This window comes from Oryza glaberrima, chromosome 3 (genome assembly GCF_000147395.1).
Source record: "Oryza glaberrima chromosome 3, OglaRS2, whole genome shotgun sequence".
Taxonomy (NCBI): domain Eukaryota; kingdom Viridiplantae; phylum Streptophyta; class Magnoliopsida; order Poales; family Poaceae; genus Oryza; species Oryza glaberrima.
Genome location: NC_068328.1, coordinates 25,763,525 through 25,832,895, shown reverse-complemented (window position 1 = coordinate 25,832,895; position 69,371 = coordinate 25,763,525). Strand labels below are relative to the sequence as shown.

Below are 69,371 nucleotides of genomic sequence, written 5' to 3'. Positions count from 1 at the left end.
GATGTTGTCAATTGGATTAGGCAAAATAAAACAGGTTCAGCAGCGGTGTTGTCCCCAGGTCCACCCAATGATGAGAAGACTATTTCGCCGGCAGCTGTAGACAGCAAGTTTACGGTTCAATCAAGCCCAGATAATGGGCAGAAAGGTCCAGTTACAGCAGCTAGCTCCCCAGCATTTCAGAATTCAAGTTCACCGAACTTGTTTTCGTTCGCTTCTCATCAAAAAACGCCAGCCTTTACTGGTATGGTTACTCACCAGTTCATATCCATACTATGTTTACATTTGCTCCATTTTTTATGTATTTATGCTAGTTGTGTCATAATGATATCTAGGCATTTTTGGTGACAAGAAAAACATGCCTGGTGATAGCAACAAACCGAGTTTCCAGTTTGGTGCAAATAATGGCTTTTCAACACCAAGCATGCCATCCATTTTTTCTGCTTCGGGTGCCCAGAGTTTTAGCATGCCATCCCAGACACTGTTTTCAGTTAACCAACAGCCAGCTATCTCAGGTACTTTTCTTATTTTGCTGGCTTCATTGTGTTGGTTCTTCCACAGATGGAAGGAGTAATAAAACACGTGTTTTTTTTATAATGTCTGTACATAGTAAAGTTGGCCATTCTTTCTTTCTATGGTCCCTGATTTAAATACCCCCCCCCCCCCCAAACAATGTTTTTAAATATATGAAACTGTTGACTTTTGGACATGACGTCTAACCATTCAAATTCAACAATGTAGGGAAATATGCAAAAAAAAAAGAGTCATACTTAAAGTAACTTTAATGATAAAACAAGTAAAACAAAATAAGTGATACTTACATTTGTTTCTCTCTTTTTTTTTTTGAATAAGAGGAATTATCTAATGTGAGTATTGGCTTATTTCCATTTAGTAACTGTAATGAAAATTAATACATGCAAGTGCTGATATTACCTTGATATCCTATGGCCTAAAAGTTATTTATATGCTCTCATAGTTGATCCGATGTCAAGTTAAAACCTTTTTTTGTAGTGCAGTAAATATTTCAAGTCCCATTCATGCAATTCAGAATAAAGCAAATTGTTTTTGGCTTGAGAATTTTCATATGAATTTACCAACACAATTTCTCTTATCCTGCAACTAACACCTGTAATTCTGATGATAAAGGCACTAATTTCTCCTATGGAGAGCGCCTTGTTACTCTAATGTAGAAAATAGACATATATGCCTCTATGGTTCTACCTGTTTGGAACATTAAGCTGTTATTGTTAATTTTTCAGGAAATAAAAGTGCAGCTGAAGCTTCAGGTGATGCAGATGAAGGTGAGTATCTGACTTAGTTTAGCAATAATAAATTAGATAACGCCAGTTAATAAAAATTCCAATTTACCTGACCCTTCCATGTTTGGGATGTTACTTTTGGGTATGAGATAATATTTCCTCGGTTTCTCTATGCAACCCAGTTTATTCATAGTTCTTATGTTTGATCAGATGCTGAACCTGAACAACCTAGCAGCCCTTCTGTAAAGAAGGCAGAAGAGAAAGGAATCGTTGTTGTTTATGAAGCCAAATGCAAGGTGTATGTTAAGGTATTAGAGCTTTCCTATGTATTATTATTTTTTCTTTTCTTTCTATAATTATAACTTGTGTTTTGGGAGCCAGTTCTACTATTTAATTACTCGCAAAAAATGCTTGTACCTGAGTTCACGCTTCTTTTTCCATTTGTAGCATGATGATCCTGCCAATGGTTGGAAAGATATTGGTGTTGGCCAGCTCAACATTAGGTGTAAAGAGGGTGCCGAGAAAGCTTCCAAAGAGTCCACTCCAACTATTGTTATTAGAAACGATGTATGTACACCTCCTTTCTTATATACATGTAACCAAGTCCATTTGTCTTCAGTTTTGTGATGGCAATATTAATTATTTATATGTTCATTGTGCATCAAACTTGACATCCATTTGCTATCTTTGTTATATATAACCAATAGTTGTTTCTAGCTTTTCTGCTCCTATGAAACCAGCCAAGTTCATTTTCTTAAATTCTCACATAGTACGACCTGTCATTTTATTTTATTTGTTTTCTGATTTTTTTCTTTTGGCTGTCAAAAGTAGTGAGATCAACCCACCCTGCTCCCTCTGTTCTTGGCATATATAGGCTGCTGTAAGGTTGTAAAATAGTTTTCTGAATGCAGGTGGGCAAAATTCTTCTGAATGCTCTGATCTATAAGGGGATAAAGATGAATGTTAAAAAGAGCACGGTTGCTTCGATATTCCATACCTCAGTAAGTAACCACTGCCTTCTACCCTCACTACACACTTACACACATCAAAAGAAAATAACCCACACCCCAAAAAAAAAAAAAGAATGGAAGATCTGGGCAGCGGTATGTTCTTTTATAACAACATGCTAGAGTGGTGCACATTGAAACATAACGTGTGGTGCTCTAATTCAAATATTTGTATCAAGAGTTTGTTATATTTGACTTGCTGGTCTTTTGGTGCTTAGAAGAAACTCCATACATCTGTACTAGAGTAGGTTAATACATGCTGATTTATTTTGTGACTTGTGAGTTAGCATTGTTAGAAGCAGAGATACAACTGGATCAAATTTACCCAGGTTTCTTGTTCCCTAGTGTATGAACTCGGAAACAGTTAAATCGAAGTTAGCATAAACTTGGATCTATATTTTACATTCTGTGCATATTACACTGCTTCAAATTATACTTAACCTGTCACGTGTGTTATGCATATAGCTCAGGGAGTGTGACACTTATTCATTCTATAATTTCTCAGGATGGACAGCCAAGTGAATCAGGCAGTGCTACAGTTGTAGCTCGAACATACTTGATCAGGGTGAAAAATGATGAGGCGGCTGCAAAGTTGTCAGCAGCAATTATGGAGAATGCGCCATCGGAATGATTCTTCTATGGGTTAAAGCACTTTAAACCGTGAGTAATGCAGTGCTTGGGGACACTTGTAGCCAACTTAAACTGCGGCGAGCCAAAAGATGCCTTGCACAGTTTTTTTGCCCTCCCAATTGCAGAGCAAAGTGCACGGAGAAAAAAAAAATCCGTGTTGCTCTTGCTCGTGAGCTGGCCAGCCATGTACTATTATTTATCGGCCATGTAGTAAGGTCACCTTTAGTTATGGCACAAATCAGATGGTTGAACACCTGCGGGCTGCTAGCCTTGCTAGTCTTCAGACTTTGTGCAATCGATGTACTACTATGTGCAAACACATTCTCCTGTGTAAAACATCGCCGTATGCCGTTAAATTTTTGTAACATTTGTTAAATTCATTTCTATCTTTTGACTCTTCCTACAGGAGATGTAGGATGTTTCACGAATATGAAATTTGAAATTGCGTTCCACGTGTGCTCCGAAGAGGCAAAGATAGTACCGTAACACAAGTGTAGCACTCCCACGGTTCCCGAATTCCGAATATAAGCATTTCTTCCCAGATATCATTTCTTGAATTCAAATTTAATATATACAATATATGTATCTCTAGGATACTTATTCCATGCATGGAATCTAAGATTTTTCACCCAATTCCTAAGCAAATCAAAATTTAACCAATAAGTGACTTTTTTTAGAACAACCAATAAGTGACTGTGGATGTGGATATTTCCTCATAACCTTCATATTTAGGAACGAAAAAAAGTTAAATATTAAAAGGTTGAAAGAAAATAGATTTTGCAAAGTGTTATAAGAAACTTATGGATAGAAAGCTTTCTTCAATGAATCACATCGTTTAGTAGCTTAAAAAATGTACCCACAAATCCAAGTATCTAAGTAGCTGAAAATAAAAGGTCTTAAATGTTTTTAGCATAAATATAAGGTTGAGTGATTCCTTAAGATGAATAAATAAGATATAAGAAATGCTTTTAGTGTGGTACAATTACAAATTTCAGTCTAAAACACATATAGTGGAGTTATATATATTTTCAAACAGACGGAGGGAGCTACTAGTAGTACTACTATACAGCCAGTCAACCAGACACGATAACACCTCCACCGCTGCCGCCACAATACAATAATCGTACGACCGAGTACGGTGCCGTGCACATCTCTCTACCTTAACTTATCCCGTATCTTTATTTATACTACTGTACTTCACTCCGCTCCAGTATTGTAGCTGCCGTTGCCGGAAGGATGCTCATCTCAGCCGGCCCGTTCGTACATCCGTACTTAGCTTACTCCTCCTGCGTCATTAATCCGTCCCAAAATATATGGCGATTTCTACTTTTTCAACTCTCTGCTCAGCTCAGCAACACAGTACCTTACGTCCCAATTAATAGCACAATGTGTTTAATTAACGATCTACTAGCAGATGAAATATCAAAGCAAGATTAATTGAAGTCAACTTCTCTCCGCATACATCTCTCTATACCGGAGGGGTCGTGGTAATTTAGGATTGAAATGACACACTTTAACAAATTCGATGACTTAAAAATATATTTTGAGAGTTTGAGAATCAAAATGACGCATGCGAACCAGGGTTTGCATTTTCGATTTTGGCCAAAATTTTGGTGATTTCAGTAGGACCAAAATTTACGAAATTTCATGATTTTCGGTACTTACAAGATTTGAATAAACTTTGACCAAATTCAACAAATATTTAATAAAATCTAAAAATTTCGGTCGATATATTAATTTGCCAGTGGGGTCTGAAATTGCTGAAATTTCGAACCAAAATTGCAATGGCTGATGCGAACATGTTTAGGACCGGCGAGGCACTCTTCTCAAGAAGTATCAAAGCAAGATTAATTGAAGTCAACTTCTCAGCATGCATCTCTCTCATTGTCAGTAAGTAGCACTTAGCACTTAATTAGCAGCAGCAGCAGCAGCGGCATGAATTCGCTTGCCTGCCTCATGGCGTCACCGAAAGATCACCAGTTGCCCCAGCTCCCAAGCCCTATGCCCCTATATAATGGGAAGCACACCAACACCACCAAAGCTCAAGCAAGCAGCGCGCCTGAGTACGTAGCAAAATCCAGTGTGGTGTACGAACGAAAATGGCGACGCCGCGGACACTGGTGCCCATTCTGCCGCCCGTCGCGGCGCTCCTCCTCCTCCTCGTCGCCGCCTCCTCCATCCCCCTCCTCGCCGCCGCGCAGCCGGCGGACGCGTGCGGCGGCGCACCGGATCAGGCGGCGGCGGACGGCGCGTGCCACGACGTGCCGAGGGCGCTGCGGCTGAAGCTGATCGCCATCCCGACCATCCTCGTGTCGAGCGTCGTCGGCGTGTGCCTGCCGCTCCTCTCCCGCTCCGTGCCGGCGCTCCGCCCCGACGGCGGCCTCTTCGCCGTCGTAAAGGCGTTCGCGTCGGGCGTCATCCTCGCCACGGGCTACATGCACGTGCTCCCGGACGCCTTCAGCAGCCTCACCTCGCCGTGCCTCCCCAGGAAGCCGTGGTCGGAGTTCCCGTTCGCGGCGTTCGTCGCCATGCTCGCCGCCGTGTCCACGCTCATGGCCGACTCGCTCATGCTCACCTACTACAACCGCAGCAAGCCCCGGCCGTCTAGCGGCGGCGACGTCGCCGCCGTCGCCGACCACGGCGAGAGCCCCGACCAGGGCCACCGGCACGGACACGGGCACGGCCATGGGCATGGCATGGCGGTGGCCAAGCCCGACGACGTCGAGGCCACTCAGGTGCAGCTGCGCCGGAACCGCGTCGTCGTTCAGGTAACGTGTCTCATGCGTTGCAGCTCACTAGCAAAGCTGTAACCTCACATCACACACCCAACTGCGTAATTAATTAAGGCTGCTTTCTAACCTCAAGGTTACCAAACTTTCTCTCTCGTTTTCCACGCGCACGCTTTTCAAACTGTCAAACTGTACGTTTTTTACGAAAAGTTTCTTTATGAAAGTTGCTTAAAAAAATCAAATTAATTTATTTTTTTAAAAAATATAGCTAATACTTAATTAATCACACGCTAACAGACTGCTCCGTTTTCCGTGCGGAATGGTTGGGTCCCAACCCATTCTATCACACGCAGCCTTAAGAACGCAGTTGAATATGGCAATTCCAACTTTTTAACCACTAGTTATTCTTAAATAATTATTGAACTACCATAAACGAAATCATGTTTAAATTTACGGTGCAATATGCTGTGATAGCATGGTCCATATTCTTTTTAGTATTTACAAAAAAGAAATTAAAAAAACAGACGACAAAATGAATAGTGCCCACTTATTAAAAAACAGGAGTAATCGAGTGATAATTAATTGAGTTTGTTTGATCTCTACTACTTCCAGTCTATAATTCTTACATTTTGGACATTGGCACATTCTTTAAAATATATCTTTGATTACATTTTTTCTATTATAATATATGTAATAAATAAACATATTTTTATCTTTTTCTTATAATACCTTGTAAGACAAATCTATACATGTTGTTTTAATGTCTTTAAACTAAATATTTTTAAAGTTAGTGATAATCAAAGTGATAAAAGTTTAATCTTAACGTACACTAAAAATCACCCTCAATGTGTAATATCCTCTTAGGTCAGAAGGTGGGTCCAGGCATTAGATAAAATTATTGCTACAATGTATATGGAAGAGGAGGCATTAGCTAGTTCCCACTCAATCAAAATCCATGTTGGGGGGAGAGGGAAGAGGAGAGAGAAATTATACTCCCTCCGTCCCTAAATATTTGACGTCGTTGATTTTTTTAAATATGTTTGACCGTTCGTCTTATTTCAAAAATTTAAGTAATTATTAATTCTTTTCCAACCATTTGATTCATTCTTAAATATACTACTACTACTCAAGTTTTTGAATAATATTCACAAAAGTTTTTTTAATAAGACGAACGGTCAAACATGTTTAAAAAAGTCAACGGCGTTAAATACTCCCTCCGTACTCGTAAACTAAGTCGTTTAGGACAGCGATACGGTCTCCAAAACACAAATTTGATTTCTTATTTCTATAAAAATATTTATTAAAAAGTGATATATGTATACTTTTATGAAAGTTTTTTTTCAAGACCAATCTATTCATATAATTTTTACATTTTCAAACGGGACAATAGCTAATATAGTCCCTCAAGTTTCATCGAAGGCTCAATTTAGTCCTTCACGTTTCATTTTGTCCACATAGTATTTGTTTTGACTTGAAATCATCCTTGGGCCCACTTAATATGCCATGTGGCTATTTCTAGTCAATATTTCTATTAGAAAATGTCCCTTTTGCCCTTAATTTGTATACAACTATAACTAGAAAAGAGAAAACCAAGATGAATAAAATAAATTGCAGATGTACTTTCGGCCCATTATTTCAACATGTGCACATGAAACTTAAGCAATTGCTATTGTATACACTTTGCTAGTATATAATTTATTTTTATTTTATACAATTTACTATGCATTATCTATAAAAAAAATCAAGCATGCAATTTTTCTCTTATATATGTGAATGATGGTGGGTATAAGTGACATTTATGAAGAGAGTTGTTGGTTCAAGGATAAGTTTGAACTAGATAGATTGAAACATTAAGGACTAAACTGAGCCTCAGATGAAACTTGGAGGACCACTTTGACTATTCACCCTTTTCAAACTCAATAACTTAAGAGTTATTTATGATCTATATTACGAAGGTTTGACTTAAACATTGTCCTAAACGACTTTCTTTACGAGTACGGAGGAAGTATTTAGAGACGGAGGGAGTATATTGTTTTTTTTATATGGGTAGCTCAACATCTCGACATAAAGACCACTTGTCTTGTAGTATATCGTACCTCCTCAGTCAAGTTAGGTAAATCAAGAATTCCAAAGCAAGAGGGATCTATAGTCGTTAGCCTAATCTCAAGGACGCTTCCGTACGGTTCGTAAAGAAAATCTTCGAGATAGTAGGTTAGTAGTCATGTTCAGTGAACTCATAGAGTCGAGTTAATTGACAAACTAGAAGGTGCCGGTAGCTTTAAATTATGTGGAACCTGCAGGAGATAACCACTCCATATTGACTCGATGTTTTTTATTCATGAAAATGACACGAGCGGACTAGCTTGTCATGAAAAGTTTCAACAACAGTCACTTTTGTAGTTTCACTGTACTGTAACATGTTACGGCCGGGCATCAAGATGAATTAGTCATCGGAACTTCTTAATTAATTAGTTCGAGAAAATATTGTAATGTTGAAAGGGAACAAATTACGTTAGGTTTTCTCTTAGGCTGAGTTTGAAAAGAGAGGTCGGGAGATTAAGCTTTTTCTTGAATAAAACATGAAAGTCATTAGCATACTACTAATTAAGTATTAGCTATTGTGAACTTGAAAAATATTTTTATTTGATTTTAAAACAAGTTTCTATATAAAAGTTTTTTTAAAAAAATATAGTACAATTTAATAATTTAGGAAACATGCTATCGTTAAAGATGGAGTAGCTCACTTCAATTGTTCAGTTGTTCAGAACTCAGCCTTAGATATTAGTCCCTCCATCCCAAAATGATCATCATATATGTTTATACACCAACACGAAAGATAATTTGAATCACATTAATCAAGACACCATGTACACATTATCCCACAATACATACATCAATTAAAACACCATGCCAATTATATCCTTAGCATACACACATTCTCTTTGCTACATTAATTGTATTCCGATAAAATCCGTATCCGTACAGTTATAGGATGATCAATTTGAGAAATTTTAGGTTTTGTTGTATGATGATCAATTTGGAACGGATAGAGTACTACTTATCTATGATACGCCATTGTAATTCATGCCCATTTAAAAAATAAATTTAATAAATAGGTTAAACAAGTGGTATAAATCATATGTCTCAGAATTTATTTTAAGAAAGCATATTTTAAAGTGTGGAACAAATAATCTATTTTAATAATACGATGAATAATCTGAAAAGAATATGGCCTCAATCACAAAATATTAAATTGAGGTCCTGTAATTTTCCATGTACTTCAGTAGAAAGTATTCAAACTAACTGGGAGATGTTTTTAATACAAATCATCTTTCATATCCTACACAAAATATTTCTGTGCTAAGCAATTTCTCTCTCATATAACACATAAAAATAACTTTTAAAATATAAAAATAACAAAACAAAACTTGAAGCTTATATAAAAACGTTCATGTTGTGTAAGAACAAAACATACAAAAATCCATATTAAACTTCTAATGAAATAAATCAATTATTAACCTTGTAATTTTGGGTATTTTTAAAACAAGACCTAAACTAATAATATACTGTGGAGCAATCGATGAACTCGTCGGTATATTATAAAAAGAAGCAATGTCAATGATAAATCGTTAAACTAGGACATATATAGTAGATTATCTCTTGGAATAAAAGATTGAGAATCATACGAAATTTGTTTGGAGCAATATATTCAATGAGATTTTGGAGAAAAGTTAATATGAGGTTGAATCTCTCCAAAGATTTTCTTGGACTCACTCACTCACTCTCATTCAATTCTTGTATTTTTCTGTAGCCTATGCAAATTATTATTACTGTATTTTTTTTGTGTTTTGCATAAGTATCCTACCAAAATCTTGTACGTTTCCTTTTATATGCTTTAAAACTCCTATATTTCAAAGGAAGACATATTGTTGGCAAATAGTAAGCGGACATAAACCAGATAACTAACTAGCCAAATGCTTCAAAACTCTTCTTTTCTCCTTTGAATTATATGTAGTTTCACAAGCAAAATAAGTGATGTTTTAATAACTTAATTTACAGCCAGCTTCTTGTCTCTATAATGTGTGTGTGTGTTCTAGAAACTGCCTGAATTATATACCTTCCATGCACAAGTACTTATCGATAAATTCTGATCATAAACTTATAACCAATATCAAAGCGATAGATTTGAATGTAAAATACTAGTAGTAAAGTACCTTCGATTAATACAGCTTTGATGCTAATTAGTCATTAGACTATTTAAAACAATATATTGTCGGTCAAACTACAACTACAACTTAAAAGTGAAAAACCGAAAATTATACTGACCAGATTTGCACGGTTTCATATGCTGCTGCAGGTCCTCGAGATGGGCATCGTGGTGCACTCGGTGGTGATCGGCCTCGGCATGGGGGCGTCGCAGAACGTGTGCACCATCCGGCCGCTGGTGGCGGCGATGTGCTTCCACCAGATGTTCGAGGGGATGGGCCTCGGCGGCTGCATCCTGCAGGCGGAGTACGGCCGCCGGATGAGGTCGGTGCTCGTCTTCTTCTTCTCCACCACGACGCCGTTCGGCATCGCCCTGGGCCTCGCGCTCACTAGGGTGTACAGGGACAACAGCCCGACGGCGCTCGTCGTCGTCGGCCTCCTCAACGCCGCCTCCGCGGGGCTGCTGCACTACATGGCGCTGGTGGAGCTCCTCGCCGCCGACTTCATGGGGCCCAAGCTGCAGGGCAATGTCCGCCTCCAGCTCGCCGCGTTCCTCGCCGTCCTCCTCGGCGCCGGCGGCATGTCCGTCATGGCCAAGTGGGCGTGAGGGCATCATGTAATTCGGCTGCATGCAGACATGTTAGATTGAGCTTGTGTCAGGAACCAAACGATTTTGGTTCAGACAAATTTGGGGAAAAATTCAGATATGGCAAATAGCTAACTAATGAGAATCCTAACACAGCAAGAAATGAAATTGTAATGCTGAAATCAACTAGAATCGAAGGAAATATATGTGTGCGCCGCAAAAATAGGAGGGGAAATTATATTAGGGTTCAAGTTTGATAAAAGTTACAGCCATATCGCATGGGCTTATATGGAGTGCGCCCTCAGCTAAACGACAACAGCGATGACGTCCATAGGATGACAATCTCCCTCTCTGTAGCGTGTCGCGGCGAAGCACAACCCTCCGATCTTCATAACAGCTCAAAACAAACCGGTATCAGCGAATCTCGACCGTGGATTCATTCCTACTCATAACTAGAGCCAATACTAAACTCTGAACTCTGAATACTCTAAATATTAAGCACTCTGAACTGAACAGTCCTCACAATGCTCCCCCCTTAAGATCCATGTCCTCATGGATGAAAAGAGGGAAAAACTTTAGTGATGAAAGCTGCATACTCCCAGGTGGCAGCAGACTCTGGAAGATTAGCCCAATGCACCTTCCACCGAACGACGGGCTCATTGTTTCGCGGGATTAGGCGACGCTCCAGAACTGCTACTGGTTCAGACAAAATTTTGCCTTCATCGTTAATCAGAGGAAGACCTTGTTCAGGAACAGCATGAGAGCCCAGGTGTTTTTTGAGTTGGCTAATGTGGAAGACTGGATGGATTTGACTATTTGTAGGCAGCAATAACTTGTAAGCGACCTGACCAACACGATCCAGAACTCGAAATGGCCCATAATACTTAGAATGGAGTTTAAGAGAAGAATGAAGACCCAAAGAATTATGCCGATAAGGTTGCATTTTAAGGTAAACCATATCACCAACCTCCAATGTGCGTTCTTGGTGATGTTGATCAGCAAAATATTTCATGCGAGCTTGAGCCTTAGCTAGATTGGACTTGACTGTTTCCAGGATAGCATGTTTTGCTTCTTGTGTGTTTCTGGCACCCTCTAGCAAAGAACCCGGTAACAAAGCTTCAGCTAACATAGGTGGTTTGGTGCCATAGAGAGCCTGGTAGGGAGACATGCCCAAGGACGTGTGGAAGGTGGTGTTATACCACCATTCAGCATGGGCCAAAAGAGCCTTCCATTTCTTTGGTTTGGTAAAAGTCATGCAACGAAGATAATTCTCGAGGCATTGATTAACCCTCTCTGACTGACCATCGGTTTGTGGGTGATGGGCAGTGCTAAAATGAAGTTTAACCCCAGCCTTTTCAAAGACTTCCTTCCACATGTTGCTGGTGAAGATGCAATCTCTATCACTGACAATGACAGTGGGCAAGCCGTGGAGTTTGTAAAAATTCTCCAAGAATTGAGTGAGTACTTGGTCAGCAGAAAAAGGGTGGCTGAGAGCAATAAAATGAGCATACTTGCTGAATCTATCAACAATGACCCAAATAACATCCTTGCCTTCAGATTTAGGTAAACCCTCCACGAAATCCATAGTAATGTGGGACCAAGCCAAATCTGGGAGAGGAAGAGGTTGGAGTAGGCCTGCTGGCATTTGGTGTTCAGTCTTGTTCTTTTGACAAACTGGGCAAGCTTTGACAAACTGAGCTACTACGGCTTTCATTCCAGGCCAATAGAAGAGTTGTTTCAGTCGTTGATATGTTGCCCTTTCCCCAGAATGGCCTCCCAAGGAAGAATCATGAAAGGAAACCAGTAATTGAGTTCTTAAATTGGTACATGCCCCAATTACAAGGCGATCTTTGTACCTGAGAATGCCAGCCTTCAGAGTATATGGGGATTGAGGTTGAGGTGCTATGCGCAGGTGGCTCTCCAATTCTTGGCATTTAGGATCATGACTGTAACTAGCAATCACCTCGGTGATCCATTGAGGCACAATAACTGTAGTAGTAAGAGCATTACTCTGCTGAATTCTGGATAGTGCATCAGCAGCTTTGTTTTCCTTGCCTTTCTTATATTCAATCTTATAATCATAGCTCAACAGTTTGATTAACAATTTGTGCTGAACACCTTCTGTTATCCTTTGTTCATTAATATATTTCAAGCTTGCTTGGTCAATTTTGATAATGAGAGAAGTACCCAAAAAGTAGTGTTTCCATTTCTTAAGAGCCTCCAATATAGCCAAAGCCTCTTTGTCATAAGTGGATAAAGCAGCAGCTTTTGGTCCTATGGCTTTACTGAGATAAGCAAGGGGTCATCCATTTTGCATCAAAATAGCTCCGATCCCATGGCCACTTGCATCAGCTTCCAACACAAAGGGAAGAGAGAAATCTGGCATGGCCAGAACAGGGGCTTGAGCAAGGTGCAGCTTGATGGTATCAAAGGCTTGTTGCTGTGCTGTTTGCCAATGGAAATTGTTCTTTTTCAAAGCATCAAACATGGGTTTGCAAATAATACCAAAGTTTTTTATAAATCTTCGGTAATAGCCTGCCAAACCCAAGAAACCTCGCAGTTGAGCGATAGAAGTAGGAACAGGCCATTGTTGGACTGCTTGAATTTTAGCTGGATCAGTAGCAACTCCTGATTGACTGATGATGTATCCCAAATATTCCACTTGAGATTGCCCAAAGACACACTTGCTTAATTTGGCAAATAAATGATGTTGTCGCAATAGTTGGAGCACTAGGCTCAAATGCTGGACATGATCTGTGACTGATTTGCTATAAATAAGGATGTCATCAAAGAAAACAAGCACAAATTTGCGCAGATATGGTGCTAAAATCTGGTTCATAAGGGCCTGAAAGGTAGCAGGAGCATTGGTTAACCTGAAGGGCATCACTAAGTATTCAAAATGACCCACATGAGTGTTGAAAGCTGTTTTATGTATGTCGGGTTCATGCATGCGAATTTGGTGATACCCAGACCGAAGATCAATTTTGGAAAATACTTGAGCTCCCTGTAATTCATCCAACAAATCTTCAATAACAGGAATAGGATACTTGTTTTTTATTGTATTGGCATTGAGTTGGCGATAATCAACACATAAACGCCAAGTGCCATCTTTTTTCTTCACTAAGATAGCTGGGGAAGAGTAGGGACTCATGCTTGGCTGAATTGTGTGAGAAGTTAAGAGTTGTTGAACTATGTCTTCAAGGGCATTCTTTTTGTGATGAGGTAATCTGTAAGGCCTGACAGTAACTGGTTTAGCTCCAGGTAAGAGTGGTATTGTGTGGTCACAATCTCTTTTGGGGGGTAGGGTATCAGGTTCAGCAAAGACATCAGTGAACTGCTGAAGTACTGCAGTGAGGGCTGGTAATGGAGTTGTTGCTGTCATTAGGGCAGAACTTAAGGAGTGACAATAGAGAATAGCTCCCACCACTTCTTGGTTGAGCAATTTTTCCATAGCATGGGCTGGTACCACATAGTTGGATGAAGGGATACTGATATCTGGCAATGTGATTTCCAACAAGCCATCTTTAAGAATTGTCAATTCTCTTGTTTTGAGATTGAGAGTCAAAGGGCTGTGGAGAAGAATCCAATCACACCCCAAAATTATATCATAACCAGTAATGGGAAGTAGCCTGAATGAATTGGTGAATTCATACTGCTGAATAGTATAAGAAACATTGACACATTTAGCTCCAGTATAAATAGTGCCCCCATTGGCCACCTTAACATGAATAGGACTATTGTTAACTATCTCCAAGCCAGCTTTGCTAACAAGTTTAGGGGAAATAAAGGTAGTAGTACTACCACTATCAATCAATGTTGTGGCAAAAATTGTGCCAATGCACACATGAACAGTAAAAGTGGTAGCAGCAGTATTTGTACCCTCCAGAGCATGCAGGGACAAGTCCTGATGTGTAGTGGCCACATGTTCAGGACTGCCTGGTGGTGCGGTAAACTTGGTGTCAGCATTATCAGGTGATTCTTCCCCATCATCTTCCAATGTAACCAGATAGATCTGTTTAGGTGCTTTGCATACTCAACCATGTCCAGGAACCCAGGGTTCTTGACATTTGAAGCATCTGCCAAATGGCTTAGGTGCAGTGGTAGGATGAGGTTTATCGTCCTTCAAGACAGGTTTTGCCGGTATCCTGAGAGTGTCTTTGTTCTGTGACAATGCCACTGTGGTAGTACTGCGAGGAGGAACATCATAATTCCTTGCATGTTCATAAGCATCAACCAAGGAATGAATGTGTAAGGATTTCAATGGCCATTTGATATGATCCTTGAGGCCAGAAATGAAATAATCCAAAAGGTACTGCTCAATTAGATTGGATCTATTTCTTTTCACCAGAGCCATGACTTCCTCAAACTTGTCTATATAGACATCAACAGAGCTGTATTGTTTCAAGTTCCTGAAGGTATCAGTGATTTCAATGTTGGATTTGGCTGCAAATCTTTGACAAATCATAGTCTTGAAATCTGGCCAGGTCAACCTCTCAGTAGGAACATCAGAGCTGGAAATCCATTGATTAGCACGACCTGTAATGTAAATTTCAGCCACTAAAACTTTCTCTTCCTCTGGTGCTTGGTTTAGAGCGAAATACTTTTCAGCTTTCCTTATCCATGATTCAAGACTTTCACCATCGAAAATAGGAAAATCAACATGCTTGGATCTTCTATGTGCATTCTCGGCATATTGATTTCATTCCCGGCTAGGGGGTTCATGGTAATTAACAAATCGTCTGTCCCAATTCTGGTGAGGAAAAAGTTGGTTAGGTGGTGTATGGGGTGGTGGTGGGTGTTGGTAAGGAGGGATGTTCCAAGGTGTGTTATAGGGAGGGTAGGGAGGGTAATAAAAAAGGTAGTATATACTGGTGGTTCACATTACAGGGATTGTAATTTGGGATGTTGGGCAAGTTGTTTTGGTTAGGTGGTGGAGGTGGAGCTGGTGGAAATGGTGGTGGAACTGTAGGTGTGTTAAAGTAAACAGAGGTATTCCATTCAGGTGGTGGGGGTGAGACATGTTTGGGAGTGAAAACAGTTGGTGGTAGGTCTACTGTTTCTATGGTATGGGTCTGAATTGGGCAGCTAATATTTCTAGAATCAAAAAGGGGTTGTCTGCTGGTACTAGCTGTATTAGTGTCCACTACTTTTCCCCCACCTACAACAGACTGTGCAAAACCAGGTGTTTTCGGTGTTCCCTTGATTTTCTGCCCCATGCAACTAGTTGTTCCCCCTAACATCTCTTAAATTGACAACAAATTTTGCATAACCTCATCCTTGTGTACCTGAGCCTAGACTGCTTGGTTTTGAAGCTGCTCCTGGACCAGCTTATGGTCTTCTTCCACCTTCCTTTGCAAGTCCACCATGTGCAGCCTGAGTTCTTCCACCGCTGTCTCCCATGGTTGAACCTCCTCCAGAACTGGCTCTTCCACTCGAGGTCCCCTTGGCATGGTTGCAAACACAGATCTGGGAATTTCACAGGGGAACGACTAGTTAGTCCCCAAACCCTCACTGCTCTGCTAAAGTTCTTGCTCCCCCGGTCTGATTCCTTGGCCTCGCTTAGGAATTTTACCAGGAAAACGAGTTTCCCAACCCTCACTAGCCCTACGTTACCTGGATACGTCAAAACACTCACGTATCCGTATCAGATACGGTATCGAATACGGATACGTATCGGATACGCTCCGATACGTATCCAGTACATATCCATGATTTTCACGATTTACAAAAAAACAAAATTAATCTGGATACTTCGTGGATACGCCTCCCGGGCGAAACCTCATTCGCTTGAAATCTCTAAGCAGTACAGATCCATGGCGACCACCGTGTGAGGCTGTGAGCCGGCTCGATCTTGTTCACCATTTGATGCCCCCTACAAGCTGCGCAGGCTCCTGCGCCGCTGCTGCCGGACGCCGCAGCTCCACCTCCGCCGTTGGGTGTGGCGCCACTGCCGGTGTCCCGTCGCAGCCGGATGTGACGCTTCCCCCTCCACTAGTCGGTTGGCCGCCGCTGGATGTAGCACCTCCACCGCCAAGCGTGGTGCCGCCACCGCTCGGCCGCTGCTGCTGGACACAGTGGGGCCTCCGTCTCAGTGGTTAGGTGCAGCACCATAGTTTGAAGACAACTCATAGACTGCTGGGCATTTGCTTGTTGGTTTGTTGCTTCTTTAATTTGTTTCCATATAGTACATGCACATTCGTTTTTTATGCAGTGTTTGGGAGTAGTAAAGTAGGGCTGGTAAAACAGTCAAGCTTCATCACATTTCTTTTTTTTTTTCATGGACATGCGTAGATCCATTGTATATGAGCGTATCCTGAAATTTATAGTTTAGAAAATATTTATTTTATATTTTCGTTACATATATAAAAATTTATATGGGCGTATCCCCGTATTCATGTTTTCTTGAAAATGTCATATCCCCATATCGACGTATCGCGTATCCGTATCCCCGTATCTGGGTAACACAGCACTAGCCTGGACTATCAGATCCGGAGTGCTCCCATCAGATCTGAAGCTCTGATACCTTTTTGTCAGGAACCAAACGATTTTGGTTCAGACAAATTTGGGGAAAAATTCAGATATAGCAAATAGCTAACTAATGGGAATCCTAACACAGCAAGAAATGAAATTGTAATGCTGAAATCAACTAGAATCGAAGGAAATATATGTGTGCGCCGCAAGAACAGGAGGGGAAATTATATTAGGATTCAAGTTCGATAAAAGTTACAGCCAGATCGCATGGGCTTATATGGAGTGCGCCCTCAGCTAAACGACAACAGCGATGACGTCCATAGGATGACAATCTCCCTCTCTGTAGCGCGTCGCGGCGAAGCACAACCCTCCGATCTTCATAACAGCTCAAAACAAACCGGTATCAACGAATCTAGACCGTGGATTCATTCCCACTCATAACTAGAGCCAATACTGAACTCTGAACTCTGAATATTAAGCACTCTGAACTGAACAGTCGTCACAGCTTGGTCAGACTCGATCATCAGCTGCAGACAAACATGTACAGTGACTGTGACTTCTCCATGTTGTACTGTAATGCAGGTTTTCAGTGTTGTAGCGTGATTGTTCAGGTTTTGTTCTCGTGATTGATGACTGTGACTTCAATACGAGCATCTACATATTTTCAAGATTACATTATCAAGCCAAAGAACTATGGTAAGATGGCAAATTTCACACAATATGACAATGTCAACAGGAATGGATGAAAAATATGGAATCATGATTATCATATGGTCATCTTGCATGCTCAGTAAAAAAATGTATAAACAGTCTTCCCTAGAAGAAAGATGGTATGCTGCAATTTAAAATCGCAAAACAAGGAGCCAGGATTACCTCAAGTATTTGAGCAGAATCAGCACCAGACACAATATATGTCCACTAGCAACGAAGAAATACAACTTCCCATCAATGCTTAGATCATAGTACAGTACTCGCCTTCCATCAACCATAGAAGCCACCCTTCTCGAGAAAAAAAATTCACCATTTTCACTACATTCATTCACATTTCCATCATTCCATGACCATTTCCAGTTCCCTTCTAAAATTTCTATGTCCATGCCCAGAAAACAAATCCCATGTGAAATATCAGATTCATCGCCACTGCCACTATCATTCCCACCATCGTTTACACTTTCAGAATCCTCAGTATCTGATCTAGAATCTTCCTATCCATTAACCAGAGGATTAAATCAGAGATGATATGCTAAGCACAGTCTTCTCAAATAATGTAATGTCACTAGAAAGAGTTAGTACATCAGTCACTGTGCTTCTGATGTGCCAGAGATATTAAGATCAAGGCAAAATTAATATGAAAAAAAATGTGTATTGCTTTGAGCCGATATACAAGTTTTTTTTTCTATTAACAATTATGAACCCGGAATTGTTTACAATGTGAACGCATTGTTGAACAACTTTCACCAAGTCTGGGTGCGGAAAAGGGTGGGGATATCAACAATCTGAATAAAGAACGATCAAGGAAATGCTATGAAGATAACCCAAGTTAAGAAGAACGCTACCCATTATCAATAGCAGTATTTATATCAGTACCTCTGGTGATGTCGCAAGTTTTGGTGATGAAACAAAATATATATCATTTCTAACATACCTGACTTACTTAAAGACCAGGAGTATCTAGAGCTACAGCGTACATACAAATATCAGTACCTGGTAGTCTGGCACCTGTATGTATGCAAATACCGACCTACAGATGTTATAAATACCTTGTTAAAGAAACCCCAATTCAGCATATGATGTCTTGAACCAAATTCAGAAGCAACCAGAACTTGTTGTATTGTTCCAAGTAAGAGAATTCAGGGATTTGATCCAAAAATTCACATTAAATTCCTGTTCCATAATCTGAAAGAGAAACATCTTCAACAAGAAATGCAGGGTCACAAGGTTAGTAGTGGCTCTTAAGATTATAGATCGATTATCCAGGTTATTTCAGACACCATCTATCAAAGGATTGCCTGCTAAAGTTTTCACTGCTCTATATCAATGAACTGTTTTTAGGAGGATATATCCAATGAAAGAATCAGCTATAGAAAAACACTATTATGTATTCCTGGACAATCAATGGTTTATTTACCTCATATCACATCCATAATATAGAAAAATCAAACCAAATTACAGAACATGTGGGAAGAACAGCACAATTCAGGCGTGCTCTGTTAATACCAAGATGTACCTGTTGCACAATGTATTCTATTGGCTATCGATATTATGAATTAAGATGCATACTACAAGCTAATAGCTTAGAACTACTGGAAAATAATCAGATTCTTCCTAAGAAAAAATTATTAGCCCATACCGATCTTCATAGTGCATCAAGAAAATCATCAACTATATACTCAAGAGAAGACCGGAATGGGACAATAACAATTAACATTAACCACTGATGACATCATTCAACGAATAATTCAGCACTTCGATAATTGATATTAAGTTTTTGGTCCAGAATTGTATCAGAAACTATCAATTTACATATCCAGCCAAGCAATAATGTGAAGTTTCCATTAATGTGCCATACAGAATAACAATCAAACCTCAAAGGACACAATCTGCCTGAATAATTGAACTTGCATCATCCATTTCATGCAAATGACTCATGATCGAGCTAACCTGAGTATCGACCAAAATGTGCATAAGTCAGCAACATTGCCATTTGTCTTTCTCGCATTTAAATTACTCTGATTATGCTTTCAATAAATCATTTGAATCGGAGCATGTTCGGCCGATTAGAGATGCAAATCGATCATGAAATTTCAATAGAGGGCACTTCTCAACAAGGTTGCTGTCATCATAGGCCTCCTTGAGAAATACAGTGCTTCTTGCTCCCTTATTAGTGATGTAGAATATCCCATGATTTTTTATTAAACACAGAAGAAGTTTGCATGGCAGCCTGTACTCATTATGGAAGATTTCTAGCTTATCAGATGTCAACCGTCTGTTCATTGTCAGGCTCAAGATCTCATGCAGAACAGCAACAGCCCGCTTCCGAGCCTGTGGGGTTGCAGGCTCCACACGTCTAGCATTCAGATATGGTGAAGGAAATGCCAACTTCTGCCATCTGACAACCTCCTCAAGATAATTCCTGTTTGGCCTAAATCCTGCTGGATACTTCAACCTGAAAGCAAAGGGGCCAACAATATTTCCATCTTTAGGGATCCCTCTATAGTCCATTTGGAAGCCCTCAAAATTCAACTTTTCTTCACGTGCTGTGACTGCCAATGAAGAATCCCAACTCTCCAAACACAAATGGTCCAATCCCTTCACATCCCTAACTGAAAATAATTCAGGGTACTTAGGAATCAAATTATTCTTGAAGTTGTTAGGTAAACCCAATTCAGATTGGATGAGCTCAATCTTCTCTAGAGGAATCTGGCAGTCCAAAGACATCATTAGCAGTTTCCTTAGATTTTTCACCAAGATAGGCTCCATTAGCTCTCGTGCTTGGATCTCCTCACTGGATATCTTTCTTGCCTTCTCAGTGAGTGTAACTGAAATGGGCTCACGGGAGGCACTACCACCAGAGACATGGAAGATGTTTGGGTGCCGTTCGATGAGTGAAAGGAAGTTCCATTTTTGGACAAAGCCAACCTCCTTTTCAAGATCACGTACAAGGATGGAACTTGTCTTTTGGGACAAGATGATCTCACGAAGGCGAAGAAGGAGGGCAGGCTTCTTCTGGAGGTCCATGGCCTTGTCAAGGCCAGGTTCACGGTGATAAAGCTTCTTCTTGGGCCTGCGGCCATGACCAGCAGAATATGAGGACATGGCCTTGAGCTGAATCAAAGGAAGAGCTCTGTCTATCAAAGATACACGCTCTACCAATCTTCTTTCCATCATTTAGAATCAAGGCCAGTCTATGTGTGCATCATAGGTCCAAGTATCCAGGAGTGGAAATACTGGAGCAGAAAGACTAATCCATCAAAGTCTGAAAAAAAATGTCAGAATTATATCCTTGCCATTTACAAAAGATTGCTACTTTCAGGCAACTGAAAAAAGGAGAAAAATTCAGTCACATTTTAATGGTTAAGGTCGATGCGAAGTATCCAAACAGACCACCCCATCTCATATTTGTCATACTCAGATAAGAAGGTCAATTGCTCAAATGCTGAAAACCTTGTAAGCAGAAACCGAGAGCAACAGATCAGGATAGCCTAATCATCAGCTTATGGTTGGTGTTTCTAGAACAAAGAGCGCTGCAAAAGTCAAATTTCATTTCAACCATGATCAAATCGTAAGTTATACCCCTACCCCCAAATCGATGTCCCATGCTTCAAACCCGTTTGGTTATCTCGGTTATACTACTTCACTTGCACGGTTGCACATATCCTGAGTTCCTGACAAAAAATTGCGAAATCTAGATTGGCTACCAATGAGCTGCACTAGAAATAATAGAAATGCGGACCTCTATATCACGAGAAATAAATCAAACACCGATGAAAGCGAATCACATTTTGCTATACGTTTCTCTGTTTGTTACAACAAAACAAAGCAATTAGTAAATTGATTCTCCCCTTCAAACCATATTGGTAGCCGAACTAGCCGGATCAGAGGAGACAGGAGGGGGCGTACCTGTGCAGGAGCCACGGCGCGGGCACGGGACGGGCCGCTGCGGCTTGACGGATGCTCGGTTAACCAGCGGCCGCAGGGGGAGAGGAGAAGCGGAAGACGGCGAGGCCAGAACCCCTAGTACGAGCGAGGGGGAGCTCGTCGTCCACCGGCGGCGGTTGCGGACGACGGACGGCGGACGCGACGGCGTGGGTGCCGGCCAAGGGTTGCCTCCCACACGGCCGAGAGATGTGAAGAGGAGAGTTAGATGGGCTTTCGATTTTGGGCCCTTAGCAGGTAGTAAAAAGTCCACTATGTATCCCTGAAACAGCAAAATTGCCTACCACGACCCCCACCAACCACTAAAATCAGTATAAAATAACTCCTAAAACAGTATCGAGGGAGGTATTAGCTGATGCGTCACATTGACCATGGTCAAACTGTTGAAGTCAGTTAACAAGTTGTAAAGGTGAAGCCTACATGTTATCCTTACTACCCCTCTCTTCGTCTTTTCGCCCTCCCCCCCCTGTCGTCAGCTTGAGCTTGAGCTCCCTAAGGCAGTCACTGCGGCTAGTAAATCTTGATAGAAGCCTCTGCAGAACACGGGGAGCTGGTACACGATGGGATCGTTGTCCAACCTTGCCGCCGCCTCCTCCATGTCTGCCATCCGGGAGTCCCTCATCTCCGCTTTCCTCTGCAGTTATTGGCTTTTAGCTCGTTGTCCAAAGTCGACACGATGGTAGGGGTGATCTTTGGACAAATGGCTAAGGACATTGGTCAAAAAGGAGTGAGAACTTTTTGCTCGTCTCGATGCAATTGGAGAGCTCAAGCTCGCCCGGCAATTAGGTTCGCAATATACACCACCTTTGTCGTTGTCCTCTCCATCTCAAACTATTCCAGCAAGGATGCAAGTGATGTGCTCCAGGCAACGATGGAGTCAAGGAAAGTGACAACAGCGATGAAGTTCTCGGCTAACGGCGCATCCAGAGCTCAGGCATGCCAGGTGACACCCGATCAACTACGGACCATACTAGGAGGCGTTGGCGATAGGGACAGAGGTTGATCAACCACCCTCCACCCATGTTTCCTCTGCCGCCACCAGCTTGTAGCCTGATGACTTACTCCTCCTTAGCCCCTCACATCTCTTTCTTCCTCCTCTTCCCACCTCTCCTACGATGTACGACAAGGCTGGTGAGCTAGATGTTTGAATTGAGCTAGAGGCAACGGCTTAAGGCCTAGCGGAGTGTGACGGGGTTGATGTTGTCGGAGACGAGGCAAAGAGGCAAGGCAATGCAGAGAGGAGGATGCCTTCCGTGAGCTCGATTGACGAATCCATTGGGGAGGGAGTGAGTGGTCCCCGCGGCCGCAGCCGGTGGGTGACAAGGAGAAAGCATGGGAGGCAGGAAGGAAAAAATATGGGTAGCAGGGCGACATCGTGGTTGGGAAAAGGTTAAAAGAAATAGCGCTAACACGTTGGTCCTACATCTATTTTTTTTAGTTTTTTAGTGACTAGGCTGCCACATGGACCTATATTGGGAGTGTTTTTCACCGGTGTTAACAATTGAGGAAGTCATTTTACCCGGTTTACGATTAAGGGATATGAATTAGATCTTATCAATCTTAGAAAGTTAAAGTGGACTTTTTCCATATTTGAATTAGATGGGCTGCTTGTTGGCCCGTCCCATCCTTAATTCTCCTTGATTTTTTGATGGCATTTTTTGTCTTCCAAGTTCCAACTCTTCCTCTCACGAGAGAGAGAGGGGTCCACCAACTCTATTAACCCAAGCACGCCATATTCGTGCTTCACCTCCTGTAACCGGAAGTAAGGGTCTGTTTAGTTCGTGAAAAGAAAAATTTTGCGTATCACACCGGATGTTTGATCGGATATCGAAAGAGGTTTTCGAACACGAATGAAAAAACTAATTTTATAACTCGCCTGAAAACCGCGAGACGGATGTGGATTACTGTAGCACTTATGGCTAATCATAGACTAATTAGGCTCAAAAGATTCGTCTCGCGATTCCCCCCTAACTGTGTAATTAGTTTTTAATCTATATTTGTTGCTCCATGCATATATCCAAAGATTTGATGTGATGTTTTTTTAAAAAAAATTGGTAACTAAACCAGGCCTAATTAGAAAGTTGTGTGTAGAATCTCCCACAGAATGACAGAACTTATATTCTCCGCCTGAATCATACAAAAGATAGGCTCCTGTGTTTTTTCAAGGACCAAAACACACAACTAATATACCGTGTGCTAGCAATCATCATCTAATTTATTTGAGGAATACAGCTTGAGTAATACGTACGGACAGATTACGAACACTTGACTTGTACCACATATGAGTATATAAATAGAACGAGTACATTAAAATGATATAAGCAAGCTATACATGTTGTCGCATCATATATTTATACTTACGTGGAGAAGAGAGAAGCGAAGAGAAAGAAAAAGCGGGCTATAGATTTATAGCTAACTACAACACGAACTCCAAAACTGCAAAACATATGTGAGAGAGAAATGTGAGGAAAATATTAATGATGTACTCCCTCCATTTCACAATGTAAGACTTTCTAGCATTGCCCACATTCATATAGAAGTCAATGAATCTAGACATATGAATGTAGGCAATACTGAAAAGTTTTACATTGTAAATGCCTAGATTCATTAACTTCTATATAAATATGGGTAATACTGTAAAGTCTTACATTGTAAAACGGAAGGGGTAGTATATATCTATTATTAACTATTGTATTAGTAGGTTATTAAGTTAGTTATAGATGATATATTAATTTTTAAAGCTACTATATTATTAAACTTGCTCTTAGAGTGACTTGAAAAAAAAAAAGGCACGCATGCACCGATGCACAACAATGGGGGTGCAAAATATATAAGTCGCCACTCTTATCCGAGCAATATGACATGAGCAACAAAAAAAAAAAAGGCAAAAGATAATCGCAAGTAGCCCTCTTCTTGTTAACCCGTCGGCCAGCATGCATGCATCCCGGCCTCCGGCGCCGGCGCCGCCCGCAGCATCGTCCAAAAACCGGCGGCTCGTCGGGCGCCCACCGGAACTCTGCTCCACGTAGTCGCGGTCACTGGCACCTGGGCCCGCCTTGCGCGGGCCGCCGCTGTCGGTGACAGATCCGGCCAGCCGGGCGCGTGCCCCGCGCGTGCTCCAGGGATCGCGGAGGTGTACGGCACGCGAGGCGGACGGTGGCGCGCGTGTCTTCCCCGTTGCCGGCTCGTGCCCCCCGGCGATTTTACCATTGTGCCCTTCTCACTAAATTAATCATGCATGCATGGCCATTTTAGTCCGTCCATTACGTAATCTGTTGTAATTAAGTCGTTAAACTGTTGTGAGATCCACTTCTATAAAAGAAACTGGTAAGCATATGTGCATCTTCACACAAGTTAACTATAAGCGGTAATTAAGCAAGCTAGTACTCAACATCGGAGCTGTGTAGATGATGATGTCTTCTTCGCAAACACCACTACGGATCGCCTTCGTTTTCCTCGTCATCCTCGCCGCGACTGATGCGCACAGCGACCACCGAACTCCGCCGCCGGCGTGCGGAGGCGCGGCCGTGGGAGGGGAATGCCACAGCGTGGCCAGGGCGCTCCGCCTGAAGCTGATCGCCATCCCGGCGATCCTCGCCGCCAGCGTGGCCGGTGTGTGCCTGCCGCTCTTCGCCCGGTCCGTGCCGGCGCTCCGCCCCGACGGCGGCCTCTTCGCCGTCGTGAAGGCGTTCGCGTCGGGCGTCATCCTCGGCACCGGCTACATGCACGTGCTCCCGGACTCGTTCAACGACCTCACCTCGCCGTGCCTGCCCAGGAAGCCATGGTCGGAGTTCCCATTCGCGGCGTTCGTCGCCATGCTCGCCGCCGTGTTCACGCTCATGGTGGACTCGCTCATGCTCACGTTCCACACGCGGGGCAGCAAGGGACGGGCCAGCAGCGCCGCCGCCGCCGCCGTCGCGCACCACGGCGACCACGGGCACTGTCACGCTCACGCGCTGGGGCAAGCAGACGTCGCTGCGCTGTCGACGACGGAGGCGGCGGATCAGGGCAGCGGCGACGTCGAGGCCGGTAACACCACCAAGGCGCAGCTTCTCAGGAATCGCGTCATTGTGCAGGTGACCACACGGCACACTTGCTGGCCATGAACGACACACACACACATACAGTGACACTCATGGCGAACTTTGCGTGTCAGGTTCTCGAGATGGGCATCGTGGTGCACTCGGTGGTGATCGGGCTGGGCATGGGGGCGTCGCAGAACGTGTGCACGATCCGGCCGCTGGTGGCGGCGCTGTGCTTCCACCAGATGTTCGAGGGGATGGGGCTCGGCGGCTGCATCCTGCAGGCGGGGTACGGCGGGAGGACGAGGTCGGCGCTGGTCTTCTTCTTCTCCACCACGACGCCGTTCGGGATCGCGCTCGGGCTCGCGCTGACCAGGGTGTACAGCGACAGCAGCCCGACGGCGCTGGTCGTCGTCGGCCTGCTCAACGCGGCGTCGGCGGGGCTGCTGCACTACATGGCGCTGGTGGAGCTCCTCGCCGCCGATTTCATGGGGCCCAAGCTGCAGGGCAACGTCCGCCTCCAGCTCGCCGCGTCCCTCGCCGTCCTCCTCGGCGCCGGCGGCATGTCCGTCATGGCCAAGTGGGCGTGAGCGTGACCGTGACCGGCGTCAGGGTCGAAGGTATGCATGAAGCCATGAAGTATAGGTGAAGGTGACACCGTATGTATACTGGCGTGGCGGCATATATATTGTACTAGCCTGATGACCTTCATGGGAGTGGGTTCATTACTTCATTACATTGTCGTATAAATGATTATGAAAAAAATTCAGTTAGATTAATACTGTAATAAAACACTCAACTGCAAGTTAAAAGTCAACTTTAACTAGTTATAACGAAAAAATAAATTAAACTACGACTAGTTAACATATATTCGCAATTAAATTTGTTTTTTTAGGGAGCATCTAAAAAACTGTCGCAAGTTTTTTGAGTCAAAAATTTTTTAGATGTAACTACAGTATAATTGAAGTGTAATTACAATACAACTACATTGCGACTGTATTATAATTGCACCATAATTATATTGTAACTACATCGTAACTACGATATAGCTTATATAAAACTTGTAGTCAACTATGATTTGGTTAGCTAGCATTGAGATCTTACTCATAACATGTGTGAAAATTTATTTCTCACATTTTTTTTTCCTTTATGCACAAACCTCGAGACAATCGATGGTCACAAATCTAAAAGTTTTGGAGGCAAAAAAAAAACTTATAAAAATTTTCTAGCAAATCCTTTTTCCATTGCAACTTATAGAAGTTAAATTTAACTTTGCATGTGTTTCTGAGTGATTTATCACATATTAATCTATCTTGTTTTTTTTTTTCAAATTTCTTTACAACCATTTGGATGACATATAAATAATGAGGGGATGTCCCCTCAAAAGTTTAAAATAATTTCTAGTATAGCTAGTACTGTAAAACCACTTGAGGCAGTATACGTTGATCTCCAAATGAAAATTCGCTCGTTGTAGAGTTGTACAGTTGTAAGTTGTACGTAGTTGGCACTTGTACGGTTACACGTGCCATTTTTTCTCTCCCTATCATTACTTACATACTCTATGCATATTCGTATCAATAGGATGTGCTCGTTTCAATCTTGAAATGTAATCCCTTGCTTGGCGGCTAGAAGGTTCTGCTGTACAGAGAAACATGTACTCCTCTTGTTCCGAAAAAAATAAATCTAATACTGGATGTGACATATTCTAGTACTAGGTTAGTTTTTATGGGACGGAGGAAGTATAGTGCTATCTGTGCCATGTCCAGCTCAACAGATTATTTTGGGCTGCGCTACCCCCACACTACGTTGCACGCATGGTGTAACACAAAGTTTGGCTAAGGCTATTGGGCTTCTTTAGTGCGGCCCATCACATCCCAGGAGGCCAGGGAGACCCATCAAAGTATCAAAACAGACAAAGGCAGTGTTTGTTCCCTTCAAACTTTCAAAAATTCTGTAACATCAAATGTTCGGACACATCTATGGAGCATTAAATATGGACGAAAAAAACAATTGCACAGTTTGCATGTAAACTATGAGACGAATCTTTTGAGCCTAATTACACCATGATTTGACAATGTGATGCTTCAGTAAATATTTATTAATGACGGATTAATCAGGTTTAATAAATTCGTCTCGCAGTTTATAGGCGGAATCTGTAATTTATTTTATTATTAGTCTATATTTAATACTTTAAATACGTATTTATATACTTAAAAAAAAATTGGCACACGAACTAAACTAAACGCGGCCCAGCCAAAGACGGCGCCGCAAGACGTTGGAATCGGCGAAGGTCATCCATTTCCGGCCATCCTCCTACCCTCCAGCAAGGAGGGAAGGACAAACTCGACAAGGATATCGCGCACGCGAACCGCGAAGCTGGGACAAATCTGGGCCGTTGATGCGTCGTCGTCGGAGAGAAGCAGATGCATGCTCCCCCAAGCTGCCACGCATTTCGTCGTCCCATTCCCAAAGCCAAAGTGCACCGAGAAATTCTCATTTCATTCAGATATTCGCTCGCTGTACTCCACTCATCCCTGCGCTCGCTCACCGCTCACCCTCCCCGCGCGCTGTGGCGAGTGTTGTTGTGTTCTGTCCTGTCGTGTCGTTTTCGCTCGAAACGATTGTTTCTTTTTGTTGTTTTTTTGGGCTCGCACGTGAGGTGAGGTGAGGTGAGAGCGAGGCCACCGGACGGACCACGTGCAACGTGCGCACCACGGCGCCGAGGCGGCGATTGAGGAGGATCGGATGATGTCGGCACTCGGCAATCTTGGCTCGAATCGGGATGGTGGTCCGCACTCCACCAGCGACTCTCTCTCTTCAGTTAATCGTGATGGATGGGTGGCTACGTGAGACCCTGTTTAGACGGGCCTAAAACTTTTAAGTCACTATCACATCGGATATTTGGACACTAATTATAAATATTGAACATAGACTATTAATAAAACACATCCATAATCTTAGACTAATTCGCGAGACGAATCTATTGAGCCTAATTAATCCATGATTAGCCTATGTGATGCTACAGTAAACATTCTTTAATTATGGATTAATTAGGTTTTAAAAATTTGTCTCGCAAATTAGCTTTCATTTATGTAATTAAATTTGTAAGTAATCTATATTTAATACTCTAAATAAGTGTCTAAATACAGGGACTAAAGTTAAGTCTATGGATCCAAACACCACCGATTCGATTACTTTGTGCTTATTGATACGGCTCTGTCTGAGCCTAAGCCTTAAGCCTTACACGGGTTGTCGCTCTATTAGTGTTAGGCTTGAGATATGGATAGGATGGGAAAGTGTGTGAACCCCCCCCTCCCCCACACGCAGAGAGGTAGGAGTATTGGTGTTAAGTTAAAGGCTTAAAGCCGGCGTATAAATGCTCATCAAAAGTATGTTCGTTTTAACCCGTGTTTCGTCCGATAATATCCCCTTTTTCATGTAGTAGTACGTACAACATTTTTTAGGATTAGATTCTACTCCATCTAGGAACTTCTTTATGAGAGGGCATGAAATTGGGTACTGTAGTACAGTAATTCAGTTGCTCCGCGTGCCTAACTGTTCACATCCTGTGGCACACGTTTGAGCCTTGTCACTATAGGATTAGGAGATGATACATGCAACAAGCCAAACCATGGAGTATGCTCCATCCGTTCATGTGGGGAAAAATGTTTTGATTTTAGCAAGTCTAACTCGAAAGATGTCCATCACTACTTGTACATTATACTAACATAGTATAACATATAAGTACATTTAGTGAATAAAACCATACTCCATCCATCTCAAAATATAACAACTTTTAGCTCTTAAGATTTGTCCTAAAATATAACCACTTATCCACCAACATTCTCTTCCCAACCAATCATAACCCTCCACCATTTACTTTTTCCACCTACCTTCACTGCACATCCAATCACAACCCTCCACCACTCATTTCTATCTACTTTCTTAATAACCGTGTCCAACTTCTTATATTTTAGGACGGGGGAGTACTATATTTGTTATTTGTTATGTTCATGCTTCAAAGTACTTACAGGCAATATTAATTTTTTAACCATAGAAAAAAAATATATATATTTTTATAAATTGCATCCTTCGTTCTACGAAAAACTGACCTTTTGAGATAAATCTACACAAGTATTTCTTTAGATTTATCTTTAAAAGTTATCTTTTATTTCAGGGACGAGTGAGTAAAGATCAAGTAGCAGTCCTACAAATTCTATAAAATTAAAACCACGTGTTGCAAAAAAAATAGAATAACGTAACTATAATGTACTTTAAGCCATACTCAAGTGCCTAATCATGTTGTACTGGGTACTATTCCTAATTCATTCGGTTTTCACTTCCTTTCGTACTGGAGGGGAGTATAGTCTTTCACCCAGTAAATTCTCCCCCACGACAGCTCACCCCTCCCAAAGTCAAGTCAAGGTCGTCGCCTCCCACCTCCTCCTCCGATCCGGCCGCCGCGGAGGCATGCGACCACACCACTGTACCACTACACCACCTCACTGACACGTGGGCCCCACACGCCACACACCACACCAGCAGCCAGTCATCGATCGAGTCGGCAGCAATCCCCAGCGCGCAGAAGAGGAGAGGAGAGAGTATTCCTCGCAGAAGAGACGACGACTCTTCCGCCGACGACGTCACCCCCGTGACGTGGGTTGCCCCGTCACGGCCTCGCATCACCACACCTCACCACCCCCCACGTTCTTGTTTCTTTCCCATCCGCGTATAGTAGACCACGGAGGCAGCAGAGCTGCAGAGGAGTAGCGAGAGAAAAATACACGCGCGAAATTTCCGGATAAGAGCAGCGCCGGCGGCGGATGTAGGCAGCGTTTGCTGTTGCTGTTTTTTTCCCTTTTTTTCCGTCTCGTTTTGCTCCCACTTCGCTGCTCCCGGATCCGCGTAGGGTTCTTGTGTCGTGTGGTGGGGTTATGACCCGCGGCGCTGCTCTGCTTTGCTCGATTTGCTGTGCTTGCCTTGGAGGTCGCCTGCTTGGCTGCTTTTGAGAGTGAGTGTGTGTGTGTGTGTTTTTTTTTATACCTCTTTTCTTTTTCTGGGAGAATTTCCCGTTCTTGGGTTTGGTCTTTTTTGCGAACCTTTGAACCCTTTCTTGTTGGATTCTGGGGGGAAGTTTATTTATGCTTAATTTGGCGGTTCTTGTTTTGTTTCGGGGAGTTTAGAAAATTTTTGAGGCTTTGATTCGTTTTGATTTTGGGTGGGGGGAATCTCGTCGTGCGAAAGGATTCGATCGGGAGAGCCTACCGGAGTTTGGATTCTCGCGTGCACCACCGCGAGAATTATGAGGGGAGAAGTGAGCTTCTAGCTAGCATCTAGAACCTTCTAGACTCTCCTCGCCATGGAGACGTCCACCATAAGCTTCTCCTCCTCGTCGCCGCCGTCCCCTCCGCCGCCGCAGCCGGCTCCGGGCGACATCGACGCCGTCAGCCTCGGCCGCCTCAGCAGGAACCTCGAGAACCTCCTCGACCCCGCCTTTCTCAACTGCGCCGACGCCGAGATCGTCCTCGCCTCCGGAGGCGGCGGCGCCGTCGTGGGCGTCCACCGCTGCATCCTCGCCGCCAGGAGCCGCTTCTTCTACGACCACTTCTCCTCCGCCCCCGCCCCCGCCCCCGCCACCGCCGGCGACAAGCCGCAGCTGGACCTCGACGGGCTGGTCCCCGGCGGGCGCCACATCGGCCGAGACGCCCTCGTCGCCGTTCTCGGCTACCTGTACACCGGCCGCCTCAGGTCGGCGCCCCCCGAGGCCGCCGCCTGCCTGGACGACGGCTGCAGCCACGACGCGTGCCGCCCGGCGATCGACTTCGTCGTCGAGTCCACGTACGCCGCCTCCGGCTTCCAGATCTCGGAGCTCGTCTCCCTCTTCCAGGTAATCAACTGTTACCCAAACGTGTTCTCTGCACTCATGATTCACTAGCAACTTCAGTTTCAGAAAATTTTTATTGCTGGATGGTGTTGTAAATTTCCTACAAATTAGCATGTGTTTGCAAACAATTCATCATTTTGTGTTGAATAAGTAGCTGAATAATTACAGACAAAAATAGGACTCCTCTAAGTCCTAACTATGGGGTTCTTATGTCGCAGCGCCGATTATCTGATTTTGTGAACAAAGCTTTGGCTGAGGACATACTGCCAATTCTTGTGGTTGCCTCCACCTGCCATCTTCCAGAGCTGCTAAATCAATGTATCCAGAGGGTTGCCAACTCGAACCTGGACAATCGTTACCTCGAGAAGCGGCTTCCGGATGATCTGTACGCCAAGCTGAAGGAGTTTCGCGTGCCTGATGAACCACACAGTGGCATTCTTGACCCTGAGCATGAGAAGAGGGTCAGAAACATCCACAAGGCCTTGGATTCCGATGATGTCGATCTTGTTGGCATGCTTCTGAAGGAGTCCCCGGTCACCTTGGATGATGCATTCGCCATACACTACGCTGCGGCATACTGTGAGCCAAAAGTGTTAGCAGAATTGCTGAAACTGGAATCTGCAAATGTGAACCTGAAGAACTCAAGTGGATACACGCCGCTCCACATGGCTTGCATGAGGCGAGAACCGGATATCATTGTTTCGCTTATAGAAAAGGGGGCCTCTGTTCTGGAAAGGACACAGGATGGACGTGATGCTCTTACCATCTGCAAGAGATTAACAAGGGAGAAAGACCGCAACGAGAAATCAGAAAAATGCAAGGAGAGAAGCAAGGCTTACTTGTGCATTGGCGTCTTACAGCAAGAAATAAAGAGGAGACCACAAATTTTGGAGGACCAGATGTCTGCAGAGGAGTCAATTGCTACACCTCTGCTGGTTGATAATTTTCACATGAGGCTACTAAACTTGGAGAATAGAGGTCAGCATATGTTTATCTTGGTTTGTCATTTTGAAGCTACGCTTGTTTGCAACAACTAATAGTTTTTCTTTCCATCTTTTACCATTCATTGATTATATCCTGGAATGTGTTTTGAGAAATTAGTGCTTTTTCCTTGTCTTCAATTTGCAAGCATATGTTCTGATGAGCTTAATTTGTTGCTGTATTCTCATTAACCTCAGTGGGCATAAGTTCTATCGGTACTAATATGCATATATTATCTACATCAAAGACTACTGAATGATTTGTTTCCTTTCTTTCTTTTTTTGTGATAGCAATATGATTCACTAACTTAATATGAAATGCAGCAGAAAAGAAGGAACCTAATTCAGTATCAGTTGGGATTACAATGTTGTAGTTTTTTCGCCTTTCCAGCTAGAGACTAGAATACACAATTCTGAAAATCATTCCTGAAGTATATTTCTGTGTCTATGCAGTTGCCTTTGCAAGAATATTTTTCCCTTCGGAAGCCAAACTTGTGATGCGCATAGCACAAGCTGACTCAACTCAAGAGTTTGCTGGTCTCACATCTGCTAATTTCAGTAAACTTAAGGAGGTTGACCTAAATGAGACCCCCACAATGCAAAACAGGAGGTTGCGAGAACGCCTTGATGCTTTGACAAAAACAGGTCATTTTTAACTCGTAATCGTGCATCTATATGGTTAATATTCTCCGGCATTTTGACAGATTAAGCTTCCAGAGTAACTCCTGTCCTCTGCTGTTACTAAATAAACTCCTGTATGTTCCAGTTGAACTCGGACGACGATACTTCCCACATTGTTCAGAAGTTCTCGACAAGTTCCTGAATGAAGAATCCACCGATTTGATCTTGCTTGAAAGTGGCACAGCAGAGGACCAGCAAACCAAGAGGATGCGCTTTTCTGAACTCAGAGAGGATGTACGGAAGGCCTTTACCAAAGATAAGGCAGCCGGCGCTGCAATATCTTCCTCAACATCTGCATCTTCATCACCAAGGTATGAGACAAAGTTAAGACCTGGCAACAAGAAAGGGAAGCTATCACGGTAATATCAGCAGTTAAGTCTAATCTGCAGTGTAGCTTCTGAAACATCATCATCTTCACCACCAATGCTTGATATACTTGATATAAAGGGGTAAACAGGGCCTTAGAAAGTGGAAGTTAATTATCATTGGTAATATCAGTAGTTAAGTCCAATCTGTTCGGCATGCTCAACTTCAGGAAAGGTGGAGAAGGAAAGTAGGGAGGTTGCTTTGACAAGTAGGGGTGCAATGGAATTCCAACTATTTATCCAAGAAAAGCAGCGAACATATCTACTACCAGTACGACTGTAGTGTGATTACTTGTAGTGGCTGTGATCTGACATGACGTACGGCATTGGCTTTTATTATGCTAAGAAGTTGGCAATGGTCAGTTTCACTTTCACAATGATTGTAGCCCTCTTGTATGTTTTAACCATTCAGGCCGTGTTTAGTTCACCCTCAACTACCCTAAACTTTCAACTTTCTATCACATCATATCACATAAAAAATTTTCCTACACGCATAAACTTTCAATTTTTTTTCCAAACTCCCAACTTTCCCCAAACTTCCAAATTTTTTCAGGAACTAAACACACCCTAGTTCAGTGCTGGTAGAGTATAATTTTTGGTACGAATTGACTTCCACTATGTCTGAAAATGTTTATGCGGTAACTTTAGCATTACTATATATATAACCGTATATTTAGTTCCTTTCTTTTCTACTTCCTCTGTTCTTAAAATATATACTAGCTACTTCTAGGCTCTAGCTATACAAATGACAATTGTAATATGGAGAACTTTTGGGACGGAGGTAGTACTATGGAGGGATCAGGGATGTGGCCCTAGTCTATTGCAAGGAAAACTGGAGTAGTAAGAATGTGAGTGTTAAACTGTTGATTTGGGCACTGATATTCTTCCCTTTAAACTGAACCAAATTCAGAATCAGATTAATACGATAATCAATGAATCGATTTTATGCATTTATATAATAAAATGTTTGCTAGTGGGACAAAGCAAAACACTAGACATTTGCATTGCAAAGAAGTCTGTCAGGTTAATAATTAAGGTGGTTTTACTAGTTTGCTCTTCTTACTGGACTAGCAAAATGCGTATGTTTTGCTGTGAGTAAAAGAAAATGTATAATAATATGTCATAGATAGAATATTTTTTAATCAAATATGTTAGTATTACTTTTTTAATATATATATATGGGTAAATTAATATATATATATATATGGTATCCACTTCATTCAAACAAATATTAGACTATTGCATAATATAGGAAAATTTTAGAGACTAATTTTGTAAAATTGTAAAAGTAGTAGTGATGGTGGCAGAATCACCACCATCACTATTGTATAGATTGTGAAAATGTGTCCTTGCTAATTTGAAGATACAATAGAGTACATTTGCACTAGAGAAACTACAAAATGTTTTCGGAACAAAAAAACTGTCCATTGTAAGCTGTGTTATCAAAACTAAACTAGTTAAACGGTTTCCTTTCGGGTCTCATCTCCTCAAATGATTGGTGTCACATGCTTGATCTGTGATACTAGAAACTACAGTGCATCTCTTTTCATCCATGCATGTGAGCTGTTCTTCCCTGTCCCCACAGCACTCGTGCAGCTCTGCAGGGCAAAGTACTCGGGTTGGCCTGAATCCAATGGATTAGTAGATTCGCCTAAACACTGCGCAGATAGCATCATCATCCGTCCTAGATTACTGTAGCTGCATGCTGACATGGTTCAATCATCAAGGAGAAGATACAGATGGATGGCACAGGATTGATGAGATGGCGACATGGCATAATAGCTACCCCTCCATAAAAAAAAAAAGACAAACTCTAGGTTTCCGTGTCCAATATTTCACTGTTTGTTTTATATGAAATTTTTTATAATTAGTATTTTTATTGTTGTTACATGAAAAACATGATTAATACTTTATGTGTGACTTATCTTTTTAATTTTTTTATAATTTCTTTTAAATAAGATGGACAATCAAACGTTGGACACGAAAACTCAAAGTTTGTCTTTTTTTTTCTTTTTTTGGACGGAGGGAATAGTTTCATTCTGTAATGCTGTGCGTGATACGTTGTACTCTCCAATCAGGAGTATATGTACAGCCAAGTACCAGCCAGGGCATTAGATACTCCCCAATCTCCATCTGGCTGGCTGTTTGATTGTGGTTGGTTCCATGTCCGTTTCACACGAGCACTTTGCACGGACTAGCATCATCGTCCTCGCCGCTGCAGTCGTTGGGCCTCACATGCTAATTACTAGTACTAGTTGCATCATTACTGAGGTTTCTCTGGCACAGCTATAGCTCTCTAATAAAATAGTTTCAGCTCCACTTAAAATAAAAACGAAGCTGGATGGAGTACTATCATAAAATAAACTAGATAGGTGGAGCTCGGTTTAGACTATTCCACAACTTCACTCCAGATCCAACACCTAGAGCTAAATTTAAGAGTTAGAGCTCTACCAAACAGGTCCTGAGAGGGGGCAGTACTCCGTACTACTCTACTCCATCCGTTTTTTATAAAATAAATTCATTTATCATCCATCCTATAGTACCAATAGAAACCAAAAAACTAAAATACTTTCATTTTTTTAAATCTCAATGAATTACTCTATATTTTATATATTCCTAATATATCTGTTTTTATATCTGTTGTAGTGATTAATGATTATTTAATAATAAATTTATTTTAAGATAAATGAGTGGGGTAGAAAATTGATATTATCGTTCTTGGAAAAACGGAAGGAGTAGTTGATAATGGGCTCTACTTGTGTGGGATGGGACTTCAAATGTGGTTCGTTGAAAGTGTTTGGGACGCATGCAAGTCAACCAATCTTTCTACTACTAGTTTTTTCATATGTCGACGGGACAAGCAATTGTATAATCTGTTTGGTTGGAGGGAGTTTCTAGAAGGGATTGAGAGTTTAAAGAGATGAGGCTATTAACTGTTTTGTTTGGTTGGAGGACATGGGAATTTTGGTGGGATGGGGATGAGGAATTGAGGAATGAACTCCCTCCTTTTCAATACCTGGGTAAGGGCACGTAATTGGGAGGGAATTCCTCCTTTACTTCGCCTAAACAAATCTCAGTCATCCGTTTTTATTAATGATCTAATCTCCAACTAAACTCCCTATTAATTTCCACCACCTCTACCAAACAAGAGACTGGGATGAAAAATCAAATTCCCATCTTAATCTCACCATCAATTCCCTCGTGTAAACTTTCAATCCCCTTAGTTCTTTTTTTTTTTCAGTTCCTTTTTTTCTGCCTTGCTCGCTCACGCCACGTACCAGTACGGGCCGGCCCTGCGGCCCACTTGCACGATCGTGTCCACGACACATGGCCCGCGGAAAATGGAATCGAGGGCTTGACTTCTTCCAATATGACCGCTGACTATCCATTAACGGTTCTATTTTTTTTCGGAATCGCTAGAATTGTGTCGACACATTTTCTCCTCCATCACAGTCGGCGTTTTGAAGCGTCCGATTTCCTTTGTCCCGTGCCAATGCGATCCTGTCCGTGCATATTGCTATGGCAGGCTAACGTTGCGGCTGCCAACATGATTAATTAAAGCTTAACGTCTTTATTAGGTCAAGGTTTTACACGTATGCATACTATACTTTATACAAATTTACACCCCACTTACACATGTAATTACTATGTAATTTTGAAACTTACAAATGTAAATACATGCTGACTATTTTTTGGTGAAAAATATGGCGCCATAAATATAGCTACTCCCTTTTTTTTATCGCACAAAGAACATGGGTGTGTTTACTTCACGTTAAAATTAAAAGTTTGATTGAAATTGGAACGATGTGATGGAAAAGTTGAAAGTTCGAAGAAAAAGTTTGGAACTAAACAAGGCCCATATAGTAGAATCGAAAACTTAAATTCTCTCTCCACTAAGATGATATAACAATTGTTTAGAGAATTTTTCTCTTGCTCTCAACTAAGGGAGCACTTGCATACACCATCGAAAACAGTGGGGATTGTCTACAGTACTGCTGATGCAGTAGCAGACAATGACGTGTGGGCGCTACTGTATCAGCAATACTGTAAAGGATGTGCATCCCATCGAAAATTTTAAAACTATTATATATCATCATTTTTTTTTAAAAAAGTCATATGACCGCATCCTATGCTACACTTTCTCAACTTCTCCTCCTCCATTTTTACGCGTGCACGCTTCCCGAACTATTAAATGATGTATTTTTTTAAAAAAGTAAATCTATAGGAAATTGCTTTAAAACTCATATTAATCAGTTTTTTTTTAGTTTTTTAAGCTAATACTTAACTAATCATAAGCTAATCCACCGCTCGGTTTTGCGTGTCGGAAGAAAGGGTTCCAATCTCCCCAAAAGAACACAGTCTACTTTAAATATTATTATATTTATATTTAAAGTCTTAATCTCAAATAAATCATATTTTAGCCACATCAAATATAAATTTTGACAGTTCTAATAGTAGAAACTTTGACAAATTAATTAGTTGGTATGCACGTACGGTGTAATACATGAAGGTTTGTATGTATGTGTTTTTTTTTTCCTCAATTAAGACATATCTTGTCTTGGCATAGTGTTTTCCTAATGCCCCTTCTACTGCCATCCTATTTTGTCAACTTCTTCCTAATAGTCATGTATTCCTTCTATTCTAACTTAGTACAATGATATGTTAATCATGTACTAGGTTGCCATATACTACCTCGTCTAGGTACTTAACTAAAAGTTGTCCGGATACATGTGGCGTGTATGGACAACTAGGTCATACAACTCACGTCCAACTGTGTCACATCCACCAATTATTGAACTTGTGTTCTTACCACGTTGGTCCAGGCAAGAGACAACCTATGCCTGTACTTGCTTTAATCGGATATAAGTTGTACATATGGTTCAGATGCACCATAAAGAGGGAGTAATATGTAAGTCATGTATAGACTTAAAAGAAAAAAATTATTATTATTATTATTATTATTTAAGAAGGCAAAAACTTGCCGCCTTTGTATTGATAGAGAAGGACAAACAAAAATTATTAACCGAAGTTTTGTAACCATGACTAGTCATGAAGGGAAAATTATTGCAAATTATCCGAGAGAGAGAAATCTACACGGTCATTATAACATGACGGCAGGAGGGAGAGAGAACCCAAGGAAAACCCACCAATACATCGATTCTGTCCATCTGATCCTAAATTAAAGCACACAAGGGGAACGATAATACTTCCTTTATTTTTTTCAACTAATCAACATGATATAAAAATGGAGGGCAGTAAATTTGGAGTGACTTAAATTTTCACGTTTGCACCTTTGGCCTAATACCATTTCTTCAGCATCCTATATATATTCTGTTTCAGAATAATTGTACATATGCTTAGGTGTAATTTCTTCGATGCCACTAAAAATTTCACCTAATCCCTTTTATACCACTAATGTCTTGTTGACATCTGGATCCACATGTCGTTGGGACTTAGGAGAATAGGCGACAAATAAGAGATTAAGTAAATTTTAGTAGCATAGTAGGAAATTATTCTGTTTGTTTCTATATATATATATCTTTTTCAGTCTTCAGGTAGAGCCACACAATCTGCACATTTTCTACTGTTGCTGGTAAGGAAGAGTGAGCAACAGTAGAAAAAGTGCAGACGACGTAGCGAGCATAAGTAGAATTTATTCTGTTTTACCGATAAGGGGTGAAGCTAGCCAACAATTCTTCAAGCCAAAGTCTCTCCACTAAAGATTTTTTTTCTAACTATGTTAAATATTTGAATTTTACATACACATTTAATAGGATTTACATAGAATTAGGAAGTCAGGCAAGAACTTTGCCTAGCTAGTCTTGGTTCCATCCATGCTAACATAGATGAATAAGGGCATTCCCAACCTAATGACTAGGATGGTGTCCATAGCATTAAATAAGTTGCCACCTAGGACAAAAAAAAATGATGTGTCAAGTGAATAAATGAGGAAAGAGAAGGAAACCATGTCTTGCATGAGACATGGTTTCTACATAACATCCAAGACATTATGTGAGATAAGTAGTATTAAATTGAAGTATGGAATAGTGGTGTTTGCATTAGAAGAGTAGTGTCTAGTACTAGTTTCTTGATAATGTGGAGTTTATGGAAACCATGTCTAGTGTTATGGGTTGGGACTGCTCTAATGAACGGAAAGAAAGTACGTAGTATATGGAGTATGTTTATTTGAGGAGAGATGGCTTAGCCATAATACACGAGACAGACAAGACTGGTATTAAATGTTGTAATGTCTCTATACATTGAATTTCGGCTGTTTTCAGGTTTCAATGTAGAGATGTACACTGTACAATGAGAACAATTAATTGTTTCGGCTATTGAACATGCATAACAGTTTTATGGCTATCATCAATTTTATTTTGTCCGGATATCCGTTGGAGTTGAGGTTATCTCAAACAGTTCAGGTCGAGCCATTTAACTAATCTTAAATCTTTATCTTTACTACTTAAAAAATTCTCGTAGTGGTGGTGGTGAGTCCTAAAAAACCAAAGGGTTAACAATCAAAGAAGAATGCTCTCACGGACATCAACGGATGAGATATCTCCCACGATCCACCCCTTCTCCTCTCCCCGATCGGCATTGCCCTCCCCGGCCCCCCATCCCCTCCTCCTCGCTGCGCCGCATCCCCATCCCCATCCCTATCCCGCCCAACTCGCGCCTCCTTCTCCGGTCGTCCTCCCTCCACATCGTGCCCCCCTCGCTCATCTTCGAGTTGCCCCCTCCCTCTCCATCGCGCCGCCTACCACCGATTCCCTGCCGCATCTGCCCGTTGCCCTCGCGCCCGGCCGCATCTGCTGCCCATCTCCTCCTGCCCTAGCCGCCCGCGCCTCCTCCATCCATGTCGGCGCTGCGGCTCTTCCCAACATCCTCAGCCGCCTCCCCAACTCAAAATCCCGTCTCAATCCACACCCCCAAATCCCGGCTTCCAATCACCCCATCCCGTGGCGGACATCGTTGGAGCGAGTGTTGTCGTCGTCGGATCATCGGGTTGACCTCTTCAATCATCTCCCCCTCTACCATCGCCAGCGGTGCCTCCCTCCACTACTGCCGCTTCGGCGTCGTGCTCGTGCCGCTTGGGAGCGGGTGTAGCGGCGGGGTCGGTGTCGGGTGGTCGCATGGTACAATCTTTGAGTGATTTTTTTTCAACATTTGTCTTATGTATATGCTGTATAGGATCTATGGACGCCTACCTTTTCCTGCAAATGTTACTTCTCCTTCATCCTTTGCAGAAGCACAACAAGGAGGAATTTTGTCATCAGCCACTAGATTGCTTATGTTAAGGGCATGGCGACCTGGAGGTGTACTGTGCCCATGTACTTTGCGTACGCAACTTACTCTAATGGAAATTTTGCTGTCATGTTCTTTTATGAGCTATTGCAAATTCTTAGCAACTGGATCCTGACTGTCAAATTCTTAGCAGCCCAGTTGGCGGCGACCCAAATCCCAGTGGTGGTGATCCTCACAGCGATGAATCCTTTTGGTGCTCATATGGGTTGTTTACCATCGATGGTATGCGAACTACCATCAAATTCACAAAATATGTGGCCACAAGTTCAGTTCTATCAGATACTAACTTACACCATGGCAACTGAAAGTCTAAAACACTCTAGGATTTTTAAGTTCATTAGCATTTAGTGGTCAACTTAGATGAACATTGTTCAGCTCCTAAGATTTGCTCTATGGACCATCTATGTGATCCTAATCCATGCGAGAATTGGGACTAATTAATTGATTGCTCCTGAACTGATCTTCAGAAAATACTCTACTGTTAGGTGTTAGATTCAGAAATGCTTTGCTTTTCTTTTTGTTGAAATTAGTTCCGATTTGAAGAAATCATGTTTGACTTTTAGTAATTGAATTTAGTGGCAGAGAAATTAGAATAATAACCTTGTTAACTACTTTTTCTCAGAAAGTATTTAGGCCCTTCATTAGTGTATTTGCAGACCTTGCTGAAACTATCAGTCCATACCTGCTGCAAGGAGAAAATGTTTCTGCCTTGCTGCCGATAGATGTTCTGTAATTATGCTCGACATTGGCTGTTAGGACTTGGTTTTTGATATGGTAAAAAATTTCTTCTTGTCACTAAAGTACTACTGAATTTAACTGCATGTTAGCTGTACACTATCAAATATTATATCACAACAAATGGTTTTTATAGCTACATGCATTCCACAGACATACTTACTTCAGTAGAAATGTGCCATGGCCATTTCCTTTTTTTCAAAATCTCATGTTTGTCATTTGGATTGCATCTCGAACCTTTTCATGGTCATGAATTGGTAACAACCGTTGATTAAGTTTTTGTCTGATGCTCTTAGCTAGAACATTTTGGACTAATACGAGGAAAACATATTTGAAAAAGTTGGCATTTTAGACAAGGGGATAATGATGAACCTTTTTTTTTTCTTTGTTGCATCTTCATTTAAAGTGTACGAAGGAAGCTAAAAACACATTTATGAAAACTGAGGCTTGCCTACTGAATGAAAAAAAAGGTCCATTCACATTATTCACCAATCAGTTTAGCAATTGGTTGTCACCCAGGATCGTCCCCTACAGTTCATACAGGACCCAATAGAAATTGAGCTTTCTGGTGACAAATTGAGGTATAAAAAGCATGTAGTTATCCTTCTTGTTAAGATAGTAGGTATAAGAAGCATATAGTTATTTATCTAATTAAGATAGTTCTGTTTCACTACCTGTATGATGGATGTTGAGGTTCCACACCAACATCCTTGATGTTATCAAAGAATAAAATAGTAAGAGGAACATTTATGGACTAAAGACGGAGGGCTGAATCTTAAACTTGCAGAGAATAGTAGCTAGGTCAATATACAGTAAAAAGAATCCAAATACTACTGGTTGTAACTTTTTTTGGAAGAAATTATGGCTCACGATATTGTTTTCAAGTTTAGGATTCAGAGAGATCAACACTTTATCTTTTTATCTTTTTATTCAGACGGAAAGTATGGCTTAAAATATTGGCTATACAACTTTGCAAGAGAGTTAAACTGGGTAGATTCAGAAAGAGAATGTAGCTACATTATTTTACCATTTATGCTCATGAAATTCATCTTGTTGCTGTTCAATGTACAATCCAGCAGATCAACAGCAGCGACAGTGATGACTTGCGTCGTCCCTGAAGACTGATGAAGAGCACAGCCTCCCCTATGAGAAGTAGGATGGCATCCCTGCTGTATTGACTATCACCGTCCTACCTATAGCCGCCTCACATCTTTGCCGTTACATTGAAGCCCTTCCACACGTCCTACTGCCCCCATCTATGAGCAGATCTGATTTTTTTTCCCTCAAATTTACTCATTGTGGTCGAGCTGTATTGTTCTTCTAGAGAAAAATTTCATTCTATCTGTGTTGATATTCTTTTCTGAAGTTCTCTTTCTATCTACTTGGTCACACCGAACGCCCAGGGAAAGATAAGCTCCAATCACTTGCTGTAGCAGCCCTGCTCCACCTGGTTACTTGTTTATGCCCACATGTTAATGGAATAGCCCTTTATCAATTTTTTATGTGGGCATATGTTATCTTCAAATATGTATTAAAGTGATTATATATAATTGTGGATGTTCTTAATTATTATTTTTCCAGACAATATGATAATTTTGCATTGTCTTAAATCTATTTTTATATGACTTGCACTGAATTTCCGCTCTGATTCTAAGAAAATTAATTTTACTTTCATGAAATTTAATGATTTATTAACCAAATATTATGCCACTGTTGCGTAGCACGGGCACGTTACTAGTTAATAAAAAATTAACAACCAAATGTATCAATTATCATTAATTAATTACTAATGATTAAGATTATTAGTAATGATGGATATTCTTAATTTCTTATCCGGCCAATTTGACCAATTTAACCGGATGAGCTCATCCAATATAATTAGTAGTTTTTTTATCTTATATACTCCAGTAGCGATTGTTTTGGCCACGGTACATGCCCAACAGTCCGACGACTATTACCAATGTTCTTGTTGGACGACAAACTGATTAAGGGCAAAGCCAATGCTTATGGTTCCATCAGTTATATATGTGGGACCCGCTATAAGTAAGCATTAGCTATGTCCATATCCACAATGGCTGTGCCTATGGGAGAAAATAAGCTAGGTCCCAATGGGTCCCACCGAAGGACAAAAAACCGAAGGATAAAAAAATCACTTCTTATCCTCCTGTGAAACTCTTTGCACAATAAAAATTCCCCGAAAGTACTAGCGTGAACAGCATATCACAAAAGTATTGTATTCTATAGTCTTTGTTGCCACACCATAAGGCTAATGCTCATTTTTGATGTCAGATTCTTATGGTCCACTTTTACAAAATGTTTAAGGTGATATACTGTAGAGTTATTTATTGCTTAAGGTCACTTTTAGCACACATTGTGGTTGCCCTAATGCGTGATCCAAGATAACCAATTCGGTGCACATTAATTAGTTTGGTGCGTACGTACCCTCTCACGACGAGGGAAACGAACTGGGATCTAATTATATTTCATCATGTCACATCGAACGTTTGAACACCTATATAGAGTGTTAAATATAGGCAAAAAATAACTAATTGCACATATTGCGACTAATTTGCGAGACGAATCTTTAGCCTAATTACTCCATGATTTGACAATGTGGTGCTACAGTAAACATTTGCTAATGGCAGATTAATTAGGCTTAACAAATTCATCTTGCGGTTTTACCGACGGATTCTGTAATTAGTTTTTTTTATTAGTGTCCGAACACCCCATGCGACGCTCTATATAATACCCGATGTGACACGCCAAAACTTTACACCCTGAATCTAAACATCCCCTAACTTCAATCGTGAAACTTATCCTTTAGAACACGTGATCAAATTTGAAAAAAAAATAAATAGAAAAAACACAATATTAGAATGTCATGGTTGATTAGAACTGGCATCTAAATTTGATCTTGAAACTTTTTACGGTGAACGTAAAAGGAAATCCATATATGCATAAATTAAAGAAAAACATACGAATTACTCCTGAACTATTAGATCAATCAAGTTACCCCATAAACTATGAAACCAGATATTCTACAGCCCGAACATTTCAAACCGGATTCATAACCCCCTAAACACTATTTTGGACGGTTTTGACTTAAGACGGTACATGTGGCAATCTAGTAAAACATAACATAGATCCACATGTCATGCCTCTTTCTTCCTTCTAAGCGGCGGAGGAGGACCTGGACCTATCGGTGGTGGTCAAATTCTAAGCGTTGCTCGCCGCTGCCGGTGAGGAGCTGCCCGTTGAATGGCCGTTGAACAGGAGGCACGACCTCGCCGGGTTTGACCACCCCACCCCATGATACCACAGCAACTCGACGGGGATGGTGCCGGCGAGCTCGTCCTACCCGAGCGACGCAGGCATGCGCGTCACCGTTGCCCAAGCGTTGTGGCCTCGCCGCTGAAGCATCTAGGTCCCCGGTATTAATTTTGGTAATTAATGACAAGCACTAATTGTGGACTAACCGTTGTCTTTGAGCTATACATTTTAAGTTAGGTCCACGTCATATGTGCGTATGGATGATTATTGATGGATTAAAATTGACGGCGCAAAGCAAAGGGAAAGAAGACGGTAAAACTAGCGCTTTAATTTAGAATTGATCGAGGTGTAGGGCGATCAAATTTGCTAGTTTAATTTTAGTTTCGCCGTACTATTAAGAGGGGTAATGACCTAGCAAAGAGATGATTTTAATTGCCACATTAGGTCATTGCATTTTCATTTGTGCTCTCTTTTTCATTACACACACATTCACTTGCAAATTCACTGGGTTCGGCCTGACCAGGGGCGGTCAGACCGGCCACATAGTGGCGGTCAGACCGGCCCCCTGGAGGCCGAGATGATGCTGCTCGGGATGGCCGATACAGAGCCGACGGAGCCGTAGTCGGTCAGACCGAGCTGATGGCGGTCTGACCGAGCCGAGGCCGGTCTGACCGGCCACCCCATGTCGGTCTGACCGGTCAGGCCGATGGGGTCCTCTGACAGCACTTCAACGGCTAGTTTTCTAGCCGTTGCAGAGTAGCACGGTCTGACTGGCCACATACCTTCGGTCAGACCGGCAGAGCACAAAGTTGGGGGATTTCGCCATCAACGGTTAGTTTTGGTGGGTGGGAGTATAAATACTCCCCCACCAGCAGCAAGGGGGCTCTCTTGGCACCCAATTCAATTGCATACACCCCTTGCACCTCTCTCACACTCACTTGAGCTTTGTGTTCATCCATCTAGTGTGTTAGAGGGTTGTTTAGCCAAGAGTCAAGTGCATTTGCTTCCATTGTAGAGCTAGTGTGGCACTTGATCATCTCCACACCAGGTCATTGCTTGTTACTCTTGGAGGTTGCCGCCTCCTAGACGGCTTGTGGAGGAGTTGCCCGGTGACCTCTCCGAGAAGATTGTGGAGGAGGCCCAGCACCGGTTTGTGAGTGGTTTGGAGTTCACCACCTTCGGAGTGAAGAAAGAACTACCCTGAGTGATCGAGGCTTGGGTAGTCCTCTCCGTGGGCCGGCTCCCGCCTTGCCCACCCCTTGACGAAGGGGGCGTGCGGTGGCTTCGTGGTTGAGCGGTGGAGTTGGGCTCGCCTCAACGGGGAGTAGGAAACCGGCGAGTTTCCGAACCTCGGTGAAAAATCTCTTGTCTCATTGTCTCATTTGATTGTCGCATTTACATTTGTGCAATTTACTTTCCTAGAGATATAATTGAGCCACTATCACCCTAGGTTTGCAAAACATAACTTAGTTGTTTAGTTAGAGTTCACCCTCACCAAGCCTAGCAACTTAGGTTAGATTTGATTAGGTGTTATTTAATTTTTAAATCGCCTATTCACCCCCCTCTAGTCGACATCTCGATCCTACAGCCGCTACACCGCCCACCATCTTCCTCCATCATCCACCGCACTCCTTAAGGCTACCAACGGTTTCGCCACCGCGTTCTCAGCCTAGACCACCGCCATCGACCGTCGCTTTAGAAGGAAATGGAGAATGAAGAAATAAGAAGAGGGGAAAAGAATAGGTTAGCCGGCTGGGATGATCCAGTGACTTCTTGCTCTCTTCCTCGATCTTTGCTAGTACTGCCCATCCTCCCTGACCTCACCGTTGCCCCTCCCAACCGTCGCACATATCCTCGTCGACCTCCAACACCGTTGCCCCTTCCATCGAGGCTGGCGACCGTTGCGTGTCTCGTGGCAACCTCCGTTGCTTCTCCCCGTCCTCCTGACCTTGGTGGCCTCCGATGCAGGGAAGCTGCAGAGCTCGTGCTTGAGGAGGCGGCCGTTGGCGCGCATATCCTCCTCGGCCTTCGACGCGAGGAAGCTGCAGCGCTCGAGCTTGAGGAGGCAGTCATCGACCTCCAACGCAAGGTGGCGGCAGGTAAGATGCCACCGACTCCAAGGCAAGCGCATGTGGAGGGAGAGCGGTGGCGCGACGGCCTACTTGCTGAGTCGAGGAGGAGGAAGAAGCCCTGCTGAGCTCGACGGATGGACGCTGCCACGTGCTTCAGCGAGGGAGGAATCCGAGAGGATGGAGAGAGGAGGGTGTGGATTGAGTAACATAGGAGAGAGAGAGAGAGTGATATGGAAGAGATCTGACTGGTGGGTCCAACTGATTTTTTTTAAAAAAAGATAAATGACTAGACTGTGATACGTACGGATGCCACGTAGGATCAAAACCACTTTAGATTAAGTTAGAGAGTTATTTATTCGGTTTAAATAGTTGAGGATGTAAAAGATCTTATTTTTAAGTTGAAGAGGATAATTCGATCGACCGTAGGAGTTAAGGGTGGTAATTCGTTTTTTTCCCTAAAATTAAAACCACTCCTAACTCCTGAGGAGAATATCTTAAAAGCAGCGGCAGAAGCAGCAGCACATGCTAGCTAGCACAATAAATATACTCCACTGGGGTAGCAGCTCCGCCGACACCGACAGCTTGCCCGCAGCGAGCATTCCCGTCCACGTCGCGGCCGCGGCCGTCGATCGATCGGTCGGTCGGTCCACGAATTTATGGGCGCGCCGCGAGAAAGCAACCAGGTTTCCATCTCCAACGTCGCACGGGTGGTTGGGCTCGCTCCCGACCTCCCGTCGACTCCACGTAATCTAATCTGCTCGTCTAATCTGATCCAGATCCATTAGATCTCGTTCCTTTTTGTTAAGGTACATATTTTACCTTCTATTCTCGTTTTTTTAATTACACAGTACAACTCACAACGCACGCGCACTCATTCCTATAAACACATGCACGTAAACCCTACCCCTATGAGCATCTTTGAAGACTGGACCAGCAAATCCGGGAAAGATTGATGAAGTCAGCATAGACGTCTCGCTGAACCTTTTTTTTAAACTACTGAACAGCACATTTCATACGAAAAATTTCTACATAAAAATTATTTTAAAATATCGGATAAATTTACTTTTAAAATTTAAAATAATTAAAACTCAATTAATTATGTGATAATGATTTTCTTATTTTACTACTTATAATCTTTATATTCAGTGAACTCTAATGTGATATGTTCTCACGGAAAACTAGAAAAATGAAAAGCTGGTGGATGCCTAGCAAAAGGAGCTAGTAGTGGAGTACTAATTTTCGTATTATGGAACTATGGGTTTCACAACTTCACATCAACGGGTGTGGAGGGCCGTGCCATTTTGATTAGGTTACTTGGCTTTCAATTACAAGATCAGACGGATTTTGTAGGTTCTTTTATTTAGGTGGTGGTATTTCTTTTTTTAAAAGACCAGGTATATTTCATGTTTTAGAAGAGTTGCTTTATTTTAGATTTTCCTTGCTAAGGATGGCCGAATGTTTTCAAATACCTCATGTCTCATGAGGGTGTTGCCGTTATACTTTAAATATGATTTAGTGTTAACTTGTAATAGTTTTATTATGCTCATGGAATGAATGTATGTAGTGGTCATCCCATAAGTGAAATAATTTAATATTATTTTCTGAAGGGTGTCATCAACATTATGATTTGTCACTCCATGATAAAATCTTAAGCTCATTTTAAAACATTAAGATTTTAAAATGAAAGAAAGATTTTAAGGGGGCATTGCATTTTAAGTTAAGATGCACCATCATTATTTTTCATGTGTAATTTTTTGTTGTATGTAGACATACCATAGACTTTTTTTTTTGCATATTGAAGCCTTATTTCTTCACATGGATATAAATAGACACCATAAAATAATTAGCATTTCTCATTAATCGCTGGCAATTTGATTTGGTTATCAGTTCTCACCAAACCCCACATAGAGCCTATAAATCCATATTAAGATCAACTGTGTCAACTAGAGTTGAAAGAAAGGATAATAGAAAAAAACGGCTATAAGGTTAAGTGCCTAAGATCAAATAAGTGCCGTGTGAGTGGCAAAAATACACTTTCTTTTATCACTTTTTGGTCACTAGGTGCCACGAGATCGCCGTTGGCTAACGTGCAGAGCATGCAGCTGGTTAACAAATTCAGCTTATATTATTGTACCTTAGCCCATAACATATGCTCCTAATTTCATTTTTTGTCTTGAGGAAATGACCCTTCTACCCCCACATTGACACCGTTGCTTTGCCCACAGATGTACAATGATTAGCAGCAAGTTCAGTTCAGGCTGTCCTCAACCTCAAGGCCTCACCAACACTACAAGCAATTAATTAACCAATAAATAAATGGTTAATTAATTACAATCAACCATTTATTAAGTCACTTAACAATTAATTAGGAGTGATTTAATTTTGGTCATAGACATGGTTGTTGCAAATGATGTGGCAACTACCCAAAAAAAAAACCCCTCATTTCTCTCTCTCTTCCACCTCCAGCCTTCCCTCCTCCTGCTGCTCCTCCACTGCAGCAAAAAGCAAGCAACCTCACCGAGGAGGGGAATGGAATGGAGCTGAGCCTTCTCCCCGCCCCACGCGTGTAGCCGCCGCCGCCGGCGAGCAGGTTTGGAGTGGGGGCGACGCGGCCGTGGAGAGCAGGTCTCGTGTCCGGATCGAATCGAAGGTATCAGTTCTTGCGTGGATTGGTGATCCAGCCAGACTTGGGGGTTGGGGGTTTCTTGTTTTATTTTTTTTCGTTTTGGGATTTCTTTTGATGCGTGGTGCTGTAGTATAGTAAATAATAGCCGTTTGTTCCAAAAGAAAATAAAATGTTTGGTAGATGTTTCTGAAGGCAGAAAATGGTTTGATCTTTCCAATCTGTTTCGAAATGTGGCTGGTTTGATCTCGACATCTTGTGATGCAGGGCGTTTCTAGTGTCAAAAAGAGAGGAGGGATGGCGATGACGGGGTACAAGTACCAAGCTCAGGAGTTGATGAGAGACTACTTGCTGGCTGATCCACTGGTTCCGTACACCTCGGTGCTCGTAGGCATTGCCCTGTGCAAGATGGTAATTTCGCCTGTTCTTGTAGTTTCTACCTTGTGCTTGATGACTTGCATTGCGGAATCAGCGCAATGCTTGTCACCGATTGCATGTTTGTGCTGTGTTGATTGATGAGAAGAATAGTTACATTTGAGAGTTTTGGTAGTACGAAATGACCATGGACTTCTACCAAGGAATGGCGCCAGAAGATCCAGCATGCTGTACAAGGATAATGATACTACATAGGACTACATTCTATCATATTGATTGATTCGAAAATATCAAATGTAGACTGCAGCTTCGGAAAAAATATAATGTTATCTAGTACTACTGTTTTTTAGCAAGCTCTGACCTCTGGTCATTGCATTGTACATATTGATTTTCCCCTTCATTCATAACTTTTAGGGATAGTTTCAATTTAATCGTTGGACCAAATTTTTAACAAGGTTTCTGTTAAATTTAGCATGCTTGGGATGGTTTCTATTAAGTAACATTGATCCATTATACTGTTTTCATTTTTAGTTGAATGAGCTTGTTTTAACTGAAGAAGGTAAAACAAGACATAAAAGGTATCTGGTATTTGAGTTATGACATACAACTAACAACCGCCAACTAGATTTTTGCCATCTTTCGTCAACGACAAAATAATCTTCTGAAGAAACTTTTTGAATGCGACATAATATTATGTCATATTATTGCTGCAACTGACCGTAGCATTTTTGGACTTGTTTCAATTGCTTACCAGCTTTTAATTATTCAACAACATGTTTCTAATTTCACAGTAGCATCTTTGGACTTGTTTCAATTGCTTACCAGCTTGTAATTATTCAACAGCATGTTTCTAATTTCGCAATTCACGATCCCTCTAGGCATATGATCTCACAAGGGTACTGAGCTCATTTTACTTCAAGGGATATTCTTCACTGACAAAGATACAACGTGTTGAATGGAACAACAGGTCAGCATTGCTAGAGCTAGTACATATATTGCTCCCTCCCTGATATTTTTCTTTTCGTAAATTTCATAGTAACAACAAGTTACCTTTTTCAGGGGTATGTCCAGTGCACATGCGATCTTTATCACAGCTATATCATTATATCTTGTCATGTCTACAGATCTTTTCTCTGATCGCCTTAAGGGGCCTATCACATTCCGCAATTCAATCATCTCCACTTTTGCATTAGGGGTACTGAATAACATTCATTATCTACAGTGAACTTTTTCTTTTTTATGCTGGAATTGTTTTAAATTGTTTAACTGACATATTTGTGTCCTGGCTGTATGCTGACAGGTTTCTGTGGGCTACTTCATCGCTGACCTTGCAATGATCTTCTGGTTGTATCCTTCCCTTGGTGGAATGGAATACGTATGTGTTCAGCATTTGTCTATATATACTATTATAAATTAAGTTAATTGCTAATGAATTAGGTTTAGTTAAATTTAGTTTGGTTTCAATAAGCTCATGCGATAATTTTGGCAGCATGTTAGACAGTTAGGTAGTGCCTGGTTAGCAATATCTTATTGTTGTATATTGTTTTGCAGATCGTCCATCATACTCTTTCTCTAGTTGCAATAGCTTACACAATGTTGTCAGGGGAGGGTCAGTTCTACACATACATGGTTCTTATTTCAGAAACAACCACCCCTGAAATTAACTTGAGATGGTAAGCAAGTTGAGCATGTTTCATTTCTTGTATGAAGTCATTTCATCTCAGTTATTTGGTTATAACATTCTGATGCTCGGATTTATTTTAAGGTTTCTTGACACAGCTGGACTGAAAAAGTCAAGTGCTTACTTGGTTAATGGTATTCTGATGTTCGTTGCATGGCTGGTAAGTGAAATTTCTTACATGTTGTATTGAATTAAGTAGCAGCCTTCTATACCAAGTGCTCTGTTCCGTAGAAATATAAATGTGAAGTTTCAAGCATAATCTTCACTGAGGACCCATAATAAAAGAATCATATCTATAGAACAAATAAGAACAAGAGAATGCACCATGTTCATGAGTTTGTGATTGTGAATAACTGTCCCCATAAAATTGTGTTGGCAATGTAACTTCACCAAGTTGGCAGCCGTAGTAGGATGCTTTCCTCATGTACCTGACTAAGCTATTTTAGTTGTGAGACAATTTCTTTTCCTTGGTGTCATACTTCTGGCTCTTTATCTTAGCGATCTTACTTCTTTCAATCAGGTTGCAAGGATACTTCTGTTCATTTACGTATTCTATCACATCTATTTGCACTACAGTCAGGTAATAACATATCCATTGCTGATGCATTTATGGACTCTTTATTCTATTTTATTGTGTTTATATGTACAAATACACATCATCTCTATGCTATCTAACACATTCTTACTGTTCTATCTTCTTATGCAGGTAATGCAGATGCATGCTTTTGGGTACTACTTGACATTTATTGTGCCATCGGTGCTCTTTGTCATGAACACAATGTGGTTTATGAAGATCTTGAAAGGCGTGAAGAAAACATTGGGGAAGTGGTCATGATCGATCCAGGAATGCAGATCCTAGAACCGCCAACAAAAGTTGGTATTCCAGCGATCATCCGTATGATCTTGATGTGTAAAGTTATGGACATATATCAGGTTAACTAGGTAAAGCGAATATGTAAAGTGCTAGTAGCAAAAACAAGTTTAGATTAGGCCAAATTGCCGCTATTTTCAGCAAGCTGGAATTTCCTAGCCTGTTTGGCACGGTACTGAAGTTCCCAGCACGCTGTTTCTCCCCTCCCGCATCGTGTGTATATCTGAAGAAATTTCTGTGGATCAGTTGCCCAACAGTACAACCTCAAATGCAATAGTATTTGTGACAATTACAGTATTTACCTGTTCTCGCTCAACTCCTGTAGGAAAAGACATGTAAAAACGGTAGCATATCTCGTTGCTGATGTTTGAATTCGCCAAAACACGTCCTATGAAAATTAATCATAACAAACGTGTGCATTTAATTTATTCACATTTGAAAGGAATCGAAATTATTTTCCTCTGTGCTGCACTAGAGCGGCGCAGCAACCGAATATAACTGAGGCAACAGCAACCAAAGGTTTCTTGATCTCAGGACAACGTGCACCAGCTATAGCTCTTCAGTAACCAGTAACCATGGGTCACACATTTCATGGGAATGCGAATGTAAAAGAACAGTAACAATGATAGAGCACAATTAACATTTCGGTACCAATTTCAAGCCTCTGATGTGGCATTCTTGTATTGACATTTACATGACACAAGGAATGAAAAGAAATAAGCGTGAAGGCTGGAGTATATAGCCATGAAGGTGGCCACACAAGAACTTCTGGGATATTTGTTGAATTTTCCTCTCCTAGATTTTATAATGACAATACTCGGCCGAAACTATGCTTCAAGAGCAGCATGAAGCAGAGCTGACCAGTCTCTCATTTGGTCTCTGGGAGAGGACCATGCCGGCCTGCGGGTTCTGAGCTGGCTGTCCTTGAAGCAATCTTTTTGCTGCAATCGGAATGCATAATGCATGTTAATTTTGTGCGTACTATCATAGCTTCAGTGCAAACAACTAATAAACGGTTAGTATTAACAAGGGTGATTGTAGATCAACATAAAGGTTGATTATCTAACAGCTTACAAATTTAATCCACAGACCATCTACCCATCTAAAATGTATAAAGGTAAACTCACCAATTTCATAAAATATGTCATTCACATTTGTTGCAGTTTTCGCAGATGTTTCCATGAAGAAAAGCCCATTCTCCTGTGCATATGTCTTTGCTTCCTGCAGAAAAAGGAAATGTAAGACATACAGGAGAACACCATAGCAAGTAAACAAGATGCTATGCAGCATAAAGCAGTATCATTCTCATGCCACAAGTACCTAATCCGTGCCAAGATCATGCTTTTTTTCCTCAAAAACTATACCAAAAAAAACACGGCACAAGCATGCTGATAGTAAATAGCAGTAGCAACTACCTCAGACAGAGGATTACCAAGATTGGCTGTATGAAATACGTATTGCAGGATTCACCATTAACCATAGTTTTGTAATGCGTAATCTTTTTCCTAACAATACAATTTTCAATTAAACAAACTGAGTTCTGCTATGAACATAGTTTTGTAATGTTTGAAACTGAAATGAAGGTTGGCTGCAGATTAGCAACACAAAAACACGCGTTACACGCCGAGGCGCCGTGCATGCATTTCCTGTGGCCATGAATTCCTGGACCTTAACTCACACGCAATTCCATCCTCCCTCCCAAAATAAGAGGAGGTCCAGCCCAACTGCCTGATCATCCCGCTCCCTCCACGATGACACAGAGCCCAACTCAACCAGCTCACCAGACGAACCGAGCAAACGATCGAACACCCACCATGCACACCACGAACGGCGCGCCTGCATGCTGCGACGCCAACGCCGACACGCCCCCGCTTCACCTCATCTTCGTGCCCTTCCTCTCGCGCAGCCACTTCGGCCCCGTCACGGCAATGGCAGCCGAAGCCGACGCCTGCCACCGCGGAGGGCGAACCGCCGCAACCATCGTCACCACACGCCACTTCGCAGCAATGGCCCCGGCATCCGTGCCGGTCCGTGTGGCGCAGTTCGGGTTCCCGGGTGGGCACAACGACTTCTCCCTCCTCCCGGGCGAGGTCTCGGCCGCGGCGTTCTTTGCCGCCGCGGAGGAAGCATTGGCGCCGGCACTCGGGGCGGCGGTGCGTGGGCTTCTCCGCGAAGGGGGCTCCACCGCCACCGTGACGGTCGTCTCGGACGCGGTGCTCCACTGGGCGCCGCGTGTGGCGCGCGAGTGCGGCGTGCTGCACGTGACGTTCCACACCATCGGCGCCTTCGCCGCTGCCGCCATGGTGGCGATCCATGGACACCTCCACTTACGTGAGGCCATGCCAGACCCGTTCGGCGTCGACGAGGGCTTCCCGCTCCCCGTGAAGCTCCGCGGGGTGCAGGTCAACGAGGAGGCCCTCGTTCACCTCCCCCTCTTCCGCGCCGCCGAGGCCGAGAGCTTCGCCGTCGTCTTCAACAGCTTCGCGGCGCTCGAGGCCGACTTCGCCGAGTACTACCGTAGCCTGGACGGGTCTCCCAAGAAGGTGTTCCTCGTCGGCCCAGCGCGCGCCGCCGTCTCCAAACTCAGCAAAGGCATCGCTGCCGACGGCGTCGACCGGGACCCTATCCTGCAATGGCTCGACGGCCAACCGGCAGGGTCGGTGTTGTACGCGTGCTTCGGGAGCACATGTGGGATGGGCGCGAGCCAGCTCACGGAACTCGCTGCTGGCCTGCGCGCGTCGGGCTGGCCATTCCTCTGGGTCATCCCGACGACGGCGGTGGAGGTAACAGAGCAGGAGGAGCGCGCGTCCAGCCACGGCATGGTGGTGGCCGGGCGGTGGGCGCCACAAGCGGACATCCTGGCGCACCGCGCTGTGGGCGGCTTCCTCAGCCACTGCGGGTGGAACTCGATACTGGATGCCATCTCCGCCGGCGTGCCACTCGCGACTTGGCCATTGCGCGCCGAGCAGTTCCTCAACGAGGTGTTCCTCGTCGACGTGCTCCGCGTGGGCGTGCGGGTGCGTGAGGCTGCCGGCAACGCGGCCATGGAGGCGGTGGTGCCGGCCGAGGCGGTGGCGAGAGCGGTGGGTAGGCTGATGGGCGACGACGACGCTGCGGCGAGGAGAGCGAGGGTGGACGAGCTGGGCGTCGCGGCGCGCACAGCCGTGTCCGATGGCGGGTCGTCGTGCGGTGACTGGGCGGAGCTGATAAATCAGCTAAAAGCGTTACAGCTTACATTGTCACGAGACAGACGCACTGATGCAGTGACAAGGGACTGACTCACATGCAGGCCAGTAGTAAACAAATACGGAATACTAAAAGATCAAGATTAATTTATACAAGTTCATAAAAACACAATTCAACATCCTGCCCTTTACCAGTGTATTACTTCCTCTGTTACAGAATAAGTTAATTCAGTACAGGGTGTAACACATCCTACTAAACTACATCACATGTAACCGTATTGATTGTAATATTTGTACAGCTTGGGCCATATCATGTGGCCCATACTAACCGTACTAATTGGACCATATTATTTGGGCCGAAACGACATTATCACTTACGTGCTACCTATATTAACTGGGCTGGAACGGATCGCAACCAACACCGAACAGCCTTGCTGCTGAGCCCGAATGGCCGGCAATGACAGCAGCGCCGGCCGTTATAACCCATCGGCGGCAGCGAATTGGTCAGACAGCCACCGACAAAGGGAGAAGATGGACAAGTAGTATAAAACTGGAGGCTGATCGCTGACAAATTAAGGTGTGTGGGGGAGACAATGGATGCCTCCCGGTCTCGCCTCCAGCGACCGGCGTGGACCAGACCTACAACCACCTACGCGGTGAGACGTGAAGCAAGCGGCAAGGACGACGAGTGTGATTGCATCATGTCGATCGTCGCCTAGAAAGCCACCGTGCATTTCTTCTATTCATTTTGGTTTGCTTCCACTTCCAAAGCTGTATGTATATATACACTACTCCATATATACATGCAGCGTGGAATAATTTGCTCCAAAGTTAAAAAAGCAAGGTTTAAGAGGCTAGTGTGGCTGTGTGGCACATGCCTCCGGCAGCTGGCTCGAGTGATGTGGTCAACTAAATCGCTTGCAACGATGTACATGCCGCCGTCCAACAGCGGATCTCCGGCGTGTTTAGCATCAAATTAATCTTCCTGCCGATGAATACGGCGGACAATAACTCCTAATCAAACCGGTCACCGAAAGATTCAGTGGGCTACATGTATGGAGTAAGCCTGCAACCGTACCATTCCCCGGGGATTTTTTTTTTTTTAGAGAAGGGTATATTTTACCCGGCCTCTACATCCACCGGATATATGCAGCCATTTAAATTGGGATATATGCAGAACTCAGTAAAAAGATAAATGCCATTGTAAAACCATATAGAAATGGCAAGAGTATTTGCCTATATTAGTTGTGTGACAGGTAATTTCACCTTTGCAACGTAGGATAGTGAAAAGATAACATAGCGACATCACATATAAAACCAGAGGGAGGGCGAGAGGAAGGAAAACATACCTCTATTTGCACCTGCCTAGTCTCTAGCAAATCGGCTTTGTTGCCAGCAAGAGCCACCACTGTACTCGAGTTACCTATATCAAAGGAGAAATCAATTATTTTGACAAGATAGATAATTGTCATATGGACTAATTTGTTGGTTATTGACAATACCAATAACCAAATCCAAAAGTAAAAATGTGAAATTGCTCAGAGGAGTTAATGTACGTAATAAACACATATTTGCAAGCAATAGAAAAATAATAAAAGAACTGATTATTCCTGATTATTTAATAACCATGCAGGAAGTCAAAGATAGCATGCAATGGAAACTGTACAAGGAACTAATTAAATGTATGCGTAAGTGATAAAATAAGGTGCCAACGATCAGCATGTCCAGAAACTCAGAGCTGTCATCTGATGAGTTTTCCACAAATTAAACTGTTCAAGGAGCTGATAAGTTTCTTATTTTAAAAACTAGGTCCATGATCTTAAAAGAGCATGAGAAGACCTCAAACAGAGATGCCACTTTCTCATACAGTACAGCAAAGTACCTTGAGCTTGAAGTTCTTGAACCCATTTCTTTGCACGGGTGAAAGAGGCCTAAAAGTAGAAAGAGTCATGTTAAAATATCTGAAATGGCACTTCTCTCTATGCAATAAATAAAACAGTCAGAGTAGTTACACTAAGTTTAGAATGCTATAGTGCTTCTGATTTCTAGACCAATTGAACCTAACAAGGATGAATGCATGCTTTAGAATATGGCTGCAAAATACATCAATATGCATCTCATGATATAAAAGATCTCAAAGTTGGACACATATAGAGTCACGTATACATATGTATCTAGTTAGTGTAAAACCATTTAGAGGAACATCATAAGCATTATTTTGTCAAGCTTTAACTACATAACCTATCAATCACATATTGAAGTATAGATCATCATAGACATGCCATATAGATCTACCATTGGTACTACATACATAATGAATACTAAGCTATATCTTTCTGTATGAGATCAACATCAAGTTTTGCTGGCTGTGATTCTGTTAGGTGTGAAAATACTACAGAGTACAAACTACAAACATAATGATCATCAATTTTTTGAACTGCATTTATGCTCTTATACACGCTCATATCGGTAGCACAACACTATAGGGAGTTATTGTATCATAAACGAGTTATCATTAGTCAAAACAGCTGCCAAGAAAATCATGAACTCGACAAAAATGGAACGCCTATTATTATCAAAAACTATGGTTAGCAAAAGGAAACCAATTGCATTGTACTAACCGGATTCGTGATGTCATATACAACTATGGCAGCAGCCGCACCCCTATAGTACATGGGAGCCAAGCTGTGATATCTCTCCTGCCCAGCTGTATCCCAGATTTCAAACTTCACGGTTTCGTCATTAACTGCTAATGTCTGTGAGAAAAATGCTGCTCCAATTGTCGATTCCTACAGATAGATAGACCAATAGATTCATCATTTGGAACACAAAAACCTCTTGATCCGCAACTTCAACAAGACAAGAATATGAACTTATGAAGAGACTAACCTGAAACTCAACAAACTGTCCTTTTACAAAACGAAGCACCAAGCTAGATTTTCCTGCGCCCACATCTCCAAGAAGAACCTAAGATTCCAGGAACACTGAAAAAGTCAGCATTGCATAACACACAAGATTCTAGCAATGCAATATCTATATGCTTGCACTGAATTCCAAACTCCCCACGACATAAATTTGTGCTTATAAACAAATTTTCCCAGAAATGGAATTTAAACATGAACATAGAGATGGGCTCAAAATCATCATCACTGTGCACATGCTGGAGAAACATCAATTGCCATGAAAATTAGGAACATCATCTAAAACAACATCTTCTGATCAGGCCAAAACAAAACTACCGTGCGTCTATTCTAACAAAGAATCTAATAAACAAGACTTTAGCCATAATAACACCAGAAACATTTAATGGATAATTACCAATAAATATGCAATGCTATTATTATCCAACATAAGAGAGAGACCCCCCATGTATTCGCCTCGTCACAATCTGTTCAATTCAACCATCCTAAAGAGGACAACCTGATATATGATCGGATACAATCCCACGCGATTGCGAAAAAAAAAAAGAGGAGAGAAATTCGCGACAAGATTTCGATCCGTGGGCGAAATCAACAACCGATATCGATCTAGCGCACGAGATTGGGGGAAATCCCTCACCAGTTTGGCGTTGCGGATCTTGTTGCCGGCGTTGGCCGCCATAGGATTCGACGCCCCCGCGGATCGGGAGAGCTCGCTGCTTGGCGGAAGCTTCGAGATCAAATTCGCACGCAAAGCAAAGAGGCGGAATTGGGGGAAAAAAATTTATCGTCAGCTTCCACGTGTGCTACACGCCCCTCTCTTGACTCTCTCCCCACTCTATCTTTTTTTTCCCCTTTTTTTTTTTGCTTTTGGTTTGGGAAATCCATTTTTCAGTTTAGCCCTTGTTCTTATACGTAATTACACTCGTTTCACTGTTGCCCCCACCTACTCCCACGTTTTTCATGCGGACCGGAGGAGGAGTAAACATGTCAACAGGAGGCACTAGGGGGTTTAACATAAAAAGTACCTTAACATGCACTTCTTTTAGATGAAAAGTACTTAAATATACACTAATATAATCACCAATTATCCTTGCACAAAGTTTGGTTTGTAGAACTGAGAACAAGGAATTTGAGAATAGGAGTTGGAGCTTACAAATGCTTGGATGCGCCTATGAATTTAGAGAAATTGACTTGGAGTTGGGGTTCAGTAAATCTATCTTTTTCTTTAATACTTTCTCCGTTTCACAACGTAAGTCATTCTAGCATTTCTCACATTCATATTGATGTTAACGAGAAATGCTAGAATGACTTACATTGTGAAACGAAGGGAGTAATGTTTTAGTAAGTTTATTTTGAGATGTATAAACCTAGGTTGTGTTCGTTGGCCATGTTGGGAACCTTACCCTCCCGCACGGAAAACGGAGCCCGCACGGAAAACGGAGCGATCCATTAGCGCGTGATTAATTAAGTATTAGCTATTTTTTTCAAAAATAGATTAATTTGATTTTTAAGCAAATTTCGTATACAATTTTTTTTTGCAAAAAACGCACCATTTAGCAGTTTGAAAAGTGTGCGCGCAGAAAACGAGGGAGATGGGTTGAGAAGAGGGGGCGTCCGAACACACCCGTGGTCGATTCATATATGCCCCTATTTAAGCCAAATGGTATAGATCCATGTTCCTTAAATGAAATATATATATTATGAGGCCACAATTTGCTCAGATAAACTCACTTATCTCTTTAGCCAAACTCTTACATATGGCTCTCAAGTCTCAAGCAAGCAAGCTGGTTGTCTCATGTCCATGCAAAAAAGGGACAGCTTAGCCTAATACAATCTATTCCAACCCTGATCTTGATAAAATTCCAGTTCTATCCTTGCTAATGTGTCAAGCCACCTCATAGAATCCTTCTCCTTGTTGTTGACATGCCACTTGTTTTTATTTGTAGTTGTTGCCTCTAGATGTCCTTGGGCATGGGTGTTGATCTAGATAGATTTGTTTACTTTCTCCTCCATCATCAATTCACTGTGTTTGGCAGTGTACGTTGGTTGCCTCTTAACATTATCATGGTCGCCATAAAGATTTAGGCTGTATTCGGGAGGATGGTTTGGGAACCCCTCCTCCGCGGCATGTAAAACGAATAACGCATTGTTTTAGCTATTTTTTTAAAAAAATAGATTAATATGATTTTTAAAGCAACTTTTATATAGAAATTTTTTTTTAAAAAAACGCACCGTTTAGCAGTTTAAAAAGCGTGCGCGTGGAAAACGAGAGAGGTGAGTCGAAAAAATTAGGGAAAGAACTCAGCCTTAGAGTAGTTCAATTATATTTCTCAACACTATTCCTACAATACACATTGGCCTTGTATGTGTATATCATAATGTTGCCTTAGAAAAGTGCTATATATATATATATATAGCCGGTAGTTTATCTGCCAGAAAAAAAAATATATTTCAGACATTCATTATCCATAGCATGCACCACCATTAACATCTTCGAGTCACTGCCTCACTGGTGCCCAAGAAAAGTGTTGCACCTTGTTGCCAACAAAAAGAAGGCATGCACTTACCATCAGAAAGTACTGGCAATATGTTTGTTGTACCTACTAAAAAAGTGTTTATTGTATGCACAAACACAATGCACACAAAAATATATAGGAGGTGTATTATGATAGCAGCTATTAGTTTCAATTCTCTTGCATATATGCGAAAATTCCCTCAAAGCATTGGCCTTAGATGTGATATTGGGATCTTAGGAGTTCACTAAAGAGTGACAACCAAATGTCAAAAATCCTATATATTGTCCCTTGTGGCTTTTAGTTCAACAGTGAAATGTTGCAAGTGGACCATCTATCTATTTATATGTAGGTTTGTAGGGGAATAACAAGAACAAAATTATCGGAAGATTTATAAATTAAAAGACAATGACATAGTCACTAAATGCATGTGTGTTTAGGTTTTCCTTGGGTCAATGATGTTTTAGGTTGCGAGGGATGACCATGTTGCGGTTGAACAAAAGGGTATGGTTATTAAGGTTGTGGATTGTTCAAGTCGCTACTATCCTTAAAGATACATGGACTAGCTACTTAGCTAGCTTTCATATTTATTATGGTCTGCTTAATGATGAGGTATACCATAATACCCATACACTAATTATTTGATGAATAGCAATGGAAAAGGAGAGAATGACGCATGGAACTTCATAAGTTATGGATGAGCTTGTCATTACTAGCTTCTTTGGATTTTTTATGAATTTTTAGAGGATTAAAATCCTTGGGAAAAAAATTCGAATGATATCCTTTGGAACAAAGGAATATGAGCTATAATTCTTATGGATTGTCCTCCTACACCTACAATTCTATTGGAAAATAAACATCAGCTCAAACCTCATATTTTTATTTTCCTTTGAGGAGTTCAATACACTCTCTTCCTATATAATCTTCCTCTAGTTTCTCCATCAACCACATGCAAATTCCTTTGAAATTCATGTGGTTACTTCATGCAAACCATCCAAAGGTAGTAGCTATATAATACTCATATTTTCTTTAAAGAATTTTATAGGGCGTGACATTGCATTTTTATTTTCTTCTTATAATACTATATTTTTAAATCCCATGTTTCAAAAGGAGCCTTACAAGATATCCTTTTTTTTAAAAAAAAACATACATATCAGAGGAGTAGGAGAATTCGTGGAAACTAATGACCACCCAAGCTCTGGTCACCCTAGCCCCAGCAACTTGGGCTCGCCCGCAAGCCACGAAACTATGGGCCTAATTGGGGGAGCTTCTGACAGCTGGAGATTCTTTTAGAAGCTGCTGTTGTCAGAAGCTCTATCAAACAGTCCAAATTTTCACTCAGATTCTAAAAAGTTATAGTTGCAGAATCCAAACAATAAATTAGTTTCCCAGCTTCTCTGGATTCTCACCAGCTGCAACTCCGAATTTTAAGCTCTCCAAACAGGACCTATATGTCACACCCCAAACTGGCACCGCCGTACAACGGCACCTGACAGGAGCGTGTCATGGGAAAAACGGCGCGAACCGCTTCCTACGAAACCGCGATCTCAGGTGCTGTTGGATCGAAACCCCTTAATAGGATGGCATTATTTGAGTACAAAAATATTTGTGAAAGCTAAGGTGTCGTTATCCCCTTTAGCTCTAGTTTTGTGGAAAATCTTTTCATGTCCGAAAGTAGAAGCTAGTCGTATGTTTTGACTTTTATCCTAAAGTAAACCTGTCTTCACGCCCAGTTGAAGAAAGGTGTGCTCAAGCCTCTAGGAGTCTTAGTTAAGCCGTCGTTGGTAGGCAGACCCTAGCTCCGTTACCCGCTCGGTAGGAGTTGTGGTGAACTAGTGCGTGTGTGAGTTTTGTTTGGTAGTCCGTGTTCAGGTGTTAGACCAGTTGGGTTACCGACTGGAATACACCACCTATGTCTTCTGCGATTTTGAAAACCGTTTTGATGTAGTGTTTTTGTTTTCCTCCTTTCTTATCTCATTTCTGCGTTGGTCAGATCTCAGTCCCTCTGAAGCAGATGGCACGTCGCTCCACCCGTCAGATCCGTGCCCCTAACCGCTTTGGTTTTGAGGAAGAGCCAGTCCAAGCCAGAAATTCCCGATCAACCAGTTAACCAGGCAGATGAACAAGAAGCCGAGAGTGATCGTACGGTTGCTTCCGGATCAGTTAATGATGTCGCAAGAGGTAATCAACCCCCACCCGTGGACCTTCACCAAATCCTGGCCATGCAAACACATATATTACAAGGAATGATTCAGAATATAATTGCTATGCAATAACAACACACACAAGAGCGTCAACCCCATATGGTTCAAGATGATGGCCAATCAAAACTGAATGATTTCTTGGGATCTCGTCCACCGGAGTTCTCCCAAACAAATGAGCCTATTGAAGCTGATGATTGGATTAAAGATGTGGAAAGGAAATTAAATATGGTATAGTGTACTCCGCAAGAGAAAACCCTTTACGCCGCACATCAGTTAAGAGGACCTGCCGCAGATTGGTGGGATAACTACTGTGCTACCCATACAGATGCTAGTACCATCGCCTGGACAGAATTTGCAGAAGCCTTTCGCTCAGCACATATTCCAGAAAGCATAATTTATTTGAAGAAGGAAGAATTTGCAAATATCAAGCAAGGATCCTCTTGCATCAACGAGTATTTGAGTTGCTTCAATAGATTGGCCCGATATGCCCCAGAAGATGTAGACACTGATAAAAAGAAGATCAGAAGATTTTTAAAAGGAATGGATGCGAAACTGCGAGTGAAACTTTTGGCTCACAACTTTTCGACGTTTCAGCAAATGGTCGATAAGTCCTTGTTACTAGAAGATGCAGAACAAGAGATGCAAGAATACAAGAGACGCAAAGTAATGTCCCTAGAGATTCAAGCAAAAGAAGGTTTGTGTCGAAAAACAAACTCGCCAGCACAGTACTATCAGAAAGCATCTCAGCATTCAAATGGTTCCGGTTCTACGTCTCGTTCGACTATGTCAGAACCTGGTCAGCAAACCACAATGATCAACAGTAATAGCCATGAAGGAAGCAACTCCGTATCATGCCCTACACCTTCAAAAAGACGTGGTCATAAGGCAGGAGTCGAATGTTTCATCTGCCATGAGATGGGACACTATTCGTGGGATTGCCCTCAGAAAGTCAAGACAAAGCCAGCTCAACCAATGACAATCCTTCCCAACATATCTGGATCAAAAGGTTCGAAGTCACCGAACAGTGGATCTGTCTCGCTAACCTCACCGCATGTTGGACAAAGCTGTCTGAACCAAGTGCAAGTGAAAACAAATTGAAAAAAAAATGAGTCTTGAGCAAGCTGAAAAGGCAGATAAAGAATAAATCTCGCATGAAGGAGTAGACCCACAGTAAGATAAAGCATGTTAAGTGCGTCAAAGTACCAGACCGTTTTGTAGCAAGAATGCAACCCTGAGATAAAGATAGACTAGTAGAGTCTAAAGTGGTGAAGATGTCTGAAGATCCCTTTTTGGTTTCGTGTGTGTGGTCCACCTTCGAATCTCGGGGTCGAGATTCTTGTAAGGGGGGTGGATCTGTAACGCTCCGCTTTTCGTGAGGCGTTAAAAACTAACTCGGCAAAATCCTAATTGCGAAAATTTTGTTCTTTGTGTGCGAGTCTAAGTCGTGCCGTGGATCTCAGTTTAAATCCATCATTGTCCCCTCCCGTCGCCATCAAAATCCTCTACCTCTAAAATGTCAATTCCGATTCAACTTCCTAAATCAATTCTGAAATTCAAATCCTTCCTTTGAATCCTCGCCAAATACTTCTACGAATCCAGAATTATTCAAATCCCGCCTCGAATCCTTCCCTTGACTTCACCTTATGTTCCTAAAGTCAAAGTATCAAGGTTAAATTCCAAAAATCCTTCTCAAATTCTCTCCAATTGAAAAACCCCCCTCCAAATTAGTTCCCTCGGAAAAAGTCTAAATTGCGTCCCTCTTGGCTGTGGGCCGTTTCTCCCTTGCTCAGCCCATTCTCTCCTCTCGGCCGCTCCTCCTCCTCCCCGCACGTGCGCTGCACGCGCCGAGAGAGAGAGGCAGCGCCTCTCTTCTTCCTCTCTCTTTCCTCGCTCTCTCTCTGCTTCCTTTCTCTCTCTCCTCTCGCCGCGCTATGCACCGCCGCTTTGCCGATTTCCCGCTGCCGCCGTTCGAAATCCGGCCGCACCCCCCACCCCCGCGTCGCGCGCGTGCTCGCCCGCGCGTGGCCGACTGCTGGGTCGCCGCCGCGTCAGCCCTGGCAGCCTGCGCCACGCAGCCGCCCATGCCGCCCTGCCGCGCCTGCGCCGCTCGGCCCCGCACCCCCTCCTTGCGACGCGTGCCCGGCCGCTCCAAGCCGCGTGCGTCCAACTCCCGGAGGCAGAGCCCTCTCTCCCTCCTCCTTTCTCCCTGAATGGCATGGGCAGAGCCCCCTTTCCTCCCTCCCCTTTTGCTTTTTCCCCGACCGGCACCATTCCCCCTCTGCCGCCCGTGACCACGTCCTACCGCCAGTTCCTCCTTGACCGCCCCTCCTTGACCGCCCACGAGGTCGGTTTCCTCCCTCCCAAAACCGACATCCCCCACCTCTATAAAACCCGAGCCGCCCCATCTCCCAATCTCTCTCATTTTCGCTCTCGTCGCCACCGTGCCAATGTCGCCTCCGCCCTGCTCGCCATCGCCGTCCGTCACCGAGCACCGGGGGAGCCGGTGTGTGCGTGGACGCGTGACGCGGGACTCTGGGCGCCCATCTTCTTCCCCTTCCCCGGCCCGACGACGGAGAGCTCGCTTCCACGCCGTTGGCTGCTCGTCACCGCGCCGTCCCGGCTCGGTAGTGCCTCCCTCCCGTTCCCCTTCCCTGCTCACCCTCGTCCCCTCTAGCTTGCGTGGTAGCTCGGTAGCCCTGCCGAACGCGCGTAGACGCTGCCCCAAGGACCGCCGCCACCCGGCATGGCCCCGCCGCCATTGCCGACCACCCCCGGAGGCCGCCTCTTGTCGCCGGACCTCCACGGCGCCGCTCAGACCCATCCGACCCCAGAAATGAGTTCCTTGAACACTGGAGATGCTCCCGCCGCCTTTAATTGAGTCCTCGTCGCCCCTCGGTGATTTCCCCTTTCTCTCGCCGCCGGCCGCCGCTGTCGAATTCCACCGCCGTCGAACTCCCTCCGGCGAATCCGAGCCGTTGGCTCGCTCCTTCTCGACGCCCTCGTCACTCCGGTGTGCTCCCCGAAGACCAAAGCCGTCGCGCTTGCTCTGGTGAACACGGACGCCGTCCGCCGTCCATCACGACCTCCCCTTCTTCCTCCTCCCGCCGGCCCGCGTGGCTGCCACGTAAGCGCCACGTCGGCGCCACCTCGGCTTTGACCCGGCCAAGCCGGTCAGCCGCCCCCTCCCTCCGTCTTCCCTCCCGTGCGCGCGGTCCACGGCAAGCCGTGCGGCTGCACGTGGGCCCACCGCCATCCGTCCACCCGGTGCACCGCTCCTAAGCCACGCGCACCCGAAACCCTTGCGCCGCACCTCGCGTGCGCCCATCCCACCGTGGGCCGTGTCACCGACAAGCGGGCCCCACCTGGAATCCGCGAGGTGCACTCGGTCCACCGGACCGCTCCCTCCCCCTTCCGCGCGCCCTAATGGGCCGCCTTTTCCGCGCCCGCGCCGGCCCAAATGGCTCGGCCGAGCCTCCTTCAACCCTCGGGCCGCGCCCTTGCCGCCCGAAAAAGTCTAATATACATCCCTCATCCATTTCCTTTTCCATAAATCAATTCCTTATTCCAAAATTTCCATGAATCATTTTCCTTGGTCCCGCACGTCCGTGACTGCCAATAATATTCTTGAGAATATTATTTCTATAAATTTCATAAATCAATTTCCCCTTGTTCCACAAATATCTTCCTTTGCCCAGAAATTCCAATTAAACTTCCAAAATTCATATCTCTCGATCTGTAACTCCGATTGACTCCGTTCCACTTCCAATAATTCCGCAAAATTGAGATCTATCTAATGGCACTATTATTTAGTCTAAATAGGATCTTTCTTTTGGTCTTTTGTTTAGGTTTTTGATTGTTTGCGTATAGTTGCGGTTACCGGATTTTCGTCGATCGCGGGTTTTCTCGAAGATTCGTGAAGCTTCGTGAAGACCTTGAGCAAGGCAAGTCACCCTTTGACCAATTGCCCCTATAATTGGACAATCATTATTATTTTGTTTGCAACTTGCATTAGTAGAATCACACACTTAACATGCCTGGCCTCGGTTTGCATGTCAAACCGACGGACCTACCCAGTAGTCGCACTAATTCCTGTAGGTTGTACTACCCTGATTTCCTTGTCGCTCCACCTTTGTGGTACTTCGGTATCCGTGTTCTCTGAGCGTGTATACCAACTATTCCACATACACCGTTGTCTGTCAAAAACTTGGGAAATGGGTTTGAGAAGCCTTGAAAACCCGACATGTGGTGTCGGCGTGTTTGAAAATAAAAAAAATTGTGAAAACTCGCGATGCGGGGGTTGTGCCTGTGTGGCACTGTCCCGTATTCGCATATAAGGACCGATTCCTGTAGGAAATTCATCCGAGCATATAACAAGTGCGACCACACGGGTGCAATGGGACGCCCCTGGCTGAGTAATTAGCTAATCGGGGGAGCCATGATGCCAAGAGACATGTGGATTCAACGGGGTGGTGTCGGGGAGAACCCTCGGGCTTCCTGGCACAGTATGGTCTGGGACCTAATCTGGTGTTGGTCTGGGACCCCTCTCGTTGGCATATGGTGAACCTGTGTCGGCTTTCGAAATGCCTTGTCATGAAAGCCTTAAGGTCTCCCGATGTGGCTGATCTCACGGGCTGGGTGATCCGGGTTAGTAATATCGTGTGGGTAAAGTGTACCCCCTCTGCAGAGGTTAACTAACTGTTCGAACAACCGTGCCCACGGTCATGGGCGGATGTGAGGTGTTTCCTGTAGCGTAGATTTGTTTGCCTGTGCTTGTGAAAAGTTGTTGTGGTGTGGGAATCGTTACCAGAATCAGCCTATGTGGCAGATGGATGACCTGAGTGGTCAAGAAACGAATCTGTGTGATTCGGGATGTCTACGGGCATCATGGACTAGGCTTCCCGAGTGGAAGCGGATTGTTGTGCTGCTGGGCAGCTGGACTCTGGGAGTCTGAGAAAATGAAAAGGCTTTGGGAGCCGATTAATCAAGTGGAATGGCTCTGGGAGCCGAGAAGTAATGATCTGACCCGGGAGGTCGGTACATTACCAAATGAGCTGTTGAAAAACATCTCTTAAAGTCGAATCGAGACGCAAGTCTCTTTTCGGCCCAAACTTAGAAAGAAATAAATCACTTAGTGATTTCAAAATGATTTCAAAACAAAAGATTTGCAAAAACAACCTTGCCTCTCTTCCAAGCTTGCATTAAACACCTAAATTCCCGTGACTTGCTGAGTAAGAAAGTACTCACCCTTGCTCTATATAAATATATATAGTTCCTCCGCCCGGAAGTTGAAGATGAAGTAAAGTGAAGATTAGGGTTTCGTCCTGGTTCCCAGCCGTCGCCTGTGGTGTTGGGTGTTAGTTCGTTGGTTCCGCTGCTGCTGCTGTTGTTGGTGTTTCTTCGTCCGCGTCGTCGGTTGCATTCTCGGGCTGTTCTAAGCTGTAACCTAAGTTAAGGTAAATAAGTCCTCTATTTATTTTAAGGATTGCAATGATTCATATTCATCACCGTGGGTACCAGCGCTATGTCCTGAGACTGGTACTGAGATCGCGGTTTCGTAGGAAGCGGTTCGCGCCGTTTTTCCCACGACACGCTCCTGTCAGGTGCCGTTGTACGGCGGTGCCAGATTGGGGTGTGACACTATATGATAAACTATAGTATATTACTAGTGTCTGACTATGTCCATGACCATGTAAGCATATACTCCCTCCGTCAAAAAAAAAAACGAACTGAGAACTAGATATGACACATTCTACTACAATAAATATGGACAGAGGTATATCCTGATTCGTAATATTAGGATATGTCACATCCAATATATTAGTTTGGTTTTTTATGGGATGAAGGAAGTACTGGTATTTTCAGTTATTGCACAGATACGACCGGCAAAAACACCATTGCTAATTAAACTTTCCAGTGATTCAACGAGTAGATCGATATTTCCATCGATCATGCCCTTGCAAAAAGAAAGGCTGTAACAGGTAGGGTTCCCCTTATTGTTTTCAGCGTGGTTACCGGACCCCGCGGTAAGGTGGCTATCACGGTAACCACCAGTGGTTTCAAAACTTGAAAAGGTTACCGTGCATGGTAATCACGATAACCACGTGACAACCGTGCGGCTTTGTAAACCCGGTAACAGGCCGTGC

General features: G+C 42.9%; 8 protein-coding genes and 1 long non-coding RNA gene across 14 annotated transcripts in view; 7 read left to right on the top strand and 2 right to left on the bottom strand.

Annotated features, from left to right (window-relative positions):
* Window positions 1–3,269, top strand: part of LOC127768808 (uncharacterized) — a 5,256-nt gene extending 1,987 nt beyond the window's left edge. For both annotated transcript variants that reach the window (XM_052294460.1, XM_052294459.1), the window contains exons 4-10: window positions 1–241; window positions 333–512; window positions 1,257–1,298; window positions 1,467–1,564; window positions 1,704–1,823; window positions 2,168–2,257; window positions 2,769–3,269. The exon at window positions 1–241 is cut by the window's left edge and continues 12 nt beyond it. In XM_052294460.1, coding sequence (XP_052150420.1) covers window positions 1–241; window positions 333–512; window positions 1,257–1,298; window positions 1,467–1,564; window positions 1,704–1,823; window positions 2,168–2,257; window positions 2,769–2,894 — 897 coding nt within the window. In that variant the 3' untranslated portion in view covers window positions 2,895–3,269. The remainder of the gene's footprint in view (window positions 242–332; window positions 513–1,256; window positions 1,299–1,466; window positions 1,565–1,703; window positions 1,824–2,167; window positions 2,258–2,768) is intronic.
* A 1,684-nt stretch (window positions 3,270–4,953) lies between these two features.
* Window positions 4,954–10,657, top strand: LOC127765739 (fe(2+) transport protein 1). The gene is made up of 2 exons (XM_052290685.1): window positions 4,954–5,661; window positions 9,980–10,657. Exons 1-2 carry the CDS (start codon window positions 4,993–4,995, stop codon window positions 10,433–10,435), a joined length of 1,125 nt encoding a protein of 374 aa, XP_052146645.1. The 5' UTR covers window positions 4,954–4,992; the 3' UTR covers window positions 10,436–10,657.
* Window positions 10,658–17,082: 6,425 nt separating this feature from the next.
* Window positions 17,083–21,736, bottom strand: LOC127768310 (protein WHAT'S THIS FACTOR 1 homolog, chloroplastic-like). 5 transcript variants are annotated; one of them, XM_052293862.1, is made up of 4 exons: window positions 21,506–21,736; window positions 18,646–20,861; window positions 17,759–18,090; window positions 17,083–17,539 (listed from the first exon to the last, which is right to left on the bottom strand). In XM_052293862.1, exon 2 carries the CDS (start codon window positions 20,771–20,773, stop codon window positions 19,619–19,621), a length of 1,155 nt encoding a protein of 384 aa, XP_052149822.1. In that variant the 5' UTR covers window positions 20,774–20,861; window positions 21,506–21,736; the 3' UTR covers window positions 17,083–17,539; window positions 17,759–18,090; window positions 18,646–19,618. The 5 variants fall into 5 exon arrangements, with proteins under 5 accessions (XP_052149822.1, XP_052149823.1, XP_052149821.1 ...); XM_052293863.1 differs by having other exon boundaries at window positions 17,759–18,086; XM_052293861.1 differs by having other exon boundaries at window positions 17,759–20,861.
* Window positions 21,737–24,876: 3,140 nt separating this feature from the next.
* LOC127768066 (fe(2+) transport protein 2) lies at window positions 24,877–26,433 on the top strand. The gene is made up of 2 exons (XM_052293582.1): window positions 24,877–25,617; window positions 25,698–26,433. The coding sequence occupies exons 1-2, from the start codon at window positions 24,949–24,951 to the stop codon at window positions 26,151–26,153; spliced, it is 1,125 nt and encodes a 374-aa protein (XP_052149542.1). The 5' UTR covers window positions 24,877–24,948; the 3' UTR covers window positions 26,154–26,433.
* Window positions 26,434–30,205: 3,772 nt separating this feature from the next.
* Window positions 30,206–35,406, top strand: LOC127767779 (BTB/POZ domain and ankyrin repeat-containing protein NPR3). The gene is made up of 4 exons (XM_052293221.1): window positions 30,206–31,450; window positions 31,666–32,425; window positions 32,881–33,072; window positions 33,194–35,406. Exons 1-4 carry the CDS (start codon window positions 30,923–30,925, stop codon window positions 33,469–33,471), a joined length of 1,758 nt encoding a protein of 585 aa, XP_052149181.1. The 5' UTR covers window positions 30,206–30,922; the 3' UTR covers window positions 33,472–35,406.
* A 4,836-nt stretch (window positions 35,407–40,242) lies between these two features.
* On the top strand, window positions 40,243–43,078 carry LOC127768585 (uncharacterized). The gene is made up of 3 exons (XR_008016602.1): window positions 40,243–40,813; window positions 40,912–41,000; window positions 42,593–43,078. It is a non-coding gene; the product is annotated as an uncharacterized LOC127768585 (long non-coding RNA).
* Window positions 43,079–49,247: 6,169 nt separating this feature from the next.
* On the top strand, window positions 49,248–52,674 carry LOC127766668 (uncharacterized). Its single transcript, XM_052291780.1, has 9 exons — window positions 49,248–49,505; window positions 49,746–49,889; window positions 50,732–50,820; window positions 50,913–51,048; window positions 51,154–51,228; window positions 51,405–51,526; window positions 51,619–51,694; window positions 52,055–52,114; window positions 52,241–52,674. Exons 1-9 carry the CDS (start codon window positions 49,263–49,265, stop codon window positions 52,367–52,369), a joined length of 1,074 nt encoding a protein of 357 aa, XP_052147740.1. The 5' UTR covers window positions 49,248–49,262; the 3' UTR covers window positions 52,370–52,674.
* Window positions 52,675–53,011: 337 nt separating this feature from the next.
* Window positions 53,012–59,368, bottom strand: LOC127766669 (ras-related protein Rab5A-like). Its single transcript, XM_052291781.1, has 7 exons — window positions 59,149–59,368; window positions 58,480–58,557; window positions 58,212–58,379; window positions 57,473–57,521; window positions 56,940–57,013; window positions 53,533–53,626; window positions 53,012–53,346 (listed from the first exon to the last, which is right to left on the bottom strand). Exons 1-7 carry the CDS (start codon window positions 59,188–59,190, stop codon window positions 53,240–53,242), a joined length of 612 nt encoding a protein of 203 aa, XP_052147741.1. The 5' UTR covers window positions 59,191–59,368; the 3' UTR covers window positions 53,012–53,239.
* Window positions 54,145–56,311, top strand: LOC127766667 (UDP-glycosyltransferase 73C7-like). The gene has a single exon (XM_052291779.1). It carries the CDS (start codon window positions 54,157–54,159, stop codon window positions 55,681–55,683), a length of 1,527 nt encoding a protein of 508 aa, XP_052147739.1. The 5' UTR covers window positions 54,145–54,156; the 3' UTR covers window positions 55,684–56,311.
* Window positions 59,369–69,371: the final 10,003 nt, after the last annotated feature.

Excerpts from the sequence above, each read along its gene's own strand:
- LOC127765739 (XM_052290685.1), top strand. The coding sequence starts at position 4,993 with ATGGCGACGCCGCGGACACTGGTGCCCATTCTGCCGCCCGTCGCGGCG. Across the intron at positions 5,662-9,979 it reads GGAACCGCGTCGTCGTTCAG|GTCCTCGAGATGGGCATCGT; the intron begins GTAACGTGTCTC and ends ATGCTGCTGCAG.
- LOC127768310 (XM_052293861.1), bottom strand. The coding sequence starts at position 20,773 with ATGATGGAAAGAAGATTGGTAGAGCGTGTATCTTTGATAGACAGAGCT.
- LOC127768066 (XM_052293582.1), top strand. The coding sequence starts at position 24,949 with ATGATGATGTCTTCTTCGCAAACACCACTACGGATCGCCTTCGTTTTC. Across the intron at positions 25,618-25,697 it reads GGAATCGCGTCATTGTGCAG|GTTCTCGAGATGGGCATCGT; the intron begins GTGACCACACGG and ends TTTGCGTGTCAG.
- LOC127767779 (XM_052293221.1), top strand. The coding sequence starts at position 30,923 with ATGGAGACGTCCACCATAAGCTTCTCCTCCTCGTCGCCGCCGTCCCCT. Across the intron at positions 31,451-31,665 it reads AGCTCGTCTCCCTCTTCCAG|CGCCGATTATCTGATTTTGT; the intron begins GTAATCAACTGT and ends CTTATGTCGCAG. Across the intron at positions 32,426-32,880 it reads ACTAAACTTGGAGAATAGAG|TTGCCTTTGCAAGAATATTT; the intron begins GTCAGCATATGT and ends GTGTCTATGCAG.
- LOC127766668 (XM_052291780.1), top strand. The coding sequence starts at position 49,263 with ATGATGTGGCAACTACCCAAAAAAAAAACCCCTCATTTCTCTCTCTCT. Across the intron at positions 49,890-50,731 it reads GCATTGCCCTGTGCAAGATG|GCATATGATCTCACAAGGGT; the intron begins GTAATTTCGCCT and ends CGATCCCTCTAG. Across the intron at positions 51,695-52,054 it reads TGATGTTCGTTGCATGGCTG|GTTGCAAGGATACTTCTGTT; the intron begins GTAAGTGAAATT and ends TCTTTCAATCAG.
- LOC127766667 (XM_052291779.1), top strand. The coding sequence starts at position 54,157 with ATGACACAGAGCCCAACTCAACCAGCTCACCAGACGAACCGAGCAAAC.
- LOC127766669 (XM_052291781.1), bottom strand. The coding sequence starts at position 59,190 with ATGGCGGCCAACGCCGGCAACAAGATCCGCAACGCCAAACTG. Across the intron at positions 57,522-58,211 it reads TATATGACATCACGAATCCG|GCCTCTTTCACCCGTGCAAA; the intron begins GTTAGTACAATG and ends TTCTACTTTTAG. Across the intron at positions 57,014-57,472 it reads TCAAGAACTTCAAGCTCAAG|GTAACTCGAGTACAGTGGTG; the intron begins GTACTTTGCTGT and ends CCTTTGATATAG.